Source organism: Antrostomus carolinensis, unplaced genomic scaffold (genome assembly GCF_000700745.2).
Source record: "Antrostomus carolinensis isolate BGI_N321 unplaced genomic scaffold, ASM70074v2 scaffold1390, whole genome shotgun sequence".
Taxonomy (NCBI): domain Eukaryota; kingdom Metazoa; phylum Chordata; class Aves; order Caprimulgiformes; family Caprimulgidae; genus Antrostomus; species Antrostomus carolinensis.
Genome location: NW_010290325.1, coordinates 64,586 through 133,620, shown reverse-complemented (window position 1 = coordinate 133,620; position 69,035 = coordinate 64,586). Strand labels below are relative to the sequence as shown.

General features: G+C 38.5%; 1 protein-coding gene across 1 annotated transcript; it reads left to right on the top strand.

The window, feature by feature from the left end:
• Positions 1–13,437: 13,437 nt before the first annotated feature.
• Positions 13,438–61,090, top strand: TENT4A (terminal nucleotidyltransferase 4A). The gene is made up of 10 exons (XM_010172589.1): positions 13,438–13,556; positions 15,109–15,155; positions 16,072–16,192; positions 17,776–17,883; positions 18,564–18,692; positions 19,778–19,991; positions 25,835–25,961; positions 34,495–34,595; positions 34,857–35,029; positions 58,852–61,090. The coding sequence occupies exons 1-10, from the start codon at positions 13,467–13,469 to the stop codon at positions 59,029–59,031; spliced, it is 1,290 nt and encodes a 429-aa protein (XP_010170891.1). The 5' UTR covers positions 13,438–13,466; the 3' UTR covers positions 59,032–61,090.
• The last annotated feature ends 7,945 nt before the right edge of the window (positions 61,091–69,035 follow it).

Here is a 69,035-nt window from a genome sequence, read left to right as displayed (position 1 = left end):
GGTCTGTGCTGGCTGGGTGGCTCCTGGCCGAAGCAGCAATGCAGACAGGGCCTGGAAACCCATGCATACAGGGCGTTAGGCCTTGCCTTGTAGTAGGTTGAGAGGTGAAGATGTCAGGCCACTATCAAATGGCACCTACAATAGTTAAAGCAAAAATGGGTGGGGGATGTTTGTCAGCCTCCTAGGGGTCAATTCAGATTGTAAGGGGGAAGTGGAAGGCTTCGGTTCAGAGGAGCTCAAAGAAGACCCTTGCACTGATTTTTTTAAATGCCTCTGCTTAGGCTGCAGCAGACTGGTTACTTTGGGGAGTGTTAGGAAGATGAATTGTAAGGGAAGTGCCCAATCCTGACTGAAATAAGCATGAAAGTCAACATGGTCTTGGAACATTTTTTAAGATAATATATCTCTAGAATAGACTGAGCAGCCAATATCTGAACTGAAATCGTGGCTTTCTGAAGAGCACACTTTTATGAAGCTTGTCCTTTTATGAAACTCATTACAGCCTGTGGCTTTAACTTTCTCATGTAAGTGGAGAGTTAGTAAGGCTGAGTATTCAGTTTGGTCCCACTGGCATGTAGAAGGGACTAAACTTGAACAAAGCACCTCTGGGGTGCTCCATGAGGTTTCTGTGTTTCAGCTATCAAATTTCAGTCAAAGGGAAACGTTGCTTTCTAATGTTAAGGTTATTCTATTCATGGAAAAAGTGCTAGCTGGATTGATTGACCATAGCAGATTTCTGATGTCATTTCAAAAATAGTTTATTGGAGCTCCTAAAATCCAAGACCCTTGGATGCCCATGGACTGAAGGCACTGCATATTTGTAGAGGAAAATAGATAAAGATAACAGCGTACACTTTCAGAGCTGGAGAAATTTAAGTGAGAGATTTAACTTAAGGACAGTGTCTTTTTCTCTTTTGGGTGGTAGTGTCAGATGATGAGTGTGTTAAAGTTATCCAGAAATATTAAATGATGCTTTTAAAGTTCTGGTTTTGGAAACCATAGCCTCTCCTAGGGAGGACAAAACTTGTGACTACTGGTTTTTAATTCCCAACTGATGCTGAAAAAGAAAATTGCTTACAGGAAGCAAAGATTTGGATGTTTAAGAAGTGTCATATGCTAGGAGCTTTGAGTCCTGTACTAATAAGATTTATGTCTAAAATTCTGATATCTTAAAAATAGTCTGAATTTCTTGGTTTTATTTCCGTACAGATGCAGTAGAACACTAATTTAGTATTTTGATTTATCTGTGTAAGACAAGTCAGTGTCACTGAGGCAGATCTCCAGGCAGGTGGATGCGGGAGTTGCCTGAAGTCACCCGGCAGGTCTATGGCAAACCTGGGAATTGAATCCAGGCGCTGCAGGTTCTGTCCTCTGGTTGTTAGGCAGCACCACCTATGCCAGTTACATATACTTATCTTTCTTCTTTTGTTTTCTGTGGGCTTTCCTTTAATAAAAGTTACGCTGCTTTTCAAGTATATGTTTGTAGAGAATCCATACACAAGAAAATTGTTTAGCCAAGCTTCAGTTGTGCTATTCAGTTCCATAATGCAGGTCGTTCTTTTGCTGATGAGTTAATGTTAAGTTCTTGGTTAAATATCTTTGAAAGTGGAAGCTGTGTTTCTTGATCTTCTGTCAAGGATCTGTATTACTACAGTGAGACCTGATGCTAGGGGTGGGACATGGGTAACTACAGCACGTGTGATCCCATAGTTCCAGACTGTCTCATGATTAATTTGTCAAATCATTAATCTTCACAAAAAGGGGCAAATGTCATAGCTTTCCTTAGAGTAGCAGGGAGCTAGTGCTGAAGGAGAGCATGGATGTTGAGACCATAGACTTAAATGTGAGAAGCAGTTTCTTCCTTAAACTTTGAGTTCTGTTACCCAAGGTGAATCTTGGCCAAGCATGTATTCTAAAACAATTTCCTGTTTGGTGTTAGAAATTTTTAAGTACTTACATGATTGAAATAACAAAAATATTGTCACCGACAGAGTGGCTTTAGAGGTCTGTCTTCTGCAAGTGATTCCTGGCTACTGGTGAGTTTAACTTCATTTGCCTGAAGCTAGGCTGGTGTATTATTTCTCTCTTCAAATAAAAATGCACTGAAAAGACTGGGGTGGGAATAGATCTCTACAGAAGTTTCTTCTGGATCCTTTATGTTCCAGATTTGTTGCCTGGTGTTACTTGGAACTGTCAGCCCAGTCCCAAAATGTCACTTCCATAACTGATGGTTGGTTGACAGGGCGTCTTCAGTGGTGTCAAACTGGTGTATGCAACTGTCAAAAAATGTGATCCTTGAATCTTCAGTTGCAGTCTGCTTTGGACATAGATTATAGGAAGAAGGACTTGATCATTGATGTTCTTGTGCTTGTGTTATTCATGAATGTTAGAGCTTTCTCTGCCAGGAATATTATTCTCTGCAGAATGTTTTTCTACAACATGCTGAAATTTCCAAGTGATACGCAGTAGCTCACTGCGTTACTGTAGTGTCTTTTGGTAACAGACTGAGAAGGGTAATCTCTGTTTGCACCCTCCCAGGCTGTGGTGGTACTTTTGATGAAATGCCTGCGTGCTTTGCAGTAGTACTGTGCTCTCTGCTTTCTCATTCAGAGCTGGAGATGGTCTGTCTGTAGCAGTGCAAATCATCACTGTTTTTTTCAAAGGGATCATGTTCAGTGGCTTTGTGATGGTGGATGCGGTGATGTTTAGGGATGCTTTATGTTGTAAAGGCTATGTTTTGTTCAGTCTACAGCTTTCCTTGTTTCTAGGGGACTCACACCTATGGCTTTTACCACCTTTGGCAGTAGCATACTGATCTTTGTGTTGTAAAGGAAATTCTCCCTCTCATAAAACTCAAGTGTGAATAGCCATGCTTGATTAGATTTATTTTAGATTGATCCATGTAATCTTTTTCCAGATCTTTGGAAGGTAAGGAGTGGGAATGAAACCATATTTATTCCAATGCTTCAACAGAGAGACTAATATAGCAGCAGTGTGAGTTCTTAAACGTCTGGGTTTAGATTAGGAGTACAGCATGGTAGGGATGACAAAATGATTGGTTTCAGATGTGAGGCAGATAAGTGTCCTTTAATATTATGAGGTTAGCTCAAACTGTTACGTGCCTAGTGTTCAGAACTGCATGTGGTTTCTTGCTACTGTAAAGTATCCTCTCGAATGGTTTTAAGCTGTATCTAACATCTTAGAGTCTGCCTTCTTTGTGTATCAAAGTAATACCTTCTGTTTCTGTAAAGTCAGTGTTCTAAGTATATCTGACTAATTGAAACATCCAGAGAGTTTAAAAGTGCTGGAATTTTACTTAAAAATATGGAATCAAGCTATTCTAAACTTTATACTAAGGACTCTACTAGGTTTGCATTGCTTGGGTACACAGCTAATAGGGCACTTTTTCTTAAGATGTAGCCAATAGCTTATGCGTAGTGTAAAATCATATCTGATTTAATTCTTCTGCTTCTTAATATGAATTTAACAAAGTAAGTAAAGACTTAGGGCATTTTTAACAATATGAGCCTGTTCTGTGTAATGATTTAAACTAAGTTTTCAGATTAATTGTAGATGTTGAATGAGATCAGTGCTGAAATACCTGGCATAGCTGCTTGCTGCCTTACAGTGCTGTGTAGAAATAACAGAACTGACTTGTTGAGGATTAGTGTGGATATCAGAAGTGTTATGAATAGTGCTCTACCTGGACTAGTTAGTGTTGCATAGCATCTGATGATTTGCTGCATTCTTTTTTCCCCCTCCATACCTGTTGTCTTTAACCATCTTTTGATGAACAAAAGTTCTGTTGTAGTGTAGAAGAGCGCAAACACTTCCACATTTGGTTAGGCTGATGGAGGATTCAGGTCAGCATTGTCTGGTGACCACAGCAGATGCCTGGGAGAATTCTCATAAGCAAGGTAAGCTTATAACCATGCTTCCCCAGAAGACTTGCTTCAGTGTTCACCAGCTTGCAGCTGAAGGGTACTTTGTACCAAAAGTGGTATCCAGTAGCTACTCAGATGTGGTGCTTTTGCTATATACCAAGTGTATATTAAGTTTTGTTTATTTCTTCACCTACGTGCTGAAGTGTTTCTAATTCCAGTCTTACTGGTTTTTTTTGTTTGTTTTTTTTTTGTTTTGTTTGTTTTTTTTTTTTAGCTTTTATGATATATTGCTGAGCTTTGACCAAGGTAAATTCAGTTACTGGCTTTTGTGCAATGCACTATTAAAAATGCATTGCATTCAGAACCTTCCATAGCTCTAGTTCCATGTTTGTCAACCCTTGCTTCTTACTACGCTGCTGTCAGAGCTGGACAATGCAAATTAATATGTAGGGATGCCACATTGTCAACCACTTTCGCAAGTTTTATTTTCTTGTACTTTGTCTGAGCTGAAAAAGTGCAGACTTTGGAAACTTTGTGAAGCCTTTACAGTGTGCACTGGGGTGTCCAGCACTTCTAAAGGCTTTAAGGGATGCCCAAGGCTGGTATTCTAACGCCTTCCTGTACTTAGCAGTACTGTCTTGCTCTAATACCTCCTGATAAAAAAATCAACACAATGGGATATGCTTCATCTGTTAAATCATTAGTGTCTGTTATCTGCAATGTTAGGTGGATACCTGTAGTGAAGGTCTTAAAGTAAGAGGCAGGCAGCACTGGGCAATGTACACTCGATTCTTGTTTCATCTGGCTTTAGGATCAGGGCAGAACTAGGTAGTATATCCTGTTAGTATGCAAGGAAGAGAGCAGGAGCAGTTGCCTGTTAGTTGTAGTAAATATTTAGAGAGAGACTTCAGAGAGCATTGGGACATGGTTGAATGGGTTGTTTCCATGCTTAAAGGTTGGTATGCAGCAGTGTTCAAGGGTAGCTGCTGGATGAATTGTCAAAAGAGCAGAACATCTCTTTTCTGATGTCAACTAAGTTGACTAGAGTAGATAAAGCTCAAAGTTTCCTTCTAAAGTAGATGCCTAGTGTAGACTTAGAGGCTAATGCTTTTGGTAACGGAATGAAAGGAATATTGTGGCAGCAGTAGAGTTGAGAGAGATCATAGTACTAGAGGTCAGAAAGGCTGAGCTACAGTAGTAAAACATGAGAAGGCTTTGCATGACAGGTGCTCACATCTGTGTTTAAAGGAGAATGGGACATGTTTGGAGCAGTTTAATCCTGGCATCAGCTTCATGATGCTTTTCACAGTTGTTAGGCTTTGGCAGTAGAGGTAATTGGCACTAAGAACATAAACAGCTGTACAGGCTGAGACCATTAGAGGCTGGTGCCAAATGTTGGGAGGAGAATATATCAGCATGAGCCTGTGGTAATATTTCTTGGAATAATCTCTCAGATTCAATGATCTGTGGTTCTCAGACTACTTGGGCTACAGGCAGTGCACTGTTCAGTTTGTTGTGGATTTTATGTATTAATTTATCTCATCTCATCTTGAGCTGGTATGAGCTTGTAGGATCAGCAGCATCCTGTGGCAAGGTGCTCCTCATTTAAGCCCTGCATTATGTAAAGATCCAGGTTTTTTTTTTTGTCCTAAGGCTGTCACTAGGGTTGTAGTTGCTGCCAGCAACAGGTCTATGCATTAATGAGGCAGTCCATGAGTGCTCTTTGCAGCTAACTTGAAAGAGGAAAGGGAAAAGTTGAATCACCTGACAGTTGTCTGGTTTCTAGTCTATTTAATTATTCCTTCTATTGAAGCTGTTTCCTGCCTTTAGATGTTTATCACCTCTGTGTGATTCACAGTTGTGTTGTGTCTTTGGGACTCGGATGAACTAGACCTGTGTGCGATAGTGTCACAGTATTCCTACATTTTGGGCTATCTTGTTCTATCTTGTACTTTGTTTCCTGATTACTAACATGGGACTTGCCTGTTCCTTTTGGCTACTGAGTACTGAACAGACCTTTTAACAGAATTCTTATTTCATGATCTTGGTTCTCAGTGTTTAGAGCTGCTGAGCCCATCATTGCATCTTTATAAAGACAGAATCTTATCATGTGCCTCTGTTATGCTTATATTTATCCTATCTCAAATTGTACCTGCTACTTCATTGTGCAGTCTGTATTTTAATGTCCATCTGCAGTTCTTGAGGTGGCTTTTGCTAGATAACCTTGCAGCCTCGAACTTTTCTGCTTTACTATTTGTCCCCTTGCCAGATCACTTGTGAGGATGTTGACTAGCATAGGGCATTTTGGGACTTCACTACTAACCTTCCTTTAGTATGGAAACTAGGAGTTCCAGCTGCTTGTTTTCTGTTTAAAACAGTTCTTTATCTACATGAAGGTCTTCCCTCGTATCTCATGTCAGCTTAGTTTCTTTTTAAGTCCTCATACGGACATACGTGACTGTTATCAAATGCTGTTTGGAAATCCAAGTAGATAACAGGATTTCCTTTCTGGTTCACTGATTCTTGCAAATAATTCCTAGTGGTTTTCTTCAAGACACTACTTAGACTTATGAAAGCTATGTTGACATCTTGATCCAGTCATAACTATTCATGTGTTGCATTGATTCTGCTTTTGGCTAGTTTGACTGTTATGAATGTCAAAACTAATTCTTTTAAATTAAAAAAAGAAAGATTGCTGCTTAATGTTCTTCTAATACACATGTAGTATCAAGTAAATGCTGCTTTTGGTGAATACCAAATTACCAGGAATAGATTTTGCTGTGAAGTATTAGGGAACAGGGAAACCTCTGAGGGATTTAAAAATAATAAGAAAAATACTAGCTTCTCTACTTGACATGCATTGTGATCACTTAACTTTTCTCTGTTCTGATCACTTAATTCACTTAACAGAAACAGGTTTTTGGGCTCCTGAGCTAGTTTATCCTTTCTCAAGCATAGGTTTGCATCTCATTAAGTTGTTCCTCATAATCCTTTTTGATATCCTTAATCTTCCAATCCTCTTTTCTTGCTTTGTACATGACTTCAGGGTTTCTGAAGACATCTTCTGGTGGAATCCTGTGACAAGGTAGTAGAAGCTCTTTTTCCCCTAAAATCTGATTAGTGATACATGCTTTTGCTAAACAACCAGTGTGGTATCTTTAATGGTCTCTGAAAGACCTTATTCTTTTGGTTGAGATTCGTAAATTAAGAAGCTTCCTCTTTTATATGGTGAACTGCAGTAGTACTTAAATCCAGAAAAGGCTTTTCCAGCTTTTGCCGCCTTGCAGAGATACTGACTTTCAGTGTGCAGGGTTTGCTGCTAGTGGTGCTTTGATGGATGCATTTTGAGTTAGACTCTGCTGCTCGAGGTTTTGTTAAGAGTTGCTTCTCCTCAGAAACGTTTCAGTGGCTGACCTGGTGTAATGCATACCTGATCTACATGGCCATAATTAGTCTCTCATCACTAGTGTGTTTCTGCTGTTGTAACCTTTCTGACTTGTCTGGGATGTTAATCGCTTGCTATCTTTGGGCATTTGGAAAATAATAGTATTAAGACAGGAATTTCAGTGTTTAGCGGTTCTATTTATTGGCATAGTGAGCTAGCTGATTCAGTTCCAAGGTTTAACATATGGTATGCTCCTTCACTGATGCAACAAAATAATTATGTGATATTTTCTTCATGGTGTGATGAAGTCCAGCAGACTAAGTCAAGAGTAATGTACAGCTGCTCAGAGGCTTACATAGTGGCTCTATTTTGCCATGTATTAACTCTGAGATATATATTGCTTTCTTTTCTAGATTTTTCTAATGCAACTTTTTCAAAGTAGATCCAGCCATTAATAAGGTAATCGGTTGAGTTTTACTGGATTGACATACTTTGCAAAAATAGATTAGCATTTCCAAAATGGAAACAAATTCTGTTACTTAAGTTGCAAAATTTGCAGGATAAATCAGTCCAAGCTTAGTTTTTTGAGTGTGTGAACTGTCAAAGTGCTCCTAAGAAGTAAATTTTAATTGGCAAGAAACTCAATTTAAACTTAAGACTCGCTCTGACTCACAAGAATGTGGGGCAAAGAGAAAGCTTCGAGAGGAAATAAGAACAATATGATATCTAGTGGAAAAGGTGCTGTGTATTTTATAAATATTCTTTGTTCTCTGGATGGCAGCAAAAGTACTTTTTTCCTCCATTCTCTCCTTGGTAGCTAACTTGCAAAGTAAACTTGATTCTTATTTGAGTTTAGTATTTAGGGTACCTACCTGTAAAATGTTTCACAGCTCTGACTCGTAAATTCTATATAGTTGAGATTTTTTTTTTCATTCTACCAGTCTTTGAGTTTGCTGCCTTCCATACAATTACAGTAGCAAAGATAATTGCTGTCTGAATTATGTAGTAATATGAGACTGATTTGGTGTGGCAGTACAGTGTGTGAACGTAGGACTATGTTTTCATAGTTTCTCTCATCTGTAAGCCTAAAACGTTAGAGCAGAGAGCACTGTTATCTGGGTGTTACTGGTAGTGAGGAGGACTAGTATAAAAAAGTAAAGGCACCTGATGGGTGTTGAGTGGGGTGAGAAGAGAAGAATTGTAACTTCATCTCCTCGGTCGTAGCTCTATTTTTGCTACTTTTGCAGATGTCTTGGTCTTAGATCATATTAGAAAAAGTCTGTATCTCAGAATATACTATTGCTTTCAGTCATATATATATATATATATATATTCTCCTTTATTTCAATGCATTTGATTGTTGTTGTGCAAGATTTCACCTGCATTTGCACAGTAATGCAGTTGTACTTTACAGTAGTTGTAGGTGAAGGTGTAGTTCAACAGATTTCTGAAATACCCACAGTGGCTGCTGGGCCTTTCACTGTGTAATCTCGAGATAGCAGAGTCCTCAGGCATGTTTTAGAGTTCACACTTCACTGAAAGAACTATTTGAAAGAATTATTTGTAGCCTTTATTTCAACACAGCTTCTGTTGAAGTGCTGCCCATGCCTCCCCATTTCTTTACCTTCCATTCCTACTCACCTGTGGTGTTACACCCACATGCTTTAGCTGTGGCATCTATTCTTTTATAAGGATTCTTGGCTGATGTGTTAGACTTTTCATTTAGAAAAATTCTTTACTTACTAGGATGAGTATGTTTTTAAAAAGAATCAGTTGTTCCATGTAAATGATGCAGTGATGTTTCTGTCTGTTCCTTTAGAATAAATTAATGTGCTTGGTAATGTAGACATGAAGTTGAAAAGAAACAGGATGCTTACTTGAGGGAACATTCTCTGTAGCTTTTTATTCACCTTCTAATTTGTTGATGCTATTTGAGAATTTCATTTCACTGTGTTCAAGTTAGCCCTTGAAGTAACAAGTCAATGTTAAACACAATAATAGTTGTAGATACAGTAAATGATGAGGAAAGTAAATTATCTCCTTTCTTAGAAACCTGCCTTTAAAGAAAAACATTACAGAAGTCAGAGAATGTATCCTGAGTATTATTTTAACCTGAAGACTAGAAGTGTGTCTGCCTTTCCTGAAACAGTAAAAGGCATACATTTTTGGTATACAAAATCTCTCAGTTCTGTTGCATAGTTCAGCCCGTAAGCAGCAGATGTTTACTGTGCTTAGCAGTCGTAGCATTAGTGAGTGGTAGGTTCCCCCAGGCTGTTAAAATTACCAAACTGAATAGTGTAGCAAGTACAAGTAGTTTCTTTTCTGCATCCCTGTGTTTTAATTTTTTCCACCTTGCATTAAGAGTGTGGTTACATCTCACCAACAAGTTTTCTTCCCAGTGTTTCTATAAATCTAGTGAAACTGCCTTATGAAAAAGTCAATTAAAATGCCTGTATTTGTTATGAAAACAGTATAATAGGCATCTTAAAATGTGATAGAAGATAGCTTGGTGCTGGGATGCTCTTTGAGCACAAATTCTTTAAGAAGCCAGAAGGAGACTGAGAAAATTGCCTTATGCTATATATTGAAGGAAGTTCTACTTGTAGGAAAAAAAAAGAGTTAAGGTGTTACTTATATCTGCATGTACATCATGTGCTGTACACATGAAATTCTGTTCTTAATAATTAAAATACTGTCACAGTCCTGACTTGAGAAGAAACAAGTGCTAATGAAAGAGGCTACATGGGCAAAATACTTAACTAAAAATTTTCCCTGTATTGGTTGGGTAAATATCCCATTGTCATCTACTTTTTCAGACACCAAATTATTCCTTCAGCCAGCAGAGAAGTTACTGTGAGATTAGTCTTGAGCAGCATACAGCATCTTGTTTTATGTATATCAGAGCTGCTTTTTTGTGATTGCGTTCCAATAACCTTGTCTGAGCAAAGATGTTTAGAAAAATGTGAACTACAGTAACATTAAATTTAAAAAAAAGCATTTCAGTTTGGAGAAGTAGAAGCTGTTGAATTAAGGAAAACTGGAAAGAGCCAAGAAAATAGAAGTCTGCTAAGACAGAGGGTTTGAGAACTGGTTTGCTAAGCGCATTAAAACCTGGAAACCTTGCATGTCGAAAGCAAAAAACTTGCCAGAATCACTAGGGCTCATAGAGAGACATGAAAGGACACCCAGGAGAAGTCAAATCATGTAATAGAAACTAAGTGAACTAATTGCATTGCTTTTTGTCAGAGAAGGGCTTAAGAGACTTCTTACCAGTACTTTGTTTGACTCCAGGCAACTGTCATTTTACATTTCAGTAAGGAGTGTTTAAATCCATCTGCAGAATGATAACTGTTGTACAGCCATGTCTAGTAGTATATGCTGAAGAATTCCAGAGGAATTCTGATAACACAGGACTATTGGAATTTTTCAGAAGAATATTTCAGAGATTCTTTTTTGAAGACTTTGTTAAAATTGAACACTCACAGGTTTGCTGGGCTTATGGGTTAACTGCTTAGAACTAAACAAAGGAAGGAATAAATTATTTACTTCATAATAAGGGAAGGTTACCAGTGGAATTACATAAGACTGTTGCTTAATGTATTCATAAATACCTGGAGGGAAGAAATGAATGAGAAAAGGATAGAAAGGATAATAGAAAACTAGAGCTGGCAGACAGGCACAATGGGAGTTCATTGTTCATTAGGTTATAAAATTTCTGATAAAATTAAATTCTAGTAAATACAGAATCATAAATCTGAAGAAAAATAATTTAGGCTGAATATACCCAGTGGGTGGGCTTTATATTGGTGGTTATTGTTCTGAAAACACTCCTTCTTAATAGTTTCTTTTAAAGAGCAGCTGTATGCTCAGATATCTTCAGATAGCAGTTAGCAGCAATCTTTGCAAAGATAGGACAATAAAATGAAAACAGGTGTGTGTCATGGACTGAATAGCATAATTATGTGTTGACTCTGTGTGTGTTTCTGGCCACCTGTCAGAAAACATGATGCAACTGAAAACAAGCTGAAGGAGGTTAGCAGTGATCAAACTTTGGACCTGCCCCTGTGTAAGAAGAGAAAAATAGATGAGGAATGCTAGCTTGAAAAAGAGCTGTTGGATAGAGACAAGTGGGTATGAATTGAGAGCCTGAGAAGTGTTATGTTTGGAGATGAACTGCCAGTTAAAACTTTTTTTCCCTTCAAGAAAAAGAGCATCAGATAAAATCATTATCAAGCAGCAGTTTAAAACAAAGCACTTTATTCTGATGAATACTTAGAATGCATCAATGTGAGGTTAATGATTGGACTCAATAATCTTAAAGGTCTTTTCCAATCTAGGCAATTCTGTGATTCTGTGCATACTTCTGATGCATTCATAAATGCCACAAATGACAAAAGCATAAATGGGCTAAAAAGACCTGGAAAAATCAGTATTTTGGGCTAATACACATTATGGTTGGGATGAGCCCCCAAAGTATGCCAAATGAAATTACTGGAGGCTTGGATGAATTGTTGCAAAGGAGTCAGATAACTGCTTTGTCTTTTCCTGCTTTCACCCTGTATCTGCCTACTGCTGATTTTTATAGGCAGGACGATTGGAAGTCGTGGTTTTGGCTCCATTGCTGTTAGGTATATTCAAGTATTTTTTTCATTGGTTTTGTCCTCTTGGAAAGGGAAAAAAAAAAAAGAAAACCTACTTTCTAGAAACAAACTAAAATAGGAGCATGTTAGTTTGTATTTTCTGTCTAGCTCTGAAGTTTTGAAATCAAGTAGATCTATCAACAAATTGAAAAGTTTAGTTGATAAGTCTGCTGTGTAGTTAAATGTTCAGTTGCGGATCCAGGCCCAGTTTAAGACAAGAGAAAGGGCAAACAGTAATTCTAAATATGTATGCTTTTTAGAATTGTCTTTGTGCTTTGCTGTAAAAATCTATTTGTGTATGGAGAGGAATCCTGACAAAAATTGGGCATATGGTCTGTTGGAGGCTGTCTGTTAGAGTGGGAATTCTCTAGTAAAATGCGTCTCAAGTGAAGAGGTAAGAGTTCTATTAGAGATGTGTAAAATTTTCCCTTTGGAAGGCTAGGTATGTTAACTAAGGATTGAACCTCATTTTTTTTTTTTTTTTAAAGACTGGATTTCACTACAATGTTGAATTGATATGTTTCTTGAATTACGGATAAATCTTTGATATGCAAAAAACAACTTTTTGATATTGACATTAAATATCAGCAGTTTTTTGCATTTTTTTTGTTTTTGTTTGGCATAGCTTAATGCTTTTCCATTGAAAGCAAACATGGCACTCACTTCAAGACTCAAACTGATCTTTCTTTAAATTTGACAGCCAATGTTCTCTAGTATTGGGAGATGAGAAACAATAGGGTTTAAAAGGTATGTAAAGATCCAGTATCAGAACTCCTCGTTTAACACTGGTATTAATGTACTTTACACTTCAGAATATATTTAAGACTTCTCACTTTGAGTAGTTCAGTTGGAGGGTCACTTCCTATATGAATGAATGACTATTAAAGGGCTTGAGTGGTTAAAGGAATCCCTGTTTGTCGAAGTGGTCATTTTCACATCAAGGAATACTCAAATGTCCCTTTTATCGCCCTCTGCAAAAACTCATTCATGTCAGTGGCCTGTTTCCATCTCTGTGTGTACTTCCACACACACACAGAAGTAGGAACTCCCATAAGAATAAACCTGCTTAAAGATTTTGTTGTGCTACTTTACATTTGGATCATTGTGTAATTTTTAAGACTATGCTTTTTTTTTTTTAAAGAAAGTAGTCTTTGGGAATCAGGATTTGAATTTGACCTTCACTGTTGAGCCAATAAGAAGGTTAGTAAATGTCTACTAGTGTTTGCATCTTGTGCCTTTTGACATCTTTAGCATTTAGGTAATGTGATAAGGGCTGATGTGTAGGTATTGTTGAGCTGACTGTGTGGTGCTGCCATGAAAACCAAGTGTGAATATACCTGTCCCAGATCCCAAACCCTCCAGTTTCCCATATGAAAGCCCAAGTGTTGTGGTATTCACCTTTCTTGAAAGTACTGCTGGTTTTGGTGAAATGATGATACTAAATAAAGCCTATGGCCTGGTTTTGTAGAAATTTGTTGTAATTATTAAATTGTCATTGTAACTGATGCTACTTTCTCCTTTAGACTACATGAGGAAATAATTGACTTCTATGACTTCATGTCCCCTCGTCCTGAAGAAGCAGCTATGAGAAGGGAAGTGGTGAAAAGAATAGAAACGGTCATCAAAGATCTTTGGCCTACAGCTGATGTGAGTATAATTTAAGTGTTGATTTGCTTCTCTTAAATTGTAGAGCTTGGTTCACTTAACCTTGCTATTATCTTTCTGTGTTTTAGAAATGAACAGATAAGACTTCAGACTTAAGGCAATTAACTTAATGTCACAGCTCTTGCAGTACTTGGCAGTTTATTTTCAAACAGAGGAATTTAAAACCTAGATTTCAGGTTAATGAAGGCTACTTTTTTTTTTTTCATTTTGAGAACTAGGGATGTGATGAAGTGTCCACTTTATAAAAGTAGTGCATTTCTTAGTTTTAAAAGCTTATTAAATTGATTGTCTCTGTGCCTATCTTCATTTTGAATATTAAAGTGACAGACTATCTATGTATCCATTTCTGCAGTGAGTCCTGGCTCTGCGGATATTTTTGTAAATACGAGTATTTTACAAAAGAACAGTTAAAACTCCAGAGTTTATTTTTGGTTTTTTTTTGTCCCCTTGGCAAATTTGACATTCAGGGAATTACTTTAGCCCTGCTTTAGTGGAGAAATTTGACTTCTTGAGATATCTTGCAACCAAAGTTGCTGTATTTTCAAACCCTTTATTATCCAAAGAGTAAATTTCCTCCAAACAAGAAGATCTAAGAGGAATGTAATGTAAAACTGTATTTCTAGCATCACCTTTCTGATTACCAGATGTCATTAACATTAGCGTTGTCATTAACAAGCAGAAAAACATTTCAGACCACTGTGATTTCGTAGCCTTCCACAATGAAGAGTGAGGGCTGTGGCCACAGTACTGAGCTGAATATACTGTAAAGCTCATCTGCTTCATCCTCACCTGCAATTTTCCTTTGTTAACATTTTTCTAGCTTGTGGGAACAGATATAAACACTGAAATGGCCTAGTGTTTCCCAGCTTTTTCATAGGTCAGTTCAAAGAAGTAAGCTTGTAAATTTTGCTCTGTTGTAAGAGAGGGTGAAGAATGTCTTAAATCTCTAGATTGGAAGCACGCTAAAAGTATTTGATGTGGGCTGTGAATGTCTCTTCAGCATACCTTCTTTTCTGTACACAAATACCCCGCACAGTTCCATAGTCCACCTTACTGTGAAATCTGGAGTATTCATGTTTCTCTGAATTACATGTTTAGATGCACTTGTTGGTTTTAAACCGAAAAATTTGGAAAAATGTTTCCCTTAAACTCTTCAAATTTCAGTAAAGCTGTCTCTATGAGGAAAGAAGGGACAGGAAGGAGGGAAATTTATAGCAGTTTATACTTCTGTTGAACTGGAAATAAATAGTGAAAAGGACTTGTTTGTTTCAAACGTTTATGCTCTGCTGCTAGCAGGATTGGTAGTCATTTCATGTTAAAAAAGACACGATTTCCTCTAAAGTTGCATCTAGAAGAGAAAGTGTATTTGTACAGGCTTAACAGAATATGTAGTAAAGTAAGTTCAGTAACTTTTTCTGCTGTGCCATATCCTTAACAGATCCAGAAAAATCTTCAGTCTTTTGAAAGTGAAATGAAAAGAGCATTCATAAGTACAAGAAATTTCACTGATGTGGGTTTTTTTTTTTTTTTCCAGGTCCAGATATTTGGCAGCTTTAGTACAGGGCTTTATCTTCCAACTAGGTAAGTAATAATTTACTTTTATATAAAAGCTTATCTTCTTTTAGAGTAATGGTAAATTTTAAAGGAGAATTTAGACTGGAATGCGTAAACCTGTCAAACTTCCAGTAAAATTTTTGCCTAATGTCCCATGTGACAAAAGGAAGAGCTTTTGAACTTACGGATTTGAGATAAGTATTTGATATATCATTGTGCTGCTCTAGGTACTTTCTGACCTTTTGGTGAATTACCTTTTCTTCCCTGTGTATGGGGTTACTCTGTATTTTCAAAACGCAGTGAAATTGAATGTTTTATGTTTCCTGTGTAAAGATTGTGTTTTGTTAAATAAGGGGAATTGCTGAGGGTATGTCAGTTATCACAAAGTTACTGTGGAAAGTCAGAGGAGTCATAACAGCTGTGTTTTCCCACTTTTTTGGAGAGCAAAATATCTTTAGTTCAGTGCATCATATTGTGTAACGGTTCAATAGATGGATGTGAAAAACTTGTGTAGCTGTGTCTTAAGGACTATGTCTTTACATCAATTAAATTTTCAGCAGGCAAGCACTGGAAATTTCATTTCTATGAGTAAAAATCACTAATAAATATTGTTTGGACTGTCAACATGGATAGATGAGGTATGGGATCGGGCTGTGCAAGTCAGGGGAGGGAGCAAGAAAGGTAAAAGGGCAAGGAGCTCAAAAAACTCATCAGAGAACTGGAAGCAAGAAACTAGAATACTACTTTGGGTCCTGAAGTGCACTAGATCATCTCTTACTTAACATTGCTAAGGGAAGCTTATGGGGAGCCTAGATTAAAAGTTGCAAAATGGTCACCCTGCAGGGCTTGTAAGATCTAGAATGCGAATTTTACCTTTTTTTTTTTTTTGTGGTATATTATACTTTAGACTTGATGGATCTCATGCTGTGTTCTTTTTGTCTAGTGATATTGATCTGGTTGTTTTTGGGAAATGGGAACGGCCCCCTTTACAGCTGCTGGAGCAAGCGCTAAGAAAACACAATGTGGCTGAGCCATATTCCATTAAAGTACTTGATAAAGCTACGGTAAGTAATAGTCTTTGGAATACTGAACTGAAAAGCTTTCAGAGGCTTTAAGGTGTTGGTGATAAATAGTGTTCTTAATTCATGAAGCAAATTATATTGTCTTCAGCACAGTGTTTTGCTCTGTGCAAGATTTTAGTAGAATGTGTATTTGCTTAGCAATAGCACACAGTTTTTTACATTGACAACGGTAATTCTGGGTACTGTATTTGCTGGAAGGCCATACTTTATTCTTATGTGGGCAATAAAGTTCTGAAAGTCAGTACTTGCAAAATATCTAGTAAAATAAGTTAACTATTTGTATAATGTTTTTGCACTGAACTTTGAGAGGACTTTGTTCAGCCAGGGGCCAGTAACTAGAGCTGAAACTCCGGTTTTTCAGATTGTCTTGTATCTGATAGCATAGTGAAGTGTTCCAAACCTAACATTTCTTTTTCTCTTCCAAAATACGCTGCTTAAAAGCTTTATTTCATTTGTAAAACTGTTGTGTAGTATCCCTTGCATCTGTCTCGTAAGCCTAACGAATCACATTGAATATGCTAAGAACTTAAAATATGAGAATTTTGTGTTACTGAGCAAGTGGCTTTTTCTCCAGGAGACTAAGCAGAGTATTCCAAACTTCTATGAGCAAGCTGTTACGTTTTGTGGTCTCTGAAGTAGCGTGACTGTTTTACATCCAGAAGATTCCTATGGCTTCTGTTGGAGTAGCAGTACCTAACAGTAGCTCTGGTAATCCTTGGTTTATCTGAGAATGAGCGGGATTTTCAGAATCAGTGGTACCAGTTAGTGATGGAAAATGGCACTATGCTAGGCTTGTCAATTTTACTAGCCTTTCTTATTTTATTCCCTCTGCTGTTGATATAAAATGATGCTATTCTGCTCTTTTTTGTTTTCCATTTCAGATTAAAACTACAAGAAGTTAAATTTAAAGTAAATGTTATCAGCTGAAGTTTGGGTTATGATTGTAAGACCATTTTGTAGGATATTGCCTTCAAGGTGGTGATGTGAGACTGAACTACATATTCAGTAGTTCTATAATAATGCTGCCAGAAGAGGAAGTACTGCTACTCCTGCTTTGTTTTTATCCATTCTTTCTTTTGATTCTGCAGTGAACCAGTTCAGCTTGATAAACCAACAGACAGTGCTTTATTTTTTCTGCTAGGCTAGTGTTCTGTCAGTTCAGTGAGTGAATGGTGCAGTGCTGGGTCAGATGAATGCAGTTCCCACAAGTTACGAGAATGGAATGTCTCCCATTAACAGCAGCGAGTCATTAAATTAAGTAAATTTAGTTGTACAAAACACTGATATTGGAACTATGAAGGCAGATATCTAATAGCTATGTGAGAGTACATGAGTGATCATAAATTAATGTGATCATACATGCCTGTGTTTTTAATCACCTCACAAAAATATGTTCACTTGTCAGTCAAGTTAGGATCGCTACCTTTTCTCGGAACCATGTTTTCTTGTCTTGATAGCTGCATTCATTTGGACTGATAGTATCCATGTATCTAAATGAGTAAGCTGGAGAATAGCACCAGTGTTGCATTTCTGGGGTTCATAAAACCTTGTTTTAATCTTTTCAGGTACCAATAATAAAGCTTACTGACCAGGAGACAGAAGTGAAAGTTGACATCAGTTTTAATGTAGAAACTGGTGTGAAGGCAGCTCGATTTATCAAGGAATACATGAAGGTATCAGCCATATAATGAATGTTATACTACTAACCAAGGATAGGTCACTTCTGAAGATTTATTGCTGAAGACTATTTTCATTAATACTAATTAAGCATGAGTATTTTAATTTATTTTCTACTGGTATCTATTGGGTGTTGCCTTTGAGTGCTAGCTGTTTGTGGATAAACCTGTACACTGAAAGGACTTCTACAATCATATCTAGATCTGCAGATACATACTAAACTTTGCTTCTAAAGCAAGTCTGTTCAAATTTTGCTCACCTTGAATTTAAGCAATGCTTGATTATGAATACTATCTTGCTAAACAATGTCTAAATCCAATTCTGTAGCTACATACTTAAAATCAAGTTTACTTTTATGCTCTGCAATAGAAGTACTGTTTAGATGGAAAGCTTTGACTATAATGGGTGACACTGACATTCAAAGAAAGTTATAAAAATCTTCCTGTTTAGAGGGAGGAAGTAAAGCTGTTTGATCAAATAAGAGTTGAATTCTATTAATGTTTCTAGAATTAAAAAAAAAAAAGCATGTTTCAGTTCTCCCTGTAGAAACACTTTATAGCCTGCTACTGAATAACATTTTTGTATCAGAAGATGAATCTTATGTTGAGATTGTGTAGTTTTTTCTTTGTTTTGGAAAGTTGACATTGCCATTGATAAGACTTATTTTGCTTTGCAGAAATATTCTTTGCTGCCTTACTTGATTTTAGTATTAAAACAGTTCCTCCTTCAGAGGGACTTGAATGAAGTTTTTACTGGTGGAATTAGCTCATACAGCCTAATTTTAATGGCAATTAGTTTCCTGCAGGTAAGTCTGTTCCTTATTTTTTTCTGTATTCTTTAAAATATTTTGGTTTCTGTACTTATGCCCTGCTATGGTGCTGTTTCTTTAGAATGCACAGTTTTATTGTTATGGCTTGAGGTTTTTTATTATTGATAGCTCCTGTAGACTGCCTCTCAAATCTCTAGGAACTTCTGTTCACTGTGTGAACTGAAGCAGCAGCAGGAGCCTTGTGAACAGCATAGGGGCTGTTCATTGCATTCTATACCAGGGCCTGCGATGTGGATTATGCTGCTTTCCTGGGCAGCCAGTTCCAGTACCTGAATCATTTTACTGGTGTTTTGTAAATCTTCCGGGATTCAGATTAGGTCTGTTGCTTCCTAGACTACTGATACTGAATGTGCAGAATAGTTGATTTCAGTATTTATTAAAATGATCAAATCAAACAGTCAAGTTGTTTTTTAATTACATATTGGTTAAGTTTTGACATACTTAAAACTGGCAGATATTGTAGGTAACTGATGAAATAGCTAATGAGTTATAACTTCTTCCAGTGGGTTTTTGTGACAGTAAACTTTGTACAAGTATGATGAGGTACAACATTAGTGTCTCTCAGCAGCTGTGGTAATGGAAAAACCTACATACCCTGCTGCTGTTAATGGTTAATTGAAAGAATACTGTAGATTGTACATACCATATATAATATGAGGAGACTGAGAAAAGAACCGTGTTTCAGTTAAGGTAAATAGATCCTCTCCCACTTCTGAAAACCGATGGATTTTCTCTGAAATATCAGGTATTACTGTGTTACTAGCTAAGCTGTAATGTAGTATGCAGTACTTTTTTAGTGCTTTTGGCTTAAGGGAAAGAATTTGCTAATTCTCAGAAAGCTGGAAGAGAAGGCAAGAATACATTTTTTGGCTTCCAGATGCTGCTGAAGTGCTGCCCCCTCTTGGTTATGTGGAAGTAGTTTAAGCACATGAAGAATTAATGACTCAATTCAGACTTGTGTAAAGAGATTATACTCAACTGTTTAAATGAGAGCTTTTTGTTGCACTCTGTGGTCTGAAAAGCGTTAATTTTTAATAATTAACAACTGTTCTATGTCACAGCTGCATCCAAGAATTGATGCCAGAAGAGCTGATGAAAACCTTGGAATGCTTCTGATAGAATTTTTTGAACTCTATGGAAGGAATTTTAACTACTTGAAGACTGGTATTAGAATAAAAAACGGAGGTGCCTATATTGCCAAAGAAGAAATCATGAAAGTCATGACTAATGGATACAGACCGTCCATGCTATGTATTGAAGATCCTCTCCTGCCTGGTAAGATTGTACACTACTTGTTCTGGCTAAGCTTGTGGTCTCACAGCTTATATTACAATCTCTAAAGTCTGTCACGTGGGTTAAGAAGCTGCACTGAGAAGAGACTTTGCTGGTGTTGAGGTGCTGGTGGAGATGGGTTAATGGATAAGGACCTGAAGCCTCCCAAGATTCATAGCCTAAGCGAATTGGATTGCATGCAGACAGTGCAGATAGATAATGCATTGGAGATTCAGAACTGTGCTGAGTGTATAATAAGAGTCTCTTAACAGTGCTGAGGTTTAGTGAAAGAAAGAGGCCCAGGAAATCCTGGAAGGGGGTTTGTTAGTAGGAACAGCTCTCTGTGTTTCATTATGAGAGAATGAGACTGGAAGGTGTAGCTTTTCCCACCACAGTCTGTGGAGCCTTACTTCAGATACATGGGAAAGAAACGCCCCAGATGAGGTAACTGTCCAGGAGGGTGATGCAGTAGAGACTGCACAGAAGCATGGGTGTATATCCTTGAATGGGTAGCAAGGGAGCAGCTGTATTATGGTGTTGGTATGAAGAGTCTGCTTTGCATAACTGGCTTCTGTGCTGCACAGGGTCCTTTAGAGAGTGCCAGTTCTAGTTGCAGGTATTTTGAAAGTAACTTAATTTTTTTCTTTAAGTTTTGTTTTTTGATTCAGTAGCCTTCAAAGTAATCAAGATTAATTTTGACTGAGCTCCTGAAAAAAATTTCCAGCTTTATAGTACTCAGTTTGGATTCTATTTAGACTGTCACAACTAGCTGAAATTCCAAAACAGCTTTTCAACAATAAAGTCAATTTTCAGTTAATTTGGACTTCAGCATAAGTAATTCTAGAATATAATTGGCACTCAAACTCCATATTACCATGCCTGGTGGGTAGACTGCTTATGTGGAGCACTTTTAAAGCAAATACCATGGATCAGGAGATGAAGTCTGGCACCTTTCTAAACATGCAGAATGTTCATAGTTCTCTAGAACAGGTTGCAAGTGAAGATACTCATTTGTCTAACCACATCTCTGATATGTTTGTAGCTCTGAGTTTGTGTCCATCATGACTCTTACGCTTGGCCAGGCATAGATACGATTTTGCAGAACTTCCATTGTGTTGTTGAGATTTCCTTTAGTACCTGTGTACTTACTTGCCTGAAGACCCACTTGAGTAGCAGCATGAACCACATTTCTTTGGAGTCAAAAACCTTTACTGTCCTCCAGTTCTGCTCCTTCATATCTGCTGAGGACTGAAAGAGAAGAAATTATGCATGCTGTACAATGTTCTAATCACTGATAATAGTTAAGCTTTGGAATTTTTTCTTCTCTTTGATGACTCTTGAGAAGAAAAAAGACATAAATTGCCGGTCCAGTAGGGGCTCTGAATTGCTCCTCCTAGCATAAATCTTGCAGAAGCAAATAACTATAATTTAGAAGAAAGATATCTAGTTATATGCTGTCAAAGAGCTGAAAAGAACTAAATTTTGGGTGAGGTTCTATGGGCTGAGAATATAAATCTTACAGGAAGGAAAGTGTTTTGGCAAGGGAAATGAAAGCTGAGAATAACTTGAAGTTATCTGACCACCATGTCCCATAGGGATATTTTCTGGCAGCTACCACAGAGCTTCAGAACTTACCTGATGGAACTAGGAGGAAAATTATATAGAACAAATAGGATGGTTCTTTGAATTGGATGTCACAAATACAGCCTCCTTAGATTGAGACTTAATGACATATTCCTCCAGTATCTAAAAGTACCTCTCAAGTGATTGTAGATAATGTCTAGAATTTTGTTAATTAGTTTAGTTCTGTTACTGCTTGTGTCCCAGTTAAAAATTTTTTTCTGAGGGTTCAGGTCCTTGTCCAGTTGACGAGTCATCTCTGCTTGATTAGTTTCTGGTCAAATCCACTCCGTGTCTAACCCCATGAGGGTCATTGTGGAGGAGGTGGGAGCAAGTATTTTGATGACGAGTGGACACAGATGTTTTTTTGACTTTTGGCTTGATCACAGCTTTCTCTAAAGTTCTGGTTAAGCCTTGGAAGAAGACTTTGAAAGATGACTTCTTAATCCAGAAATCAGACAAAAAAATACAGGGATGAAAAAAAGCCTTTCAGTTTCTCAAGATTATCTAAGCAGTATAAAAATCCCTCCTATGAGTGTATACACTAGTTCAGCAATAGGATGCTCATAAGAAAGCTTTAGACAGTCTTGTAGGGGACAGGATTAAGTTCAGTGGGATTATTTCCTTTAAGTTGGAGGAACTGCTTTTTCATCAGTTTGAAATGATGATGTCTGGCTAACAGATAAATGTTGTCATCAGAAGGGTATGATATGTCCTTTCTGCTTGCTCAGTACCTTCTGTTAGTTCCTAGATTTGTAAGGAGCAGGCATCAACCTGTTGTGTTGCTGTTTTGGTCATAGTGGGTTTTGCTCAGATTGGGTGCTGTAGGGTTTCCTCTCAGATTCCTCTGATATTGGGCACTAGAGGGTTATAATTTCTGTGATCTGAGAACCAAGATTACAACAAAGATATCAGGAGTCTGTACTGTGAGAACTATCAGACTAATCTAGCTGGTGATGAGTTTTAAAGTGGTAGTTTATACTTGATCTTCATAAATAGACTAAGATTCTTCACCTTGAGTTAGTGTCCCAGGATAGGTAATGAGATCAAAATATTTCCCTTAGCATCATCCAAAGAAGGAAGTTTCTATAAACATCTTGTAACTGCCAGCATTTCAGTTTCTCAAAACAGTTGTCCTTTCTTTGATGTGTAAAAAGTGAAAGCATTCATTTAGGAAAACTGCAAAGCCAGGCACTCAAGTCTGCTCACAGGAAAATGTTGGAGCAGGGTAGGTGATACCAGCCTAGAAGAGATTTGTGAGCAGTTGGTCTAGCAGTATCCTGTCTTGAAAGACATGACTCTGGTTGCAGGTGACAAATTTTTAATCAGTGGTTGTAAAAGAAACCTTGGCATTTATTCAGCAGATTGTTAGGGGAGCTTATTATTTTGTACCTTTTTGAATCAAGTGGTTGTCAAGGTCCTTCAGTCATTTCTGATGCTCAGAACAGGAAAGATTTTGATCTTGGTTCAGACTGACAGTGACAAGAGTAGCTAAATCGCAGTTTAAGCCTTGGAGCTCTACCTGCACTGCTCCCTCCATGAGAAAGGTTGTTCTTCATTCTGAATTGCTATGGGCACTAACAAAAGTTCTAAACCTTAAATTCAATGTGTTTCCTTTGAAAAGAGACTCTTTTAACTTGCAGGACTAATTATGCTTCATGTTGCTTGCTTCTGCATCTTGATAAGTCACAAATATGGGAAGTAGTTAGATTTGAGATTGGCAGCCACTATTGGGATTATCTCTTCTAGCCTCAGTGCAAATGTGTGGTCTTCTAGCTTCTTTAATACGTTGCTTTCTTAATTGCATAGGGCCAGCTCTACACAGACTTGACTGGTAAAGTTTACAGTAGCTTGCATAGTAGCTTTGGGTTCCAAACCTGCTTTTCAGCTGCAGTGCAAGTCAGGAGCTTTGCAGATTGTATAATTGAATAAGACTGTTTATTCAGATATTTTTATGGATTAATTACAGGTGCAGAATGAGGCAGTCCAGGAACCTAGGCGTGCTATGGCATGAGCTATCCTGCCTCTGTTTTCAAATCCGCTTCAGTCAAGACTCAGACACAACTTTGGTGGTTTAGACTGAACTGCCTGAGTTTGCCATAAGTGGGTTAGGGAGGGTTTATGATTCCTTTTGCTGGCACAACATTGGAGGTGGCAACAACTGGTGAAAAGAGTAACCAACAGTTTGTAACAGTAGTGTCTTCATTTTGATGTAACTCCATGCAGGATGCAAGTCAAATGTAGCTGTCTTGGCAACATATTAGACAAAATTAATGCAATTTGAGTGTGTGTTCTTAATTCCTGTTATGTGGATTTATAGACTCATAGAATCATTTAAGTTGAAAAAGACCCTTAAGATCATCAGGTCCAACTGTAGATCGACTTGAATTTAGTGGTAGGTGCAATTGTGTGTGTTCAGCCACTTGTATATATTCAATTTCTGTATTGCTTCTCTTTAATTCTCTTTTGTATACATGTTTAGCAAGTTATGTGGAAGGTGGCATTGTTGCAGGACAGAACAATGTGGTCTGCCCTTGGAAAACCTGTACTGAATTAATCTTTGTTTTTCTAGAAGAATTAACATTTTTGTGTTCTGATTTCTTGACCACTGAAATACCTTGGTCTCTATTCAGCTGCCTTTGGACTAAATCCTTTGAAGTTCTCCGCTATTTTGTAATGCAGCTCTGAACTTGACTACAGTGTTTCTAGATTCTCTATCCTAGGCCCACACTGGTCTCTGCTTCTACTTCAGGATAGAGTCCAACTGCAAATATGCCATTTAGAAAGGCTTCTGTACTTTTGAGCCTAGTAACTGCTGGATACTGCAGTGGTGCATTCTGAACAAGATACTCTTTTACTTCAGGAACAGGAAGTATTTCTTGATCAGCTTTTATTTGACCATAAAAATTTCTGAAGAAATTCTGTGTTCCCATTTCCTCTTATGTTCCCAGTCTGTTTTCATTGATTATGCTTTCCTGTTAAAGTGGCATAATGATTGGAGAATTGAAGGACTAAAATGTGTTGTCAAGTAGTAAAGCCAAGGCTGGTTTTCTTCCCCTGGATGGCAAACCTCAGTATGTTTGTCTGTAATGGCTTGCTGGACAAAATACTTCAGCAAGTGAAAAGTTCCTCTGAAGTAAAATTCAGCCTCATTGGATTCAGTCTTCCAAAGGATAGATTCTGCCCTTTACTTATCAATTTTCAAAGCATATTTTTTGTTAAAACCTGTTCATCAGCCCTGATCTGATTTTTCAAGCTTAAAATAAACGTGTTTGGTGGTTCATCCCTTTCCAGTGTTCTCGTAGCATTTTGAGCATCCTTCTGAAGGAGGGAACCTTTTACTGTAAGCAGCTTTCTACCCACTCAAGATCTAGTCTGTATTTTAGATGTGCAATTTGAAGGAAGTTTTCTTTGTGTTTCTTAAATTGAGTGGTGACAGTGAACCTTCGGTGTCTGGTGCCAAATATATCTGCAAAAAAAGCCCAGATTTTTCTTCTTGCTAGTACTAGCAAGATCTTTCTAGCTGTCTGACAGGAGACCCAATGCTTGTACATTGTCACTGACATACAGAAGCTTTAGCATGTTCTTCTGCAGTTCCTCACAGGCAGCACTGGATTTGGAAGGAATCCTGCTATAAGTGTCACTCATGCTTAAGGAGAGGCAGTCAAGAAGTGTTGCTAACTTAATAAAAATAAAACTGTACAAACTTCTGGAATCCTCTGTGATAGATATTGACAAGCTGGTTTATTCTATAGAGATAAAAAATGAGCTGGTTTATTAATCTGTAGTTTTGCTAAGGTTAAGTAGGGGTTGATTTAAGTATACCTGGCCCTATGAAGATAATGTGGTTGCAGAAGTGGAATTTTAAGCTGAATTTGGCCTGCAGAAACTCTACTGGTAAGTGAGACATGCTTTAAACTGGGTGGGTTCCCTCTTAAAAGACAGCTGTAGGACCTTTAAGCTGACCTCTATCTGTTTGTTTCAAGCACTGGTACATCGGTATTTTAAAAGCGGTGAGTTGAATGCATAATGTTAAGTGTCATTCCTAAGGTTAGATTCTTTTATTGAGATAGGCACACTTGGTTGTTCCTGATATGAGTAGGATGGGCTAACCAGTTTAAACAGAATTAAGCTATATTGTTAAGGCTTCTGAGCTTTAAGTATGAATAATTTTCTGGTTACTGATATTGAAAAAAGATGATCTGATGACTGTCACATTATTTCAGGAAACGACGTTGGCAGAAGTTCTTACGGTGCCATGCAAGTGAAACAAGTTTTTGATTATGCCTACATTGTTCTTAGCCATGCAGTATCACCACTTGCAAGATCATATCCAAATAGAGATTCTGAGAGGTAATTAGTCCACTTTTTGAATATCCATTTGTCTGTGTAATCAATTAGGAATGCTTGGGTCTAAATCAATAAAAGGAATATTGTTATTTATTGTTTAAGTGCAGCTGTATTGAAATCTGCTCAGAAATTTAGGCTGCCCAGTGGTATGAGAGTGAAATACCTCATTGTGCAGCACTGAAATGGAGACAGCATGACAAAACCCAGGATGAGTCCAATGTGAGGTTCTCTTAGTTTGGAAAGGAGCCAGAAGATAATGTCTTTCCTCAAACATTCTACTTAAAAGTTCTTCAAAGGAAGTTCTACTGGTTTAATGTTTGGTATGATGTATGTCTGCACTATGGCAGAAAGAAATGTGTGTGATTAAATTGCTTGCATAGACACAAGGCTAGAGAACAAGGCTAGAAATTACCCTAGTTCTTTAATACATGCTCCCATAAGCTGTTTTAAAAGGCTTGATCTGTAATTAAGCTATTAAAAGAATCTGTTCAGCTTGGCCATAATGTCAGAACTGCCTTTAAAAGTAGCATACTTCTAGACGTGCCATTTTTAATGCAGTTCTTAATGTCTCTCATAGAAACATGTACAGCTAGTACTTTCTCAGCTCTCAGCTTTGCAAGTTTTCTTTTTTTGAAAGGAGGAGGAGAAAGAAAATGAAGACGTGTCAGCCATGTTGTATTTTCATTCATGTATCCACTCTAGCATCTGTTATTCTAACCCTCAGTACAAATTGGGGCTGGATCAGAGCTGCCTCCCCTGAGACTTCCCTAGAATCTCAATGGCTTTGACCTCTCCAGGTAATTGCAGGGAGGGGTGGCTCTAACCAGTCACATAAGCTATCTAGGTACAATTTCAAACTCTAGTTAAGCTGTTAACTTTAAGCGTTAGTATAATTGGAAGGTGAAATAGTTCTCCTATAGTAAGTTTACCACAAAGTGGATGCAATCTTCCACTTGTGGATTGAAAGCTGACAGTATTTTAATAGTGCCTGTGAACCTCTAGGTTTTCTGTGGTATTAAATTCACAAAGGTTGAGACTGCACTTGTGCCTGTGATGGAGATATAGGAAGAGTGGCACATAGTGTTACACACTGAGATTTGAGACTGTTGTTTTAAGATAGATTAAAAGTGTGTCTGTTAAATGTATACTGGCTGACAATTCTTGTTGCTGAATAAAACTTCATTCTTAAAGATAGAACAACTTGGGGATTCCTAAAGTTTTGCTTGTGTTTTGGGTCCTGACCTTCATTAACTTCTCTGTAGTTCTCCAAAGGATATAGTCATTCTCTTAAGGTACCTGTATTTATTAGAGACATCAAAAAGTATATTTGTAAATACATGTAACAGAAGCCTTAGATGTCATGAGTATGTACACTTTACATGTATACTACTTACTGTATTTGGGAAAATGTTTGAATTTTGTTGCAGCTTCAGACCTGGGGAGAATTCCCAATAGCAGTGTTCAGGCATCATACATCTGATGTGTCTTTCTGCTGGTTCTGGGCTGTGATGTCTGAGTCTCAGAGTTTGTCATGCCAGTAGCTTGCTATTCTGTCAAAGGGGGTGATGTTGCAAGGGGAACAGCATTCAACAAAGTCATGTATGCAAGTAGTTCCACCAGCACCAGTCTTGTCAGTGCCCAAGGACCTGTAGGTGGATGATGAGCTGTTTGGTAACAAATGTGTTGCAGAACCTCAACAGCAGTCTGTGTTCAGTCTCAGTTTTTAGTTAAACCTGATGTGCTTGGGCAATCCAGGTGTATTTCGGATTTCTCTTCCACCTGGTAGGCAGAGTGGTCCAGACTCTGTACAATGACTTTTCTGGTGGCCTGACCTAAAACCTTAGCCATCCAGGAGTCTTTTGCTCCGATCATTTTTTTCCCTTTTCTAGGCTTCTTAGTGGTAGGTTAAACTGTAAACAATGGACTCCCTTTAAGAGCAGTGACTAGCTAGATGACATTCTACTAAAAGGAGCAACAGAGACTCAATGAAGAGCACTTGAAAAGTAGGAAGTTGCAGGAGGCTGAACTCCCCAGACTGACTTGAGTTTATTCAGTTTTGGCATAATTGGGGATAGCTTTCCCTTAAGTGGTGTCTTCTTGAACTGCTGGTGAGTTTGAATTCATATCTGCTCTTCCCAAGGGAACTTTCTGTGTACGGAGTCCTATTTTGTAGGTGACAGTCTCAGTAGATTTCAAATCTTTCTGGGTGGTCAACATTACTGTTCTTTTTCCGGGTCAGTCCAATTCAAAGGATCACAAGCCTAAGTTAAGGCTTTCTAGTCAGCTGCTGCTTCTGATATTCCCAGCATGAAAAAAAGAATCAGATTTTAGTCCTTCAGCATAAGCCTTTTTCTTGTCCATGTTCTGTAGTAGCAATTGTCACAGAATAATACAGGGTGGATTCAAATCACTCCTACCAGAATGTTCATTCAAGCTTCCAAATATAACATCTGGAGTGTAGTGGGAGCTGAAAGCTATCTTCTGTCTGAGTGGAAACAGTAGTCAGCTGAGTCCTGAGGGTAGTACTTAGAGCTACAGAAATTACCTTAACACTGTTTTGTCCTCAATCTCTTGCCCATCTTCTTTCAAGAATGGCTGAGGAGAGGTTTATAGACAGTTCAGATTTTGTTAGAGCAAACAGATTCCCATCATTTTAGAAGGAGGGGTTTTCCTGGTAGGAAAATGAGGAGACTGATCCATTTTGAATCTGTATGACTTGTATGCAATGTCATGTTCGGGGTTGTGACTTCAACCAAGGTGACTGAAAAATCACAATTGATTTTTTAATATTTGGGGACATGAATCTAGCTGTAAAATATAGTTATGGACAGGATAGCTTCTGCTTAAGGATCAGTGTCAGTATGTGCTTTGAACAGCTTTAGTATGGTCTTTGGCCATAGCCTGTCTCTACAGAAGTGTCATCTTAAGTGAGTTAACTAAAGAAGTCTGTAAGGAGTGGTATTTTCATAGAATCATTTAGGTTGGAAAAGATGTTTAAGATCATTGAGTTAACCATTAACCTAACACTGCCATGTCCACCACTAAAGCATGTCCCTTAAGCACCACATCTTTTAAATACCTCTAAGGATGATAACTCAGCCACTTTCCTGGGCAGCCTGTTCCAATGCTTGATAACCCTTTCAGTGAAGAAATTTTTCTGAATATCCATTCTAAACCTCCCCTGGTGCAACTTGAGGCCATTTCCTCTCATCCTCTTGCTTGTTGCTTGGGAAGAGACTGATACGCATCTTGCTACAGCCTCCTTTCAGGTAGTTGTAGAGAGCGATCAGGTATCCTCTCAGCTTCCTTTTCTCCAGACTAGACAACTCCAGTTCCCTCAGCTGCTCCTCATAGGACTTGTTCTCTAGACCTTTCACCAACTTCGTTCCTCCTCTTTGGCCACAGAAGTCCAATTTAGTGACCATTTCCCCAGTTTTACTCTGTTTCTTGATAAACTCCAGGAAACCTTAACAGATTTGTGGCAACAAACTCTTGCTCAGTCATTCATCTTCTTTGACACAGTGGACTATCTGTTACTACCCTGTTCATGGTCTTTATGTTAAGGTGCAGTTTCACACGATACCTTATCTAGCCTAACTGTCTCTGGGCTATCTCTTGTCAGCTGCCCTTTTTCTTCCTTCTCAGTCTGTATGTTCCTGACTCTTGCCTTGGATGAGAACTAGACATCCAGCAGTCAGAAGGTGAATCAGATGAACTCTCTGGTCTAACTGAAAACAAATACATCAACACTTGTGTCATGTTAAGAAGCTGATCCAGCTTGTGGCTGTGTGATGAGCAGCACAGAAGCAAGAGAAGCAGCAGGAGTTCATGTTTGGAAGATGGAGAGAGTGATATTGTACTGTTTGACAGCAATAAGTTATGCTGATCCAGATATGACAAAGATGCATCCTTAGGTTAATCCATATGTCTGTAGATCAGGATGTTGGCTTACATCTCGGCCTGTCACATGGTTCAGATACGAATGTGTGCTCAGACTGCGTCTCTAAACAGCAGCATAGACGCATTTGGGAGGCAGACAAGGTCATGTGAAATGAAGAATGGAAGACTGAAGTGCTCTTCCAGTGTAACTAAGACTTTTGAAACCTTTCTTCAGTTCCTAGAATTGCAGATTGGTAACAGTTTCCTCTTTACTGGTGCCAGACATGTGGTGCAGGTGGATAAGGATAAGGGACTGCCATGCAGACAGGTCACAATTAAGAGTTTGAGGAAGCTTTGGCAGGCTTTTGCTACTGTATGTCTGGAATTGTTGTTTACAGGTGATAATCTTCAAAACAACAGTAGTCTGGACCAGCAATATATAAAGTGATTTTTCCAACTCTGTGCTTGAAAGCTGTTTGGTCTCTTCCTGATATACAGTTCAACTGATCTAACTGCTGACAGTTCTGTATGTTAGGTTTGGATTGCCCCTGGTTGGCCAAGATAGTCCTTGGAGCTCTGGGAGCTGTCAAAGTGAATGTTAAATTTGCCTGCTAGAACTGCTGACACAGAAAACAGAAATGTGCTGTCTGAAACAATCCTTCCTGTGCTTCACATCTTGGATGGTGGGTGGCTGTCACTAGAATGTACGCTGTCTCTTAAGAGGTATCAGCAAAATCAACTTTTCCTGCATAGTATTATTCTGGGTAAAGGTTTTAGATTTATTTTCTTTTTTTAATCCTCATGCTTAAGCAGGTGCTTCTCATGTGCTCCTTAGTCTGCTTTTATATTTCATTGCCCTTTTAATACCAGGGGGATATTATGTTTCATAAATTCAATGAAGACTGTTCTTTCACTGACTTGATGTTTTTTTTCCTGTTCTGTTACTTGTTCATGTGGAGCCTGGCTGGAGCTTTAGATATATGATTTTACTGAATCTTATGTCAGCACTCTGAGCCTTTTAAGAGTGATCTTAAGATTTATTTGTACCTTAGTTGTGCTGTGATGACAATTAGAAAGTGTCCCTGTGAACTTGAGGGCTCGCGGTGTGTAAAAAGAGGAGCTTCTAAGCTCTCATCATAAAATAAACTAGGTATGTAAATAGCTTATTCCTGATTCTATTATATGATAATATTAAGAGAAAAACCTTAAAGGGACAGCTTTCCTAGGAAAGATGTCTAATTTTATTAACCAATTACCTGGTTAATAAACAAGCATCTTTCAAAAATTGTGGGAGTCTCTCATACCATGTAGAAGTTCTGGCCTCAGCCAGTAAAAGAAACACAAGTGTAGAATTTCCTCATACTAAAGACAGGGCAGGCTAATAGGTTTTTTTGTTCCTAAGCATTTTCAGTGTTGAAAACAGATAAAAGCAAAATTTTTAAATGTTTAGTTTAAAAAAATTGTTCTCTGATGCCATGGATGAGCTTGAATCCCATATATATGAAATGGTGTTCTTTGAGAGCAGTGTTTAGTTCGATCACACTTGCTTCCTTTTTGCTGCTGTATTAAGTATATGGCAGTATAGCCTTAATCACCTTTCAGTTTCTGATGTCTCATAGTGGATCTTCTTTAACTTTGGTGAACAATGTAGCATGGATCTGCCTTTTGACTCCTCACCTGCTAACTTAGTGAATTTCTTTTTTTCTACCTTTCTATGAAAAATTAGAGTTTGGGGCTTTGGTCTCTAGTCTCTGTGAAAGGAGCTAGTGAGAGAAGAAATTCCCAGGTTCTGTATGTGCAACTCTGCCACATTTGTTGGTGTAGCAGTAGTTTCACCCTTCACATCTATTTGATAACAGACATTTTTGGTATATCAGTCACCCAGGTTGATAAAATACCATCCTATAGCGTTCATTTTCCCTCTGGTATACGAAAGCATGACTATTGATTTGCATCTGGGAAAGTACTCCAAAAAGCTCCAGACTTGACAAACTCTTCTGTAAGAGCTTATGTTACTCAGTCTATGTTCATTTTCTGGTTCGAAGATCACAGCTGGTAGTAGTTGTGAAATTTATAGGTTATCCAGGCGTAAAAGCTCAAATCTTTCTGAAGGCATTCGCAGATGAAACTTTTTAGCTGCAATATTTCCTTGTCTGTCCCAGTGCTGAAGAAACCCAGCATGTTTATGTTTGTCTCATACTGGCATTGCTGTCTCGGGAACTGCAACTTCAGGGCCACAGCTGATTCCCTGCAGTATTGGTCATCCTTGTCTTCATTCTGTCTCCTCTGGCTTAACTTGCTTTTTGAGATGGAGAAACCAGAACTGCATCATGTATTTAAAATACCTTTATGTCATGGCAGTGTACAATGACAAAGTACTATCCTGTGTTTTATTTATTCTTATACTTAGCTGTTGAACTGTGGTTTCCAAAGAATTAACTATTATAACCCAGATCTTTAGTTGCTGAGTGGTGATAATCATGCCTTTAATTCTGCTTGTAAAATTAAAGATTTTATTTTTCCAACATGCATCTTTTTATCTACATTACATAAGCAGAATGGTGGATGACAGTCATTCTGTCTGTGAGGCCCTTCTGCAGCTATTGGACTTATAACTTTGATATTATTTGGTTCAGTGTTTGCTTAAAATGCTGGACTGTCTTTTTCAGTACTAAAACACTGACATGTCTTTGAAGTTGGAAGACCAAACATGGAACGTGGTATTTGGTCTTGCATGAAATAGTTATCCCTAAGCCAGTAAGAGAATTATTGATCCAGTGGTATTTGGTTTTGCATGAGATAGTAATCCCTAAGTTAGTAGGAGAATAATTGCTTCTTTTTAAAGTGTTACTATGAAATGACCTAATAAAGGTAGTCTAAATACATTTAGGCTATATATGTCCTCCCTTCCCATTATACACCTAAACAAAAAGAAAGTTCCAGTACAGGTACAGTGTACCTTTACTATATTGTTGTGGTTTGACCCCAGCTGGCAACTATGCAGCTGCTTGCTCACTCCTCTCCTGGTGGGATGGAGGAGAGAATTGGAAGAGTAAAAGTGAGAAAACTCATGGGTTGAGATAAAGACAGGGAAAGCAAAAGCCACACACACAAGCAAAACAAGGAATTCATTTACCACTTCCCATCGGCAGGCAGGTGTTCAGTCGTCTCCAGAAAAGGAGGGCTCCACCACATGTAGTGGTTACTTGGGACGACAAACACCATCACTCCCAACGCCCTCCTCTTCCTTCCCCCAGCTTTATATGCTGAGCATGATCTCACACAATATGGAATACCCCTTTGGTCAGATGGGCTCAGCTGTCCCAGCTGTGTCCCCTCCCAGCTTCTTGTGCACCCCCAGCCTCCTCGCTGGTGGGGTGGTGTGAGAGGCAGAAAAGTCCTTTACTCTGTGCAAGCCCTGCTCAGCAATGACAAAAACATCTCTGCATTATCCACGCTGTGTTCAGCACAAATCCAAAACGTAGCCACACACCAGCTACTAGGAAGAAAATTAACTCTAACCCAGCCAAAGCCAGCACAGATGTGAAATACAAAATAAGCTTTATTGTAACTGTTGAAGATTTTTAAAACTAAAATAATATTACCTTCTCCAAGATGGTAACTTTTCACAGCCCATTTTTGTACAATAGTCAGTCTTTCAGGTATCTTGATCATGGAGTTCGTAGTCAGTGTTTAAGCCACTAGTCCCTGATTAAAGGAAAGCTTGGAAGTTTAGTTCTCAAACAAGGACACAATCTCTGCTCAAGAAGTACAATTCAGGTACCTGAATGTTGGGAAGGTATTTTGGAAAAATATTACTTCAGCAGGACCAGGTAGGCTTTTTCTCTGAACCAGTTACTGTTAGGAATTTTCTTAAATTCTAACTTATTCTGGTTTTGGAGCCAGTCTATTTCTTGTTTCCACTGCCTCACGATCCATGGTACTTCCTTTATAACTGTGAGGATCTTAAAGTTGTGTTGTAAATCTGTAAGCAAGGACTAGTGAAGCTCCTGTCTTCGGTGAGCAGGACCAGGTAGGCTTTTTCTCTGAACCAGTTACTGTTAGGAATTTTCTTAAATTCTAACTTATTCTGGTTTTGGAGCCAGTCTATTTCTTGTTTCCACTGCCTCACGATCCATGGTACTTCCTTTATAACTGTGAGGATCTTAAAGTTGTGTTGTAAATCTGTAAGCAAGGACTAGTGAAGCTCCTGTCTTCGGTGTGAAGGTCAGCTGTGGGGCTGTGAGCTTAATATCTTCTTTGCATTGCATAGCTGTTCTGATCCAGATTCTGTGGAAAAAATATTTTCTGTATGGAGAAATGGAAGAACCTGTAAAGTGCTTTTATCAAGAACAGTGGTATCTGCATGTACATTCTTGATAATTAAGATGCACTCCATTTAGAAATATAAGGTGAAAATATTACCTGTGTGTCACTGTTTGCATGTTAATATGGTAGAAGACAAGTAATACACTAGTTCAAAAATCGTGATGCTTCATTAGATTAAATGGTGCACTAAGGAAATGAAAGTTCAGTAGGATTCTTTGGATAGGGATATCTTAAACTGACTGTTAGCATAATTTGATTGCTTGTTGAAATGCTTGCAAATATGTAACCAACAGTCTTTGTTTAATACTTAATTGAAAAATTTTTTTAGCACATTAGGTAGAATCATCAAAGTGACCCAAGAAGTGATTGACTACAGGGCCTGGATTAAAAAGAAGTGGGGGAACAAAATTAATTTATCACCTGAACTTGGTAGGTATAGCAGGAATCTTTGAAACCAACTTAAATTTTTTTCTTGAATTTGATGTAATTCAAAACTCATGCCTTGAAATTAATCACTTTCAGATATGTAGGAAAAAAAATAAAAGGAATTTGTAACTTTCTAACCCAAGACTAGTTTTCTCTGAGCCTGTTTTTCAATTAGCTTGTTAAACTGCAGCTCTTCTTAGACTTCAAGGCCCGTGAGTTTGTATTGTGTGCTCTTAAATGATGCTTAATGTTTTCTGTTAACAGATAATAGGTTGAAAATAAGAGACCAGATATCTCCGTGCAATGGGGAACAGCAACAGAACAGAGACTCTGAACCATCTTACAACCAGCGCTTGGCTTTGTCATTGGCTGGTACACAACAGTTATCCTCTGGCTCATCTGCCTCTTCTGTGTCATCGCTCTCCGGCAGTGACATTGTAAGCTTTTTCTTTTAATGGGTTAAACTAATAAGAAGAGTTTGTCATATTTTTCAAAGCCTCAATTTATACGACAGCAGTTAATGTGACAGACTCTCTCTAAGCTGCTACAGCAAATTAGTAGCTTCCCCTGCTCAGAAAAATTACTGATATAAAATATTTTTTCATTAAATTAAATGGGTCTTAATTCCATCCTAAACCTTCGGTACTCTTTGTGGTAGTAGTTAGATGTAATAAAAAATAAAAACCTAAGTTAACAGTAGCTAATTAAGAAGACTAGATGTATATCTTCATAAATCTTCCCATCAAGCAAAATCTCCCATTGTCAAATTCTGGTCCTTTTTCCCCACACCCCAAATTGAACATGAGCATCATATCGTGCTGTGAAGGTAAATAATATTCCTTACTGTTTTCAGCCAAGCAGTCAGTTCATGTTTTAATGGTAACTGGGCCCTCATATGTAAAGTATTGATGTCAGCTTCCTTGTTTGAAAGTGCAATTTGAGAGTAATTGCTGGGCTTTATTGTAACTTTCTGGAAGAGGCGGCTCTAGTCTCTTTAGGTATCTCCCCAGACCTTTAAGATTCTGTAAGGTGTTTTGGTATGGACTTAACACAGAATTGGGCAGTGCAGATTATAAAGCACAAAACTGCACTGCATGGCTTGAGGTGCTCATTATAAATCACTGAAGCATTCTGTGCTAGGCAGAGGTATTGACTGGAACAAGATGCAATATCCGGTTAACTACAGTAGTGAATAACTGGATGATGCCAAGAGAGGTCCAAGTACCTGTTTCTTGATTGCTTTCAAAAACTGGTCAAATATGGAATTAAAGGTTGGGAATTGTATTCAATAAAAATTTAATAACTTTTGAGGGACAATCACCTTCTTTGTATGTTCTGATTACTTTCTGTAATTCCTTTATGCTACCGAATTTTCTGTGTTGAATTGTCTTTTCACTCCCACCTCTAGTAAATATGGTGAATGCTTTAGTTGCACCATCTGGCTAATGGAAAAAGAACAGCATGATGCTTGCTAGGGATACTACTAGCCATGTTCCTGGCTTGAGAATGTCAGTGAGAAAGGTATTACTGTAGTAAATTTTATGAGGAAATGCAAATATTTTCTTAGTATTGTGCATTTTCAACATAATGGGTGGTGAGTGGTTATGACCTCTCCTTACTCCCATTTGCTTGACATTGAAGATGAAACTTAATTGCCTGATACTAGAGAAATTAATGAAAAGTGAAAAGGAAACTTTCAAGAAAAAAGACCCACAATGAGTTTGGGCATTCACAAAGTAAATGGAAATGCTGCCCTTTTTAAAAAAATTAAAAGCCTTATACCTATGTGCTTGTGATAGACCCCATCTATCATTTATTGGTATTATGTCTTTAGTAGACTGCCAGCACGTTATCTTTATTTGGTATGGAATGGCAGGTTTCTGACAGATAGTTCACGAGTTCATCCTACTCACACTTGGATATGTGAGGATGTGCAAGTTCTGGTTGAGCAGTCCTGAGCTGCACGTGATTCAGGAAGAGAAACCTGTTCTGCTGAAGAGGCTATCTGGCATGATCTGGCATAGCACTATGCCCAGGTTCCAGCAAAGGAACATCTAGTGTGGGTGTGGCAAAACTTCTGATGTGCTGCAAGTAGGTATGATGCAGTGAGCTCTGGTAGCAGCTTCAGAACAAGGGAATATGAATATAATATATCTCATGCCTGTAGAAATATATGTAATGTTAACACTGATCTTGTGGAAGGATTGTTCTTCAGGAATTATTCTGTATTCATTTAAAGTTAAATCTTCTGAACTTCTCTGATGGCTGAAGACTGAAAGCAAGATAAAGATTATAAGGAAAATACAGGAGATGGGAAGATCCTAGATCAACAGTTTGCTGATCTCTTACCAATAATTAAGGTTTTATTTTAATAGCAAAATACTCATCCCTGTGATGTCACTATTAACCTTAAGCACAAGGTCTGCATCAAGACACTGTTTCTGGAGATGTATTTTGCATGACTTTAGAGTATCTTTTCCTGTGTATCAACTACAGGATCCTAGCTGTCAAATTAGAGAGACTTGATAGTATACTTGCTTTTCAGTTTATGGCTAAAGTTTTGCTGGTAATAACAATCAGCTTCACCTTGACCTTTCTGAGCTCTGCCTACCAATGTAACAGAAGTCAATTTACATATGTTGAGGAAGAGGAAATAAGCTTGGCAACTTGTGGCTTGACTTCTACTGAAGGTCAAATATTCCAGCTGTCCACTCTAGAACAGAAGTTAGCTGTATTCTGAAGTCATCACATCACTGTACACCAGTCATAAGTTTGGAGGCCCTGCACGTATTCGTCAGTATGTCCTGGAAGCAACAGTGGCAGTATGTATTAAGTATGCAAGCATTGTTGAAGCAGCGCAGTATTGCTCATAGGGATCCTAGATTTTTTATTAAACTCTAGAGTTTAACAGTTGGTTGTAATAGCAGTTAGCTTAGTTGGTTGTAATACAGCAAGCTGTATGGTTTTTAAAGATTTGCTTCCCTGAAGTTCTGGGAGCATTACAGATTTTTGCATTATTCTGTAAATATACCTCAGCAGCTGAATAGACAGGGCTCCTGGTGTCTCTGACTTATGGGAACTTCAGAGATGGTTATAGATTTGTTCCAGTAGCAAGAGAACAGAACAATAGAAAGGAGCAGGTTTTTCTGGAGACCAGATCGGCATAAACCAGAGCTAACACTTAGAAGTCAGCCTCTGCTGTACTTACTCAGAAGTGTCGAAATGTAGGGATATAAGAGCTTAAAGTTACCAACCTGTTTCCTGCTGCTACTTCGCTTCCTTTGAGGTCCATACTGATGGTAACCTTTTGAAGATGAGAACTTGTGTACCACTGAGGAATAAGAGAGCTGCCTTCAAGGACAGCCTTCTTTTTCCCTGGATATTTTAGATGTAGATGCTCAGTACACTGCCTCAAATTCTGAGGCATGATTGCTTTCATCTCTGCGGGTCCAGGACCATCTTGCAGGGGAGCACACTTCTGGGCCAGTGTCTACACAGCCCAAAACTAAAAGCTGGATCTATTGAGACTAAATAATTTAGTGGATTTTCCAAGGCAGCAAAGCTACCTACAAAATGTCTTATGCTAGCACTATCTGGCTGATGAAATTCTAGTTGTACTGCCTTTTATAAGTGTCCTAGCAAACTGCAAAATAAAAGAAAGCTTTCGTAAGGACCAGTAAATCTTGGATCAAAGACTGTGTAGAAGAGGAATCTGTCTTCTGGTATCACTATTACTATCAGTGAGATCACTGTTCAGTTTATGGGTTTGTCTTACTGTACGTGTCACTACAGAGCTCTGTCCCCCTCACTGGCATTTCTAATGTAGTTCCTTGCAAAATACTGAGTACTGAAGTACCTGCCCTATTACCTCAGTTCTGTGAAGAATATAAATATTAGTGATCAGGAGCAAACTAAGGAATACATGGAAAGAAAGCTATGGATCATCAGGATGTATCTGACTATGCATACATTTTTCTACATTCTGTTAATTATCAAACTGATCTATGTAGTAAGTCTTTTCTCAATGAAGTATTCTGCAGTGCAGGTATTTAAAATGCCACCTGCTGCCGTGACAAAGCAGCAGTATGCATTCTTCACTTACTCATGCAAACAGGTAAGTTGCAAAATATTGCACATTCCCACATGATCCAAGAAATATTGAAGTGAATGATGGAAGATGCTTTATAAATATCTTTGCTATCAAGGACAGTGCAAAATGTGTGAGTTCTTAGTCTCTGGGAGCAAGAGTCAAACTGCTCCACAGTAGAAAATAAGCCTCTGGCATTAGGAAATCTCACTTTAACCTTCATACTGAGTTAAGTGATTGTTATGAGAATCTGAAACCAGATGAAACGAGCCATGTTTGCCCCCAGCTCTCTAGACTCGTTCTGTCTAGTTGCAGATGTCAGTCTGAGAACCTAAGCAGTGACCAAATTCCTCTGGAAAATGTCTTTATTTCCTGGGTGCTTTTTTGTTCTGGATCTGCACTCTGTAACTGGTGACCTGGATTTCTTGTTGCTTAGGCATTGTGGAAAGCTGCTTTTTATTAGCTTAGGAAGTCCTAGAGTAGTACTGGAGAATATCTGCTGCCTGATCAACAGTCCCTGCCAAGTGAATAATCCTAGGTATGTTTTTGCAATCTCATTTTGGTCTGGTATAATTCCTGGTGCGATGCATGCTCTGCAGTTTTGATGCTGCTATGCCAGATAAAGCACAGCATTTTATGTGACAGTGCTACCTGCATATCAGTAACAGATGTAATGGCTTATAGGAAAGTTTTAAAGCTCTTTTCTGTTATCTAATGGATATACCATCTCGTATCTAGTCCAGTGCAGAATCTCAAAGTTGTCTGTTAGAAGTTTGGATCTAAGATATTTCGTATACCTTATCTTAGTGTTTCTGTTGGTAGTGTTTTTTGGGCTTCTATGACAGGATTACTTTATGAAGAGTTCTGTCTTCTCAAGACCATGCGGTCATGTCAAGGTAGTTGAAGTTTCAGCAGACAAAGTGCCTGTGTAGTCTAGTTTGGGGAAGAACACAATATTTACCTCTAGTTTCTTAGGATTTGCAATATGTTATTTCAGAGTGTTCTTGAAATTTTTAGCTGTAGCCATTGCTGTTCAGGCTTTTTAATGACCTTTCATCAGTGTGTCAGTGCTTGATCTGCTCGCTGTTCTGACCCCATCAGCTAGGGGATATGCAGGGCAGTACCTTAAGTGTTTTGTGGAACATGCCTTTTCATTGTCTTCAAGTATTACATACTCAGTCCTTTGATTGGATACTTATGTTGTGTGAGTAGTATATAAATATGACTTATAAATAGATAAGACTAATACTTGTTATTCCTAGCATTCTGCTGAATGCGTACAAGATCCCCACTGACTTTGGAACTGTTACTTGCTCTACAGTAATTGTGGCTTAGTACTTGAACTCAACATGCTTAATGAAGTTATCACCATTTCCTCTTCCTTTCTGTTAGTCAGAGTGTGAATTTCAGCTTGTTAGCAGGAACTGTTGTACTTCCCTATTCACAGATAGAGGTGATAGAGTATATGATATATCTTGTCCTGATAATTGCTTTAAAAAAGTGACATTTAAATTAGCAGGTGTGAGGCATGTGCTTATCTGACACTTCAGAGTAGTTACTGTAACAGCTCTTGTAGTCTTGTTAAATCTGTCCTAATGACTATGATATATTTATAGAGTTCCAGATGAAATGGTGTGTGTAGGGAGTGTGGGCAGAAGAGGGTGGCCCAATGAAATTCTCAGTCTGACAGCAAGAACTACACAGATTTTTCCTCTTCTTTCTACATGCCTGAATAGTCTCGTGTCCTGACCAAAATAACGATTCAAATATGTGTATGGATAGTTGGTTATCTTTTTGTAGAAGAATGTAGATTCTATTTTACTCTTTATCCATTCCTGGACGAATAAAGGCAAGTGCTCTGAAAAGTAGGTCTCTTAATTGTTGTTAGTCTTTGAAAAAAGACAGAAGTGCTGACTTGCAGCCAGTTTGTCTCCAAATAAAGGGAGTGGGCAGCCCTGAGTGCACAGACACAGACAACCTGATGTTACCAGGGAAAAGCATTTGATTGACATTTGATTTGGGGGATTTAAGAGTTTAAGCCCCAAATCCTTTAAAAAAAATCTACTCTTTTCTCCTATTCTTGCTGTGCAGATTACTGACAGTTTCTGTGAACCAGAGGGGAACAGATTTTTCCAGTGCTGTTTTGCCTGTTTTCCTCTTCACCATATAGTCCCATATTTGTTTATTTTGTTTTTTTAACCCATATCTTTGACCATGTGCTGTTTTATACTGTCTCATGCTTTCCTTCAGTTCTTCTGTCTCAGTTGCTTGAGCAGTCTTTTATCTATATCTACTTGAAATAAGCATAAATTTCTGCAAAGCTGCAGGAGGCACAATTTTGAACACAAAATTATAAAGTAATTTATTTAATAACAAGTTGTTTTAAGCAGCAAAGGGTACAGAGGGAATGTATAAATCAGCAAGGAGAATTGGATTTTACTGCTCTGATGTCAATGAAATAAGGAGAGAAGCACACAATTTTGTGAAGGTCAGGCTCAGACTACTTTCTGATGCCAAAGGCTAGTCATACTCTTACCATTACTCTTACTCTTAACATTCCCTCCCCTGAAAAAAAACCAACAGAGGTACCTAAGCCATTTTAGGATGGAAGAAAACCTAAATTTTTATATTATATATGGTATATGTTCAGCTTGCATAATGAGGCCTGTAATTCAGTGCTGTCCTTGAAAAACTAACTTAAAATATTACTGTACTCTTAACAATACAGACTATCTGAAAGCCTGTGAAATGAAAGTATTAGGTGTAACAAAGGAAATTTGAAATGACACACTTCTGAGACATTTTTTATTTAAGATGGCTTATCTGAAATACAGTGAGTATTGATAAAACATTGAATAAGCCCACAGTCAAGCCTGGCAGGATGTAATAAGATTGAGGTTAAAGGGGTACTGTGCTTGTATTTAATCTTGGTATATACTAATTAGATTATATTCATAATTGTCTTTATGTAAAATGAACACTAATGCTTCTGGAGGATACATACTTTTCAGTTTGCTTGTGTATCCTTTATGTCTTCTTTCAGTTATCCCCTCCTGTAAGCACAGTGACCAAGGTATTTCCCTTTTGTAATGCAGTTGCCTAAAGGCAGAAAAACTGGCCAATTGAGTTTTACTCAAGAGTGTATTGTATTGTTTGTAGGCTGGCAAATGGAAATGGTGCAACTGTATTGATACAAATTCTCTACCCTGCAACCTCCTGTAGAAGTAGAAATTTTGTTCATCTCAATTCTACTTTGTTTACACCATAGTTAAAGTTATGGCTCCACTTACCAAAAAGGGGGAAGGGCACAAGCTCATGTGGAAGATATTAGATGAGGGGGTGTAATCCCTGAAATAACCTTGGAAGCATGCTGCTTTATCAAGCAGAGTTAAGTGTGCTGAGGCTGAAACCATTCAAGTGAGAGCATGCATTGAGAGTATGCACGTGCATGTGGCCCCAGACATGAAATATCTCAAGTTTTCTGGTGTTGCTCTATGCTCCAAGGAGGGTGGTTTTACACTTTTACTGAGTCAATCCAGTAGTTAGGATTGACTCTTGCTAGGAATGTTTCTGTTCACTAGCTGCTCCTGCTCTTCAGTGTTGGTGTTCACCTAATCCTGTGGTGAGCTGATTCAGAAGGTGAAGCTAGTAAAAAGGGGATTACTGTTTCTGTGGATTGGCTCAAAATAATGTTAAATGCTAGTGCAGGTATAATGGAGAAGGCCAGAATGGGAAAAGAGGCAGAAGGAGTAAGACAGGCAGCAGTTATCTGTTAAATCACTTTAATTGTAAGAAAGGAGAGGAGCACGTGAAAAAAAAAATCTGTGTAGTAAATCTGTGGTGTAAAGTGTTAACTATAAACAACAATTTTCTCAGTATTTTCAGTTCTTTGCTTTAAAAAATGGAATGCAGTTTTTACTGAAGGTCTTGCATTGTTCTCTCACAGCTTCCAGCTACCGAAAGTTGTGGAAAAGAAAAAAAATGTTTAATTAGAGGAAGAAGATTGGAAAATGGTAACAGTAAGAATCCTTTTGTGAAGGCCTCTGTAGTTCATCCTTGGGGGAGTGGGGTGTAAGAACCCGAATCTGTCACATTCACAAGAAACTTGCATTCTGTTGTTTAAGTTTTGATTTCTGAATACTGACTTCTAGGATAGTTACTCTTTTACCACTGGGCCCAAACTTAAACAGACTGGAATGGTGAATTAATCTTCTCAGGCCACTCCAGCTTTTTTTTTTTTTTTTTAAAGTCTTAGAAATTGGAAGCTCTAAAATGGTAGCTGTTGTCAGTCAATTGAAATTTCTCAATTGACTACATCATGAAACAAAGCAGAAAGCACCACTTTTTCCTGCATTTAGAATAATGGAAAGGAAACTTATGAACATAATTGAGCGCCCACGAAATTTGTGGAAACTGAACTATTGTCTTGATGGATGAATGTACCAGTGCAGTTTACCTTGTATCTTAAGCCTTCAGTTATTAATGGAATTGAAATAAGCTCTTACGATCAGACCCAGTTAGTTAGTAAGGAGCTTCTAGTGAGTAAATATTCTCTTGCTGATAAGGTGCTGGGACTTCCTGTAATAGGAGATGCATTTTGCAGAACAGTAAAGGATTTATTTGTTATCTTCTGGTGTCAGGAAGAGAAGTTTGGATTGTAAGATTGCTTCAGCTCTTCATCTTTCATATGACTGCAGTGTCTCATTATTTCTGTCTAGACAGAAGGCTAGGGGTTCCCATTTCTCAAGCAAAATTTGCAGTTGGATGAGAGTTCATCAGTAACACTTGAGTTTCTAGGTCTCTTCCATACTTAATCTTCTTTACAACATTAAGGTAAATTAAAGAGTCCTTGGTAATCAAGTCTATGAATAGTAGAAGTCTTCCTTCCGGGTACTAAGTTTTTACTATGGAAGTGGAAACTGATTTAAAGAGTATGTTTTAAAATGGAAACTTCCTAGCAGGATAAACCTGTGTCTGGCAGGCCCTCTTTATTTCCAAAAGCATCTCATTAGATGATACTTTCCTTGCAGGATGAGGGACTCTATGATTGGCATTCATAGTAGTAGTAGTCAAGAGATTAGGAATTTATCTTGGCACTTAGTGCAGTCATTGTTGCTTTATCCCTAGATTATTTGCTAAAATCAATTGAGGGATTTTACCCTTTTATTTTACATTAATCTTTTTACAACATGACTTCTGTAGCCCTTACCCTTGTAAGAGTCAGAGCTTTTGTCTTCCAAACATGAATATAAAGTATCAGAGTATTACCTGTATGCATTTACTTAATTGTAGGTCTTCTGAGCTTCTGTAATGCTTTAGGTTTGCACATTACACTTAAAAATCCTGTCCAGAAGACCCAGTAAGATTTAATCCCTCAGTGTAGGGGCAGTGCTTGTGGAAAATAAGTTTTGTTCACATTAGGCTCAGTTTTTTCATCACTGAGGTTAACTTTTCGGTTTGAGGAAGAAAGGTGATGCTCTCCTTCACAAAAGGATTTTGATGCTGGTGTGAAGTTAGCATATCAACTCCATACAGTAATCCTGTCAGCAATCCAGGATCATCTCAGAAGAGGTATGCAATCTACTTGTATGAGATACCTATCAGTAAATAACATTGAGACAGAAGAACATACCTATTATAAAATGAAAATAAAGCAATACAAGCTTCCTTGTACTGAAATGTATCTAGTCTCACTTAAACCATGGCTTCCTTTTCTCTTCCATCTGCTTCAGCTTCCATTCTGGAGTTAACTTTTTGTTCCACAAAACCCCTAAGAAATCTTATAAATGGCAAGTGTCCCATCTAGGTTAGGTATGTGAATCTTCAGGGGACCTAATTGTATCTACGCAGAAGAGAAAGGGGAGATTCTTTGGTTGGAGAGACTAAAGCTATTCTTTGGTCAGGTTTGTGAAGGTGACAGTAAGGTCCCTCTTCCTCCCATCGGACTACTCATGGTGACTTCTGAAGTTGTCTGTTCAAACATGACTACCCCCTCTTTATTTTTCCCTCTTTTTTTTTTTTTAAGAATGACAGTGTCTAAAGAGTTCTTACCTGTGTGTCTGACTCTACCACCTACTTAGTTAAGAATGTATCAGCTTAATCTTTGTAGGGTCCTTGGTGTGTTCCTGTAGCTAATATTGTAGGATTGGGCAAAGGAGAAAAACGCCATCTCATCCAGGCAGTCAGCTTTGCATGTGCATATAACTGAGCTTAATTTTTTTATCACTGCTACAGCATGTAGTTGTCCACTGTGAACATACTTATTAAATGGTAAACATCTGAGCTCATAAATAAGACTTAAGTTTCTGCACAGATTCCTATTACCAGTATGGTCTGTCTCTAGTGAATTTCTGATGCAAGTATCTGAAACTACTTCACAAAGGCATACTGTAACTTTTACCACTAGTCGACCTAGTAGGAGAGCTCCTTTCTTTCTAGAACTTATTTTTTGTAAGCACAGCTTTATATGAGTCAATAAAGGAGTGATTGTTCCAATGGCTGACAGTTTTATTGAGGACTGTTTCTGCTGTGGGTATTTACTTCAACTAGGATGCACGTTTGCCTTTCTGGTAGTTTATTGCTTGAGCTGCTCAATATTCATAACCGTCAGTCTCTCTTAAATGATCTTCTCCTTTCCCCAAGAAAAGCTTTACAATATTTTATTGTTTCTGTTCTTGAAAATAATTTCCTAGACAGACTATTCTCTAGCCAAAAAATCTAATTTGGAAAGCAAGTCCATGTGGTAGAAAGTTAGTAGTGCTGGAGGTCTATTTAAAGTCTGCTTAGTTTAAGTGAAAAGTTTTTCCTTCCAGGCAATTAATCTTTAGAGAAAGAGCAATAGAACACTTCAGGAATTACTTTAGCGGAAGAGATCCTTAATGATCTGAGCCAATAATGTCTTTTAATTTGGTAATTCCTAAATTACTAATAGGCCAAGTCTCATCTCTTGCTATGCTTTGAGCCAGATGGATGAGAATGGTAAAAAACACTGGTTTTGGGACAAAGAGTAACTTTTTTTTCCATTATTTTCAAGTTCAGAATACTTTGGAATTAAGGGCAAGGTAAAAAGCAACAGTAAAATGTAGTTTTTTCTACTTTCTGTTGCCATTGTGTTATGTTGAAAAATGTTTTACAAGATCTGTGTTCAGAGTTGTTTCAAAAGGTTGTAGCTTGCTTTTCAACTTTCTCAACTTAGAAAATAATTGTTCATTTAAGAACTAAGGCAGTTGGGTGTTTTCAGCCTTCAGTAATTCCTGTTAACCCCTGCCTTTGTGCTTGCCTCCTTGCTGCTTGTCTCAAGCGCTCCAAGCACACAGTATGACTCTGCTTATGATGCATCTGTAGTTACTGTTGGTCAGGCTGGGAGGAGGAGGAAGCGTAATCAGTAGTGTCAGTTCCATTACAGTTTTCTGTAATCCTACACCCATCTTGCTTCCCCTGAAGAATTATCATTCAGATTTCCAATGGAAAGCAAGGGGAACAGAACTCCTAAGTAGCAGTGAAGTAGGCGACTAGACTTGACTGGCAGAGCATCTCCTTGTTTCTTGGTAGGTGGAGCCCTAACTTTGCTATTCCTGGGTAGAATGGGAGAAGACTATAACAATTACAGTGAGTAACTTTGCCATACAGATAAGTACAATCCAAAACACTGTTCAGAGGACTGATTATGTCACGACACCTAAAATTCTAGCCTAACAGTGTCACTGTTGTTCTGCTTTTTCCCCAACCTTAGTTCACATCTTCTAATTCTGATTTGGTAGAGATGCAAGTTTGGCTTTAGGTTGTGCTGACTGGAACTGACCTGTGATTGCTGTAGACCTGTTGACATTGTCTCCTTGATGCAGGTTCAATTACGTTTTTGCTAGATGTGTAAAATAAACATACTGCTGGCTTGTACTTTATTTTTTTACCATTGAAAAAAATAATTACATTTTACAGTATTCACATGAGTTGATATTTGGGTGCATTTTCACATGCATAGCCTGTATATACTGTACTTTCTGTAAAGTTGCTTTTCTTTTCCCCTTTTTCTCTGCCAAAAGGATTCTGATACACCACCTTGCACAGCTCCTAATGTTTACCAGTTCAGTCTGCAAGCACCGACTCAGCTTATGGCCAGTTTACCACCTGCATTGCCTATGCCAAGTGGTAAACCCCAATCTGCGCCTACGAGAACCTTGATAATGGCCGCCAGTAATCAGGTATGAGCCACCTAAATGGAGCAACTTTTTCATGAGAAAGCGGTCAAACCGGAAGTGTAGATCATTTGCGCTGTGCTGTCAGTCTAAAAACCTCTGAAGATGACCTTCATATAGCATGTGCTAAACTTCATGTAATCATAAAGTATTTATCTGCCATGTTAGAAGTGTGGGGAGAAGAATGGGTGGGAAAGTGTTTGCTGTTGGAGTTGCATCTCTGAATATAAGAGCCCTTCCGTAGCACACTGACACCTATGAATAAGTTGAAGGGAGTGTGTCAGATGTCTGACTCCTTAAGTTGTATTTGAGATTCCTGGTGCCTAACCAGTGGGATATTGGCAGATCTTTAGGCTATTTAACTTCCTGTTCGTAAAATAGAAACTTCATGTAGGTGGTGTACTTGTAAGCTAGTTTTTTAATCTGAAGAAATAGTACTGATCTATCTAGGCTTGTTTAATTGTCCTGATTTTGAATTATTAGAACAGATCTGACTACACTTGTGGCTTTCAGTAATACATTTTAAAGATACAGAACAAAATTACAGACATGTGTACAAGTATTTTTACAAAAATATTAAATGTGTGCTTAAATGTGCTGGGAGGTGAATGTGCAGGGAATCTGTATGTTACTCAACTAGGCTGAAGTATTTTAGCTAATGTATACATTATAGTACGAGGGAAGGAAAATCCTCAGGTTTTTTTACAGCCTCAGTGCCTCTGTCTTCAGGAAAATAGTCCCTCGATCTTGATTCTTAAAACTATTAGTCAAAACAGCTGTCTCACTTGAATTTTAATGCAAGTTGTGGGTTGTAAGTTGCCTATGATAACAAAATAATGAATTGGTTTCTTTGAAATGTAGTTCTGGTCAGATTCTCCTGTGCAACCTGGTGTAAGGAACCTGCTTTGGCAGGGAGGTTGGACTAGATGATCTCCTGAGGTCCCCTCCAATCCCTACCATTCTGTGATTCTTAAAATGTTTTCTTTCTCAGTCCTGCTGTTGTAGTTCTTTGGAATCTAGGGCTAGGATATTTTTGACTTAGTGACTTTGTCTTCTTTATCTGATTCAGCATGTCCTTGGCACTTTGGGCATGGCACAAGATGTATTTGCTTCAGTTTCTGCTTTGAGGTTGTTCAAGTATTTTGCAGAATCACAGAATAGCTGAGGTTGGAGGGAGCCTCTGGAAGTCACCTAGTCCAACTCTTCTGCCCAAACCAGGGTCAGCTACAGCAGATTGCTCAAGGCCTTGTCCAGTCAGGGTCTGAGTGTCTTCAAGGATGGAGACTCCCCAACTGCTCTGATCAACTTGTTCCAGTAAAAAAGTCTGTCTTCGTAAATTTAAATAGCGTTTTCTGTATTTCAGCTTATGCCCATTGCTTCTTGTCCTTTTACTGGGCACCAATGAGATGATTCTGGCTCCATCTTCTTTATACCTGCTTACTAGTTAAACTCATCCTTAAATTCCTTCCTGAGCTCTCTCTTCTTGAGATTAAAGAGTCTGAGCTGTGTTGCCATTTCCTTGTATGACAGATGCTTCAGTCCCTTATTTATTTTCATGGACCTTCATTGGACTCACTCCTGTATGTCCATGTCTCTCTCTTGCTGGAGAGCCCAGACCTGGGCCCAGTACTCTGTGTGTGGCCTCACCAGTGCTAAGTAGAGGGAAATAGTCACCTCCCGTGACCTGCTAGAGTCATACTCTTCCTCTTGTAGCACAGGATGCTGTTGGCCTTCCTTCATGCAAAGGCATAGTGCTAGTTCATGTTCAACTTGTCCACTGGGAACCCCTGGTCACGTTGGACCAAGCTGCTTTCCAGCTGGTCAGTGCCCAGTGGGTACTGGTGTGGGATTATTCCTTTACAAAGGCGGAGTTTAGCATTTGCCTTTTGCAAACTTCATGAGATTCCTGTCAGCCCATTTCTCCAGCCTGACTAGGTCCCTCTTTATGCAGCACAGCCACCTTGTGTATCAGCCCCTTCTTCCAATTTTGTACAATCTGCAACCTTGCTGAGGGTCACTCTCTCCCCATCTTCTCTAACGAAGATGTTAACTAGTGTTGGCCCTAGTATCAGATCTTGGGATATACCACTAACTGCTGACCTCCAGCTGGACTGCTGCTGATCAAAATACTCTGAGCCTGACATGTAAGGGAATACTTTTCATTCAACTTGTGAGTTTGATTTATATGGCTGAAGATGGTAACTGCCACTTCAGAATTAAAAAAGAGGTAGTGCTTTAAACGTTGAAACTTTTAGATGAGTAATGAAGAAATTTAATCTGAACATAATTTTCAATGTTCATTAATGTCAGCAGTGACTTAGGGCATGGTATAGCTTGATGCCCAAATTCTTCATAGTTACTACACAAGTGCTTGTTTTAGGCACTTCACTGAAATGTTTTTCAGACCTTTTTCATTTAGACCAGGCTACTTTCCCTTTGCATACTGCAGGTGTTCTACTCTTTCCTTGCAGGCAGGTTAGTGTGGAAGGGGCACCATCTTTGAAAGCTGTTATCACTTGCTCTTCCCAGCTACCTGTGCAATCCTCAGTCATCTACCAAGCCCCAGTTGTACCTCGGGGTATGCTTTTTGTTTTAATCTTCTAGGTGATTACATAGATTCCTCCTCCCCTCTCTCCCCCTTTACCTGTCCTACCCTACTGCTGAATCTTACCTAGGCAAAAACAGCTTATCTGCTGGAAATGTTAACAAATGTTAACAGCACAGGAAATGTTTTCTATCAGTGAGAAGCTAATAGGACAATATATTGCTATTTTAGTGTCTGCAGTTGAGTATTCACGTGCTAGTGTACAGTCTGAAGCTTTTGGAATTTGTTTAAAATAAAACTGGATAGCTATTTTAACTTAAACAATCTAAAATAGAAACTTAGTCTAGTTTATTCTTTTCCTTAGCAACTCTGCTTTTCCAGAAGAGGTACTTTGGAACTTAACTTCATCAAAATTACACAAAAAAATAATCCAGTTTGGAGACATGCAGTTCTTCATACAAAACAAGTTGTCATCTGGAGTTTTTGCCTCAGTTGTGAAGAGGCAATGTGTTCCATGAGTTTTGGATCTCTGTTGGAATTTTGAATCTTGGAAAACTGCTTTGTAGCACTTTTTCTGTTACTTGGCTGTCCTTTCCAGTACTTGTTAACTGCTCTTTTAGTAGTTTGTACAATATATATGTATTTAAAATTGAGAATTTTTCCGTCCCTTTTGCTTGACATTTTCAAAGATGTGCCTTTGAGATTTATGTTAAATCAGATAAATTTCTTGCTATCTACAGTTCAGAAATGGGATTGATGGTTTTTCAGCATTGAATTTACCAAAAGCTTACCTTTTGTGAAGTAGAAATGATCCTTTTTGATAAGGATTATGACCAAATCAGAAGTGGGAAATGAAATCGTTCTACCTAGAATACTGTAAATGTCTTCTTTTCATTTGCAGCTTTCTGAGCTAGATTAAGTTGATGGCTTTCTTTTGGCAGTTGATGTAACTTAAGACCATACTAGTTTATAACTTTTAATGGGCACAGTTTGCTTGCTCAGAGACTCCTACTGTGATAGACTTGAACGTGTGCAAGTCTTTTTCTTAACTGCAAATGTTCTTTCATATTCAAAAAATCTTTGAAAAGGCTTAATTTGTCTGCATGGTGTCTTCAGCCTTTTCCTTGGCAACTTTCTCTGCCTTAGTTCAGCCTGGAAGCTGTACCTGTGTGCCCAGTACTACCCTCAAAAGCTGGAGATGCCAATGTCAAGAGCACTAATTGCATTTTGAACTACTTGCAGCCTTCTAGGCAAATTCTCTGTCATTAGAGCTTCCTAATACTTTATTTTTTGTGCGATTACCAATTCTGTTTACATCCTGCCTAATTAATTGGAGAATTTCCAGGTAGTTCAGGGACTAATTAAACTCCTGATACAGGCCTGCATGCTTTTTGGAATCATCATAATTATTTTTCCATGGTAATCATTTGTCTGCTTTGCTGACAAGCAGTTTGAAATTTCACTTGGGAGAGCGGAACAGTTTATGAACCAGTGCTGCCCACTGGAATAAACAGAAAAACAGCTATTGGCATGCATGTCCAGGTGAGCAGAGAGAGTGGAAATTGCTTGGTGACTTTCCATGGAGAAGAAAGAACTACTTTCCTTGTTGTTAGTTTGGGGTGAAATAAGTTCAGTTTGTTCTTCCTTGGATTGCTGGTCACTTAGTCACCAATGAAGACAGAAGAAACTTCATGTTGCTTAGGTCAGACAAACTCCCTTCTTTTACTTTTTAAAATGTGGGGTTTTTTTTCCCCGAAGAGTGGTCTTTTGATTCAAAAGTATCTACAGCGAGTAAGCACCAGTCCTTTTGCTGCACTGGCTTCCAGCGTGTCAGAGAAAACCTCCACTGAAGACCATTTAGATGAGTGGTGTCTGATTATGAGTATGTTCATTGAAAATTTCATAGCAGCATTCACTGGCTCAGGTGTGAAGTACAGGAGAAAACTAGGGAGTGAAACCTTAATGTCAGTGCTGAAATACCACAGTCTAAATAACTCTTAGAAGAACTTGTAGTTTGTTTTTCAGATTCTTTTATATTTGGCCATATAAGGCCAGACACTTAAACTTATGATCTGCTTTTTTTATATTGCTTTACAGGCACTTCACTGACTAAAATTACTTTGCTTCAGTTAGCTCTTACCCAGAACAATTGTTAAGGGTGTCGCTTTGTCTCACTGGTAATGATGGTACTGCTAGTATCCCTGGAGTAATTCCTCAAAGTTTAGCAGTGCTGGAAATAAAAATAACAGTGGTCAGGGGCTTAAGTAAAAAAAAGATGAGTGCAAGTGGTTAAGTGTTGCTCACTTCAATGAAAGATAGATTTGTAAAGGTACATTTTAATTCATGTCAAGGCTGAACTCTGGTCCACCAAATATTTACCAAGTATTTCTAAGAATTCAGGTGTCATCAACTAGCCAAATGTACAAATATGCTAAATTACCTTAGTATAGTGTGATGCTTCAGAGTTTTTAATATGTTAACTTCAATTTAGAAGTGAGACCTGATTTGTTTCTTCAGTGGCATTATTAAGGTGTTTAAGTGCTAAAGGTTTCTTCAGTCAACCAAATGGCATTCTTCTCATCTTTTATTTAGAGCTCTCTCATTTAGGATGAAATATTTTTTGTTGTCTGTGCATTTTCAAAGTAAGGAGAATACTACTGTCTATTTTGGAAAGAGTTTTGATTTTAAATGTCAGACTCATCTTCTTTGTATGACAGAACATTGTTTGGTTTTTGATTTAATACATGCAAAATTAGGAAAAGATAATGATGTTTTATTTACTTTCCTAAAGAATGTTGAGAATAAAAAAAATACGTCTGACTTTCAGAAGCTATTCATCTGAAAACAGTACTCAAGATATTTTTTCATCCTAACTTGTCATATATTTCTATGGCCAGTCTTTATGTGGTGATATCCCTCCATGTATGGAAGCTGACTCAGTTTGACTAAACCCTGGATTACCTAATCTGATTCTGTTTACAACAGAAGATTGGATTAAATGATCTCCAGAGATCTCCATATCAGCGTCCAGCCTCCATATAGATATCCAGGTCTCTATGTAAACATCCAGCCTAGGTGTTTATATGCCTGCATGAAAGTCTGGCCACCTTGATGTTTGCTTCCTGAGTGCTTTTTGAATTGCAGGAAAGACTGGATGAGAGGATTGAGTGCTCCCTCATGAAGTTTGCGGGCGACACCAAGTTGGGTGGCAGTGTTGATCTGCTTGAGGGTAGGAAGGCTCTGCAGAGGGATCTGTACAGGCTGGATCAGTGAGCTGAGGCCAATGGCATGAAGTTCAGTAAGGCCAAGTGATGGGTCCTGCTTTTGGGTCACAACACCCCCATGCAATGTTACAGGGTTAGGAAGGAGTGGCTGGAGAGCTGCCTGACAGAGGAGGACATGGGTGTGTTGATTGATAGCTGGCTGAATATGAGCCAGCAGTGTGCCCAGGTGGCCAAGAAGGCCAATGGCATCCTGGCTTGTATCAGAAACATTGTGGCCAGCAAGACTAGAGAGGTGATCCTCCCCCTGTACTCGGCACTGGTGAGGCCGCACCTCAAATGCTGTGTTCAGTTTTGGGCCCCTCACTACAGAAAAGACATTGAGGTGCTGGATTGGGTCCAAAGAAGGACAACAAAGCTGGTGAAGGGCCTGGAGAACAAGTCTTATGAGGAGCAGCTGAGGGAACTGGGGTTGTTTAACCTGGAGAAGAGGAGGCTGGGGGAAGACCTTATCGCTCTCTACAGCTACCTGAAAGGAGGTTGTAGAGAGGTGGGGGTTGATCTCTTCTCCCAGCTTATAGAATGGGAGGAAATGGCCTCAAATTGCACAAGAGGAGGATTAGACTGGGTATTAGGAAAAACTTCAGCACTGGAACAGGCTGCCCAGGGAGGAGGTGGAGTCACCATCCCTGGAGGTATTTAAAAGACTGGTAGATGAGGTACTTGGGGACATGGTTTAGAGGTGCATTTGGTAGTGTTAGAGTTATGGTTGGACTCGATCTTAAATGTCTTTTTCGACCACTATGATTTTATGATTTTATGACACAAAATCTGAATAGTAGTTTCTAGGAAGATAAATCCACCATAAATAAAAGATAGATGTATGGAGATGTAGAAGTAATACCTGATTTTTGTTTGCATAGTCTACCTTTATCTTGTAATGTCACTCTAATCAGATTGTTGCTCCCAAACTGAGACTGTTTTGAATATTCACATGTGCATTTTCTCTACTGACTTTTTCACATGTACTGTAGTGATATCAGCTCATCACTGGTAAAGTGTTTTGGGTCTCCTTACTTTAATAATACTTGTTTGTTCTAAATAAAAAGGTGAGAAATATAAGTGAGGTAAGATTTCTCTTCAAGGTTTAAAATTTTCAGCTCTATTCTAGAGAAACTATTATCTCTCGTTCTCCTTAATGACAAGTATGCAGATAAAACTTCATGGCCCACATCACAACAGTAGTGAAGTTGCAGTACGAGTTCTGTCTTCTGACAGTGTTGTTTTGACTCGTCTCTCATTTTTGAAACTTGACTAATGACAAGATCAAAACGGGTATTTATTTTGTGTGTCAGGTTCTATTTTCTTTACCATAAGATAGTTCAAAATATGCTCAGTTTATGATGGTAGTCTCTACTGTCAATCACTCATTCTGGGGACTAGGGCCTCTGATCTATCAAGTAAGAGTTTATCTTTGAACTGGTTAGACTAATAGTTGCCTAACCTGTTGTTAAGGTGAAGGGAACCAAAAGCTTCCCTTTGTTACAGGCTACTGGAGGAGGTACTGGAAAAAGTAAGGTGAGACAGGAATGACCAGTAAAACCTACTCCCTTGTAGCTTTGAGTCTTTCTGTTCTCTAGTGTTAGAAGGTAAGAAACTTCTAAAACTCAGATGTAGATGAAAGTAGCCAGGAGGTCAAAACAAGGGACCCAAAAGCAGAGGAAGCATCTTTGATATTTGCAGTGCTTTGGGCCTTATTTCCCCAGACTGCCAGTTAACAACTTGAGTAAGAACTCATTTTGATTTAGGCTGTACTTTAGCTTAGAAATCTAAACCACTTAAAAATCTTACCAGGTTAAGAGTATGCACAAATAGCTAGTGCGAAAATGGCTTCAAACTGGAAGAGGGGAGGTTTAGATGAGATATTAGGAAGAAATTCTTTCCTGTGAGGGTGGTGAGACACTGGAACAGGTTGCCCAAGGAAGCTGTGGATGCCCCCTCCCTGGAAGTGTTCAATGCCAGGTTGGATGAGGCTTTGAGCAACCTGGTCTAGTGTAAGGTGTCCCTGCTCATGGCAGGGGGGTTGGAACTAGATGATCTTTAAGGTCCCTTCCAACCCAAACCATTCTATGATTCTATGAAATATCTCATAGAATCCTGTTGGCTAATTTAAAGTGATGAGGCTAGGTTGAACCATTGCCTAATATGTGATTTATTGCTTGTACAGTAATGACTAAAATGTTGGTTAGGTCACTGCCTATTGTTTCTCTGCAAAACAGTGAATTTATTTCACAGAGAACAAGAAGTTCAATTTTACCTACATGACAGATGCATTTTTTAGTATATTTCCAGATGTTTTGCTCAAAGTGGGAAAATGAATATAAATCCTATAAAAAAGGGTTCTTTATGGTTTAGTGTGGGGGTTTTTGTTTCTTTGTTTTGGGGGATTTTTTATGTTATTTTGCTACAAGTCTAAAGTAGATAACTCGGAATTATGGTGAGAAATTGAAAATAACTTTGTGAAATATTTTTAGATGTATATTAAGTTTTCAATTATATATAAATTTTCTTTTAAAATACTGACAGCCTTTGAATGTCAGCATTTTTGTGTAGTAAATTTGCCAGTATTTAAGAAGAAAAGTTTTGTCTGCTTAGAAAGTAGTTACTCGGTATTTCAATATCCACCCGATGTTTGGGGTAAAGGCCAGGAACATCCTTTCTTAAATTTCTGTTAAAATATCTGGAAACTTTTTTAACCTGATATGTGATACAGAATTCCACCACCCCCCTGCATCACCCCCACAGCTTGTCTTAAATGCAATTTTTTAGTTTTGCTTCCAGATCTAGCAGCTTTTATTTGCAGACAATCAAATTCAACAGGCTTGTCAAAAAAAAAAAAAAACCCAAACCCAAACAACCAGTTCTACCACTCAGTTGTTGAATCAATAGCTCTGTGATGGGAGAGGAGATTATTCTATCAAGAGTAATAGATCTGAAGAAGTCAAAACATCTAAACCAAAGATTTGTCTGTTGTATCACAGATGAAGGGCTTTCTTTTTTGATTATCTGATCTCTCTCCAGCCATCATCTGCTTACAGATGTGCCATTTCTCAGCGATTATGGAAGTCCTGAGCATGTGAATATCCAAAAGCGTGTGGACAAGAGAAAGCTGTTTGATGCAGCCTCTTGGGATATCCAAAAGATATGAAGTTAATTTCTTTTATGAAAGATTCTGAAAGAAACTAAGTGAAAGATGTGTGTCCTCTTGTAAACAATTAACTAGTTAAAAGATAAGAAACAAAGATTCAATTTTTGTAGTAAATGGAGTTCACCAGGAAAGCCCTGCAGGAGTTTGTGCTGGGTCTCGTGCTGCCTAACATCTGAAAGGCAATGGGTGAAGCATGGCTAAGTTTGCTAATGTTGCTAAGCTCCGTCAGGGCCAGCTGAGCAGGGGTGCAGAAGAACCTTTCAAGGTGATGCATCCAGGAGGGAGAGAAATACTTGAAACTTTGTAGAGAGTGTTAGACCCTGGGCTGACAGTTTCTTGCAAAGATGAGATCTTGAAGTTTTTGTAGAAAACTGCTTTGATAATGTTTTCTTGATTCCCTACTGAGAATTGAGTGTCAAACCAAATTTCAGATATTATTAGGAATAAAGAGCAGAAATGAAAACATCATATAAAAATCCATGTACAACCCCCATCTGAACATTGAGTAAAATTTTACCTCCTACATCAGAAGAAAGTTAGAATACAAATGGAAAAAGAATAGGGAAGTATGGTAAGAATGGTCAAACATGGAATTGTTTAACCTGGAGAAGCAAATTAGGAGGTATGATCTGGGTCTCTGCAGTCATCAGCAGTAAATGGAAAAGTCAGAGAGCAGAACGACAAGAAATTAATTACTCCAAGAACTGAAAAATCATCAGAGAGTAGGTTCAAATTACACATGATGCTCACTTAAGCTGTGAAATGCCATAGTACAGGATGCTAAAAGCTTACTAGTTTCAAAAATCTGAACAAACTAGGGGACAGTATCTAGGTGAGAACTAGTAAATATAAAGGCATTGTCTCTGACTTAAGAGGTCCCCGAGTTAAATTCCTGCTCTCAACTGATGAGTCATAAGAGATGGATTCAGATTCTGCTCTGGTAGTTTGACAGTCTTTATCTTGGTAGCCTTAAAAAACAATGCAGAATGCTTCATGACAAGCTAGAGATCACTTTCTGACTAGTTTCTTAATCATTCTTTGGAAGTGTGATTGCCTTTGGAACAAACCAAGGATATGACCTTTTTTAGGATACAGGTAGATAGGCTTAATTCTCATACTTGCTGTAGTGCTGGTCTGATCTTGTGGTGACTTGCCTTCCTGCCCCCAAAATTTTTTTTCCTGAATCCCTAAATTGAGGATGGAGTTGCCAGATTTTTCACATCTCCAGCTGAAGGGAGTAGGTTTGCTGAGACTTTGTATGCTCCTTGATCAGAGTTTTGTTGTGGTTCTACAGCAGCAAAACTAAAGTTCTCCTGTGTCTTTTTTTCAGTGTATAGTTGAGGGTAACTGTAATGACTGGCTGTTTTTGATGTTTTGACTGAAGGATCATTTTTAGTATTTGACCTCATTTAATGTAGATGCTTAATTGCTTATATAATTCAGTCAGATGTGCACTTACTGAACTAGAAAACTGCACAAGAATGTGACAAGATGGTGTGTTTGCTTAAAGGACTACTTGCCAAAAATATAAATGCGTTCTAAATTTTTTTTAATTTCATGTTGTTGATTTTCATAAATAGCTTCTGGTAGATATTTTAGCAACATAAGTCAATAAGTAAGGTCTGGGCTTTCTTAAGAATGAAAGTTTCTCAGCTTGTGTTCCCTTTTTCTGCTTGTCCTTAAATATTTTACCATTGGTAGTCTGAGGAGAGAGCACTTAGCATGTCTGTCTTGAGAGTCTCAAAGTTGCATGTTGAAGGTTGATTAGATTGCTGTAGGACACACTTTACAAATTATAAAACAGTTTAAGGGTTTTCTACCACCCTGCAGTTAACTTTAATTATTCCTTGGGTTAGTCTTCACTAGTTTGTTTTTCTGTATGCTCGGTGTCTCTTCTAATTATAATTTGGCAGTAAAATGTTGCTTATGGAATTACATCTTCAATAACTGTTCTGGTTTTATGCACACAATTGTAGTGATGGCTTGGTGTTCCATATTTCTTTCTACTCCGAACTTGTATAGAAATATAGGTTAGTAAAGTAGCTGCAGGTATTTCGTATTCTAAGCAGTTGCCTCAAATGTTAGCTTTGTGGTGTTCATGTTTAACCACTTACAGTAGACCAAATAGTGTATTAACTTTTGTTAAAGGCAGTCAGTTGTCTGTCTTGAGTTATTGCTGTTGGACATCAGAAAAGGTTGCTTGCATTGAAGTCATCAGTATTTGGGAAGTCTGTTTCAATTTCATCTTTTGAAACTCTTGTACCTCTTTTAAGCACATACACATTAAATCAACTTGCTGCGTGCCATTGAGTGGTAGGGATACCTGTACTAGATTACTTACTCAGGCTGCCACTAAACCTTTTTGGCAGTTTCTATTCCAAGTTGTTGGAGATTCCCCCCATTGTTATTATTAATTGTTTTGCCTTGGTCTGGATGTGACGTATGATCTGGGTGCCATGTAGCTCTATAATCAGACCAATAGGATTTAAAAGCTCCTTACAAGCCATAGCTGTCTTACCTGTAGCGGACTGAGATCATGGGCACAGCAGGCTTGTGCTTTGTATGTATCAATTCATACAATCACACCCTTGCATTTCTCCATGGTGTTTCTGAAAGTCTCACTGAGTATCTCACTTGGTCATGCTCTTGCTAAGATCCTCTAATAGAGACACGACTGTCACAATTTGTATTTAATGTGGAAGGTCTCTGTTTTTATAAGGGTGATGCATAGTCAGTGTATTTCATACTGAGATCCAAGAGTTTTAAGGATGCTTTGAAATCCACACCATTTCATTTGCAGGACATTAACTTCAGAAAACACATATTAAGCTGCTAGTGCCATTGGACTTGCACAGCTAAAATTAGACAAGCATGAAAAGATCAGTTGCTTCACGCAGCATTCTGTGGGAATGACTTGTATGTTGAGGAAATACCACTGGTAATATGTGCTTTGTTTCATTTGGTCGTATGCCTAAACTGAGTGCTTTATCTTGTGTTTTTTAGCAGCACAATGGAATGAAGTTTTCCATGAAAGGAACTCATAACCAAGGCAACAGCTACAGCCCTGTCAACAGTGGAGGCATGAGGCAACCAGTTGGTAACCGAGGACACCACCAGTACAATCGTAATATATGGAGAAGAAAAAAACACAGAGACAGTTTGCCTATTAGTCTGAGCAGATAATGGCAGATGCCAAAATGACCTTCCCTGTTCAGGCGAACTGAGTGAGTGCTACTCGACTTGAGGGATGGAGACCAGCGTCCAGCACATCGTTTTATTGGTGTTGCCAAATATCTGCAGCTGACTTCTTTGCATGTTTCTTTGTGTGGTGGTTCAGTCCATCTTCAAGAAGTAGTTGTGCTTATCTGTGAAGCCTTATTAAATGTGGAAGTTTGTTTTCTGCCTTCCCACAATGGTTCATACAGTGCCGAAGCAGCTCTGACAATAGAACTGCAAGGACATTTACAAATGCTGTGGCTTTTTTTGCTGTGGCTACATCTGTTCCTTTGTGGGTTCCGTTTTCTTTTATTTTAGAAGTGAAGAAAACTTCAACCCCTTGGAATTTTCTTTTTCTTTGCAGCAAATCAAGTTGGGAATTCATAAAAGTAAATTTGCTGCTCTCCTGTTTTTGTTTCAAAGTTCAGAATTTTTTGCTCTGTAAATATTGGAAGTATAATTTGTGCAATAACTTGGAATTTTTAATTTAATTTCATATTGTCACATAAGTTATATTTAAGGGGAAGAGGTTTTTTTTAATTTACAGATCCTTTCCCAGGTTGCATTATCTAAGTTGGGTTCATAGTTTTGGCAGGTTGTCTGAGCAGTGTTACAAACATGACATTTGGTAATATTTGAGGCTTCTTGATTCACAATGAAAGTGCGATTTGGCTCACGGTTTTAAGAAGGTATTAAGCTCCAAAGCATTTTGACCCTGTGTTTTTAGCTCATTGTCTGACCTCTATCAGTCGTCTTGCTCTGACCAATGAGTTTTAATTTTATTCCTTTAACTAGACAACAAATCCAGCGTTTGTAGTATCAGAAGTAAAACTTGAGGGAGGGGAAAAAGGTTGGTTCAAGTCCTGATGGGAGATGAAAAAGCTGTGAACTACACGCTTTGATGCATTTTAGTAACGTAACCTGTTAATGTTTGGATTCAAACAACGTTATTAAACAGAGGTACCCGGCTTAAGGAATGTGGAGAAAGGAAATATGTTGATTCCATTAAGGAATCTGTATAGCAGTATGCATTAGTTCTGTTAAGAGCAAATATATAAAAAGTACTTCAGCTGCTCTAAGCATTACGAGAAGTATCTTTTAATGTATTGCAGGAGAGCACAGCCCAGTGTTGTACACAGTATGAGTGGCTGGCACTTAATTTACAGATGCATACAGGTATACTATGCAAGTGTGTATTGCCATGACAAACACTGTCTTTAACTTTTTGAAAAATGTACATCCTGCCTAACCCTGAGTTTTTAAAGCACCACAGTTGTCCTGGGAGTAGGTCACATCTCATGCCCTCTGACTTCCCATTTTTTTTAATGAGAGTTCTTAAGCTATATGGAAAACTACAGATCAGTTACATAAGTCCGCTAGCAGAGAAAACTGAAGAATCCTGTTAACAGGACATCTATACTGTGTACAGATACAGAAGGTTTTAAAACTGATATCTGAATATTAAAATGAGGTGTCAAGCATGAAGCTTTTTAATATGCTGTATGCCTTTGAAGCAGAAGTAGTTCATGCTATTACTGAATCTGTCAAACAAACAGATCCTTGAGGAGACAGAGGGCAACATTCCAAAGTACAGTAGTGCATATCTGTTTGCAAAAAGTTTGTCTTAATGCTCCAGACTCATCACAATTAAAAAAGAAAAGTTTTAAAAATTGTGAGCTGATTCATAAATAATATCTAAGGGCTGTTACATGAGCCTGTACTGCTTAGTCTTCACACACTAGCAATATTGAGCATAACTACATTAAAGAGCCTTCAAAGGCTTTAGTTGGTGTCTTATACTAGCGTCCATTTTAAAGCAAAACTCATTTGAAAAGTGGTATCATGTAACACTTCAGTCATGGTGAACCAAATAAATTGGCCTGGCTATCACTGTGGTTATGTGCTACAGGTTTAAAAAAAAATCATGTTTAAATTTTTTGTGTGGACAACTATGTGGAAGCTAAAATTGACATATTTTTATGTAAAGTTTTCTATTCTTTGATTTTTAATAAACTTTGGAGACCAGTCGCTCTTCTGTACGTTTTTATGGGAACTTTAATGGATGAGGTAATACTTGACCTTATCCCATTGTTTGATGGGCACTTTGAACGTGGGCTTTAAATTGTTCATGCTGAACGCCTTCAGAATGAGCTTGGAAGGTGGATGGGCGCCCTCTGCAAATGTTTGTGGTGTGTTTATAAAGGAAGTAATGAACATAGCAGTTGGTTTCATGGTTGTGGATTTGATCCCTTGATAATGAGGGAGCAAAGGAGCTGGGGGTAGTTCCCAACAATATTCTTAAAAGAGGAGACTGACAAACTGATCCCTCGGGATAACTGAACTTTCCATATAATTTTTTAGTCCCTCTCTGTAGTTTCTGAATTACTTTCAAAAATCTTTGTCCAATTTTCAGCCTCCTTAAATATTGGACATATCTTTTTTGTTGATTTCTATTAACCTTCTGAGAGGACTCTGAAATGTCAATAACTGACTTGAATTCAAAATTTCAGAAATTGAGTCTTTGGAAAGAACTTGTGTAAATCTGTGAACTCTAAGAAAGGGAACTGAAGTATTTTTAGTAGACAGTAATGCAGGGCTAGGGATTCAGAATCAGAGAGGTCTGTGGTACTTGGTCAGTCTTAATGAGTATCCACTGGAGAAAAATAGAGAAGTGATGGGAAGGGAAAGAATAAGCACTCAGTAGTAGCTACAATATTTTTTTTTTTTTTGTGTCAAGGTCAGTTAGCCAGTGGGACACAACTGACAGAAGGATATGTAATCTCTGCAGGCACAAAGATTTATCGCAGCAGCCTTGGTCTTGGAACTTCAGTTTTCCTGGGCTCCACCTTTTCCTTTTCCTATCCAGATGATGACTTTTAATTTCTTCTTCCCAGAGATTCTGCCCAAGTATTTATCCTTATCTCCTTTTAATGCATTAGGAGTCTCACTTTGTTCCTTTCAACCCCTGTTGTCTGATGATAATCTTAGATATCCACCTGATCTGTTTTCCAGCCCTACTGACTATTTTGTACAGCGTTCATAAGCAACATTAGCCACGGACTTTAGATGTGGAAGGAAGAGGTTGCAAATTGTATGGATGAACAAGACCCACAGAGTTGGTCATAGAAAGTGCTGTTGCCATTTCCAAGGGTGTCAACGCTGGTGTTGCCCTGCACTTTTCCTGTAACTCCATTCCCCCCTGCACTGAGGCAGGGCAGGAAGACAGAAATGTGGCTTTTTTTTGGTCCAGTAGTGTTTCTTTCCAGGGGAGCAGCCATGGGACAGCATTTTGAGAATGGGCATAGCCATAGTCTGTGATGGGGCAGTGTTGAAAGATGATAGGATCATTTGTGGCAAAAAGAAAAGCTTGAATTGTGATTACTAACAGGCAACAGATGATGTATATGTGTGGGAGGGTGAATGTGTTAACTTCTGAGCTCTCAAGGACAACGAGCCTTCTACCTGCTGGCTGCTGCCAGTATAGTCTGGTTATAAATTTGATAACACCTGGACTAAACCAAAGTTATGTCCTGAATTCTCCATGTAAGAGACATGATAGCGCTATCGATTAGATGGCTGATCACGTCTTGTACTTCCACACATGGACTGTTTTGACTGGGGCTTGGAATGTTCTGGAAAGTAGAGGTGGTGCCAAAAAGAAGGATTTTGGAAGTGGTCTTAGAAAGAAAGGAAACCTGAAAGGAAAGTTCCTGGAGATCAGGAAGATGCATGGAGAAAACCACCAGGGGATGCCCCGGCACTTTCACTGATACTGCCTCGGACTGGTAACTGTGGGTAGCTGTGTAGCCTGAAGGGACATCGTTTTCTGCCTGACCTTCACAGGCCAGCAGCAAGCCTCTGTGCTGGGAAGGGAATTGAGACCCTTGCAAATGCAATGCTTTGGGGGAGTGAGTGGATGAGTGTGTGAAATCATCAGCTGGGATAAAAGCTCAAATCTTGTTGGTTTGTAAATAAACCCCAGTATTCAGACCCAGTACAGGTTGTTGTTTAATTCACCTGTAACAGAAAATGGCGTCAGAATGACAATACTGACCATTTACTGAACCTCAGGTTCACAGCTGGAAGACTCATAGCTGATATTTCCCAAAATCATCTTCACGTGGCTTTAGGCTTTTTTTTCAACCAGGATATTAACTTCTTGTATTATGTATTGTTGGGGTTTTTTTGTTTTTTGTTTTTTTTGGGGGGGGGGTTTTTGTTTAGTTTTACTTCCTTCCAACACTGTGAGTTTCAGTCCTCGAGATACCTGCTTGCCTGTTTTGGATGACAAAAACCCTTCATCTGTTCCTGGCAGTAGGAGATCACTTAAGGAAACCTATGGCCAGCTTGTATCTGCAAGAGATCTATTGGGAAAAATGTTTTGAACTTTTAAATCAAGGATTCTTACTAGAAGATCAGCCATATATTTCTGTTGTAATTTGTTAAAGAGATGGTCACAGGCTACAGCTGTGTTCCAGTGAAAGGATGATAGGGATGCCTCTTGTGGAACGTCTCTGTACCTGAAACATGCAAAATTGCTGCTTAAAGCTCTGGTCACATTTCTTCTAAGTATTGTGCTACTGCAGAAGTTTTGGCACAGAGTGTTGCCTGTGGCACAGCAGCCTTTCAGTTTCGAATCGATTAGGGATCCTCTAACCATTTGCTTTTTTAATAAACCTTTTTTATTGAGGGATTATTGCACAGGCATAAGAAATAATTAACGGAGGGTTTTTTTTTTTCCTTCAGGGAATAGCCCATATGCATGCTCATACTGTTGATATACATGTCTGTGCTCAGGATCATGAAAATTTTCTGGTGTGTTATTGCTAATGACCTTTGTGCCCCTGCCTCTCATGCTAGGATTGTGGGTGCAAAGGGCATCTTATCTGACCCCAGCTACTTTTTTCCCTTACCCACTGATGTGACATATTTTCCTGCTGTGAATTCCTAGCTATGCAGCAGGCTGTTTCCTGCTTCAGTAAGTTATGAGAGCTGAACAGTAGGATAACTTACTGTCTTGGTGAAAAATGTGTTCCAAATAAATGCTTCACTGACTCATTTTTAAACCTAAAACAAGTAGGATTTAGGAGCTCCTGTTACAGGATTATATCTGAGAGGATGAAAGTGGCGTTTAAACTGGAAGTCCATCACCTCTGTGCTGAAATTAGCACTTTCTGTCAGTGGAAACTTTAGCACTGATCCCCTTGGGGATGTTCTGTTGAGAAAATCTTTGCAAGAAGATTCCTTGCTTTTTTCCCTGCCTCCTTTCCAGAGAGGAAAAGCTGAATCTTTCAGTGGGCTATATCCACCCCTGCAGGGTTACTGTTGGATTCATCTGGCTAATGTGAGGAACCAAGACAAGCAGGTGAAATCTCACCTTTATCAGGAGTTGTCTGTCCAGTTGGTAACAGACAACTTGAGTACCACTTACTGTACAATCATGGGTGAGATAATCAAATCACCTCTGTTCTCTCAAGGAAATTTCTTAGGAGACTGAGGAAGAGGGATTAAGATTAATCTCTCAGTCGTTCATACACGTGCGTGCAGTCTTCTGCAGATGAACTGAGCAGTGCTGCAGTTCTTGGCTGTGAGTACCAGCTTTGCTCTGCTGTCCTTATAAGGACCTTGGAGAGAGCAAAGTCAGCAGACTAGATGGTTTTCCCCTCAGATTAAGAGGAAATGCTGCCACTTCTGCTCAAGAGCAGGTCTGTGCAACAGTTTTCTGACTAGTTCCTAATAAAAAGATTGAACAAAATTACTTGCTATTTCCTCCTGCTCCTCTGTTAAAAAGGAGCGGTCAAGGAACGTAAGGTTATGCGAGTTACATGCACCATGTGGCTGTAAGTGTTAGAAATCATGAGTGGTTAAGCACTGAACACAAATGCTCTAGAGTGGTTGTGAAATTTCCATCCTTAGAAACTTTTAAAAACCTCCATGGACAAGGCCCGAAGTAACCCAATCTAACTTCAAAGTCAGTCCAGGAGGCTGGGCCACATGACTTCTGTAGGGCTCCCCACAGTCTTAATTTTTCTATGATATCATAAAAAAGAAAAAACATTTTTTGATTTAACTTTATATCTGCTGGGTTAATGAAGTGTTTTAATGGGGCCAGAAGTCAAGCAGGATTTGTTAATTTTTTTGCTTTGTCCTGTGCTTGATAAAACGTATCTGCAAATTCTAGGACCAACAGGTTGAAACAGGTAGGAACATACTGACTTCTGAAGTTAATAATCCCTGGAAATGCATAGTCCCCAAACATAGATTACTGATCAAGAAGTAAATTAATAAATCTTCCTGACTAAAATGCATTTTTGTATCACCTCTGTATTATTATTTTTATTATTGATAAACATATTTTGTCTCTTCTCATTTTAGTCAACTTACCTTTGCAATGGTAACACAACAAAGATGAGCGGGAGTAGTGGTTTGTGTAGGACATCAGCAAAATACTCCGTAATGCTAAGTCTTTCACCTTTTTTTCCTGATAAGAGTTGTGTAGATTAGTCATGGAAAATTTTGATAATTAAAATCTGCTTGTTTACATTTATTCTGCAGTACAGGAGTAGGTAGATTACACTAATACTGCCTGAAAGGTAGTGAAAAAGCACTGATGGAGCTGAAAGCATCATGAAAAGGCTTTTTTAGAGGTAGGATTTGGAAGCTGCTATTAGCCCGAGTTTTACCTAAATAACTAGATCCTATCTTTCTAGGTCAGAGCTATCCCTTACTTTGCAACATGGAAATCAGAGAAGAATGTTCATCAGGAGTGAGTATATCAAAAAGGAAATTTCCATAAAGAAAAAAGAAGCGAAACCTAAAAGCTTAATGATTTTAACTTGAAATATAAAATAAACATCCAAGCAGAATGGGATCTAAGCTGTAGATCTACTAATAAGGACTTAAACCCACCAGCAACCCCCTGACCCCTTAGTGCTAATATGATGTCTGGAGAAGAGCTCCACGATCTCTAAGATACCAGTATTGCTAATAAATGGAAAAAGTAATTATCTAAATAACTCATATCAGTATTTCATTTTTATTTCTGTGGGAAAGCAGAATAGGGCTAATTAGAAACTGAGGCAAAACTTAACACTAATGTATCAAATATTTTGTAATGCCTAACCCAGCGTTGCTGCGATTAAAAAAAAAAACCCAAACAATTTTAATAAAAATTGTTCAGTAAAGTGTATGATACAGTTCAGTGCCACATGGTGAATGAACCAGGGTGATACCTTCCACTTAACCGGGCTGGGATCAATAGATGGCGCTGAGTGCAAATTTTTGGGCCAAGGTGGTGCAGTTAGCCGAAGATTAACTTTGGAAACAAGTTTTTTTGACCGTGTTTGCTAACGGAAGTGACACGAGAACAGCCATGCACTGTCTGAATTTGCTGATGTGACAAATGTGGGAAGTGTGGCCAATACACATTGTTAAGAATTTTGTAGTACTGAGTATTGCAGAGGGGATGAAATACAAAGCACAAGGCTGGAAATTAAGAATTTATAACTACTTCCAAACAGTGAAAGCTTGTGGGTTAGAAATGGTGAAGAGGAGAGAGACCTGGGCATATTTGTTGATAGTATGACTAAATTCACCAACCTGTCTCATAAAGATGATATGTGAGCCTAAGACATATCAGATAAAATATTTCCAGTAATGTTAATGATTTTCTTTTATTACAAGTTCTGACCTTTACTGGTTAAATTACCTGTGGCTTTTCCTCATTTCTGGGGAGAGGGAAAGACAAAGAAAGAGAAAAAGGCAACAAGAAAATAAGTGTAATCCTCTTTTTACTGTATTCAGACATAGCAGGAGCTACAGACACAGGTTTAAAGAATCTTCTGACACCTGAGGATCTACTTCATCTGGAGATTCATCAAAGCTCAAGTTAGCTTTTAAAATGTCATGTCAAAATGATGTGAAGTACTAGGGATGACAGATACCATCACCCAGCTTTTTGCATCAGTTTGCACCTGTCTTGTATTGACAAACTTTTGATCTTTGGCTTTGATGTAGGAGTGAGTTGCCTCCTGGGGATGCTGAACATACTAGCTGACTGTCATTTCAGATCTATGGATGACAAGTAGAAGATCTGACCAGATGTAATCGGACTAGGGAATGTGGTATGACTGATGTAGCCAGCGCTCCTTTCTCAGATTTGGTGAAGAAATGTGTGTGGTTTTACTCTGGGTTTCCTGTCTGATGCTTTTGTGGTATGTGGAAGAAAAAGACATGCAACATCTCAAACCCCTCTAATGCTCCTGAGCACTTCAGTGGATAAGAAGGGATGAGAATTTCGTTACACCCTTTGACCAAGCCTAGCATCCAAGACCTAGCTCAGTGTTGGATGGCTCTCGCTTCCCTTTCCCTGTTCACTGACTTACTGATACAGGTAGGTCCAAACTCTAAAGTAGAGAGGGAGGGTGGGAAGGCATCTGAGATTGTGAGGAATGTAATCCTCTAGGCATGAGAGCTATTTAAATTCTCATTTTATGGCTCCTGGCTGTCTGCAATGGCTTGAAAAAAGGCTAGTTCTTCATCCTAGGCTAATTCTTCATCAATGAGAAGGGTCCTCCCACAGGGAAGGAGATACCTAGCGCAAGATTTTTGTGTCTAAATGGAATAAATTTCTCTGTCCCCTCCCCAAGTCCCTCTCCTATCTACTTGTATAGTCAGGTTTTGTGACCTGAAAGAATTTTCTTCTCCACTATTTTAGTGTATCTGCTTTAACTTGGTATGGATAGTCTAGAGTGTCCCAAAGGGGAGCAATATCTCCATTAAGCTAATTTTACCTGTTACTTGCTCTACAATATTCTTAATACAAATGTTCTCAGATTTATGCAGGATGTAGTTGTTTTTTTCTTTGCAGCTTTGAATTTAATGCTTAAAAATATCTGTCATTAACAAGTCCTTAGATTATAGCATGGTATTATTATAGCTTTATATGACAGAATATTTTGTGGTTGCTACCCATCTCCTGGAAAGAGTCAAGGTTCAGGACTTAATGACAGATCTGACTTTATTTAATCTTTATCCTTGCTGATTTCCTATTTTCAGTCCTTTCAAGTGTCTGATGTAGCTTTCTCTGAAGTACATTTTGGATTAGGAAATTAATTTATTGTTTTATTTTCTCAGATCAGAGACTTCCAGGCTAGAGGAATTTTTGAAGTTTTCTTGACACCTAGGAGATGCTCATGGCACTAAGCCTTAGTCCCAAAACTGTACCCACAGCAGACAAGATGTTGAGACCAACCCTGACTATCAATCATAGAAAGGTTTGGGTTGGAAGGGACCTTTAAAGGTCACCTAGTCCAACCCCCCTGCAGTGAGTGGGGTCATCTGCAACTAGATCAGGTTGATCAGAGCCCCGTCCAGCCTGACCTTGAATATTTCCAGGGACAGGGCTTGTACCATCTCTCTGGTCAACCTGTTCCAGTGTTTCACCACCCTCATTGTAAAAAGTTTCTTCCTTCTATCTAGTCTAAATCTACCCTCTTTTAGTTTAAAACCATTAGCCCTTATCCTATTGCTACTATGCAGTTGTCATTCAAGCTGATGAGGCACATCAAATCGTGTTTAGAGTCTGCTACATGATCATGCAAGTAATCACAAGATGCACCTTAGTGGACAAAACTGTGTTCCACCATGGCATAAGCTGCACATGGAGCTTTGCTCAGAAATGTCTCCATCTCTGACGTGTTCAGAACAGGTAGATGGGATGTCCATGTGTACCTTCATCAAACATTATGGAGCAGTTGAGACATGCAAGTGTACAGTGGCATTTTGCAGAGCAGAGCTAAAAGTGTTATTTGCTTGGAAGCCTCAGAAATGCCTGGACAGACCCTAAGATGTAGGATGCTGTCTGGAGTACCCAAGTATCCAAACAGTCGTGTCAACTAAACCTCAGAGAAACAAAAAGCTAATAAACACTTCTCAAAATTATCCACCTGTTCTTTCGTCTCACAGCTATT

Bases quoted from the DNA above. Each gene is read 5' to 3' on its own strand.
- TENT4A (XM_010172589.1), top strand. From the start codon at position 13,467: ATGTCCCCTCGTCCTGAAGAAGCAGCTATGAGAAGGGAAGTGGTGAAA. The intron at 13,557-15,108 runs GTGAGTATAATT...TTTTTTTTCCAG, and splicing joins ATCTTTGGCCTACAGCTGAT to GTCCAGATATTTGGCAGCTT. The intron at 16,193-17,775 runs GTAAGTAATAGT...TAATCTTTTCAG, and splicing joins AAGTACTTGATAAAGCTACG to GTACCAATAATAAAGCTTAC.